At 42.5% G+C, this 52,739-nt stretch overlaps 2 protein-coding genes across 2 annotated transcripts; one reads left to right on the top strand and one right to left on the bottom strand.

The window, feature by feature from the left end:
- Window positions 1-8,700: 8,700 nt before the first annotated feature.
- On the bottom strand, window positions 8,701-9,705 carry GSX2 (GS homeobox 2). The gene is made up of 2 exons (XM_030450349.1): window positions 9,231-9,705; window positions 8,701-9,041 (listed from the first exon to the last, which is right to left on the bottom strand). The coding sequence occupies exons 1-2, from the start codon at window positions 9,703-9,705 to the stop codon at window positions 8,701-8,703; spliced, it is 816 nt and encodes a 271-aa protein (XP_030306209.1).
- A 16,635-nt stretch (window positions 9,706-26,340) lies between these two features.
- CHIC2 (cysteine rich hydrophobic domain 2) lies at window positions 26,341-52,256 on the top strand. Its single transcript, XM_030450350.1, has 6 exons — window positions 26,341-26,672; window positions 33,979-34,033; window positions 34,171-34,326; window positions 48,698-48,754; window positions 48,922-48,981; window positions 51,824-52,256. Exons 1-6 carry the CDS (start codon window positions 26,554-26,556, stop codon window positions 51,872-51,874), a joined length of 498 nt encoding a protein of 165 aa, XP_030306210.1. The 5' UTR covers window positions 26,341-26,553; the 3' UTR covers window positions 51,875-52,256.
- Window positions 52,257-52,739: the final 483 nt, after the last annotated feature.

Genomic DNA, 52,739 nt, shown 5'->3' with positions numbered 1-52,739 from the left:
ATGCAGAATACCTCCATTTTCTATAGCAGGTTACAAAGGGGCCTTTGGCAGACGTGGCGGGCTCCCCTTGCCACCGGCCCTGCCCGTCTGCGCCCCCCACTTCTCCCCACGTCACGCAGGTAGCGCCCACCTGTACCGCCCCCCCCTGCAGGGTCACCTCCAACCCACTGGTGGACGGTGCAGGGTCACCTCCAAGTCATCGCTGCTGCCCCGTGGTGCAGGGTCGCCTCCAACCCTCTGGTACTCACTCCAGGTTCTCCTCCAACCCACAACTTGCCGATGCGGGGGCAACCCCAACCCACCAGTGTTCGGTGCAAGGTCGCCTCCAACCCACCGGTCCCCCAGTGCGGGGTCACCTCCCAACATGCCTCTTTCCCGGTGCCCGGTGCCGGGTCACCCCAGCCCACCTTTCCCCGGAGCTGCCTGGTGCAGAGGCATCTCCACCCCACCGTTCCACAAACGTCCCTGGGACTCTTGGGCCTGGCTGGGCCCCTTTCCCTGGATAACACAGCAAGTCTTAGCCAGAGTTCATCTCTGAAACGATCTAATGTTTTATTATATGGGCAATTGGGGGTGATTAGGGTTAATTGGTAAACCCCGGAATCAAAAGAGATTTGCCATTATAGGCCAATCGTACATTCTCTGTATGATATAAATAGTGTAGAGTGTGGCGTATTGATATTCACTGCAAACTAAAGCTAATTATTATTTGGATACCAAGCCACTACTCTGACCGCTGATTGGCACTATTGCCTTCAGAGTATCTTTTCCCCCATCTTGTTTCTTGTTTTGACAGTTTAAACCCAGGTCTATGTGACATAGAAAGCTAATAAAATTCTCATTTCATTGTTAATCTGATTTCATCGCAGTATAGGTTTTCTAGCCTCACACCTGCATAGCAGGGTGTAATTCCATTAATAATAATTTAAAAAAAAAAATCAACATATTCATTGCATGTCTTTTCCCTGATGATATATTGTGAGCAGTGTGAGTTGAAAAAGAGCCATTTATTCTCACCGTGAATGAGTCTGCCTGGAACTGAAGACTTCACCTGCCTCCTCAGTCAATTAGGAATGTATCGAAAATTCTACCAGAAAACGAGTTAAATTAACCGTTAGCTAATTTCCTTGTGTCCCTCCTACATAATCCCCCCTTTTCAGCTTGCCCCAGAAATTACCACATGTTGCAAGGTTCAAATAGTGCCTAATGAAACAGTGACTAAATGGTTCGCTCAAACCCACAGTGCAGCCCTTTCGCTGTGTCTTCAAAGCCTGGGGGGTTGCAGCGGTCGGGAGCCCTAAACTAAACTGAACTAAACTGAACTAAACTAAACTAAACTAAACTAAACTAAACTAAACTAAACTAAACAATGATAATAATAATAATAATAATAATAATAATAATAATAATAATAATAATAATAATAATAATAATAATAATATCCTCGAGTTTGGAAGTAAAATCCCGCCAGGCAAGGCTGAGCCCCTTCCTTCCTGCCCTCTGCACACAGCCGGGGCTGCGGCATTCCGGCTGCCACCCGGGCAGAGGAACGGTGTCCTCCCACCCGGAGCAAGGAGCCCGAGGGACAGGGAGCGCCTTGGGGACATGAATGGGGGCGACAAAACTCGCCTGCGAGAGCCTTCGCTACGCGGGTGAGAACACACGTGAGCTGCCTGGGGAATGACACGCAGCTTTATTTTAACACCCCGTGTTGGTGCTTTCTCCGGGGTGTGGGGGATAGAAAGTGATTTTAAAAGGAGCTCCCTCATATTGCCGGCAGGCAGTGAGTCTCCCGGCGTTCCGAGATCTCCCCGACGCTTTTTTTAATTCAGACGTAGCCGAAGTGTTTTCTCCCTTTTCCACAGCGGTTTCACAGTGGTAAATTGTAAGCCTTGCTTTTATCGAGGTTCCTTAGTTTGAAGTCGGAAAGAAAAAACAACCCAGGGTCGTCAATCTTTACTAAACCCGCCCGAAGAGGAGTTTTTGCCCCGCAGTTACAAGTTCTTGTTCCCGTCTAAAGCGGCTTCACTGAAGTGTCATCTACTAAAATTCGGCGAATTCCGCAAAGAGTAGAGTCACTTCTTTGAAACGGTGAGGCTAATACAAAGTCATCAAAGCACTATGGTTCTTGTCTTTAAGTGACAACCCTCTTTATTGAACGGTTTGAAATACGCCTCCTGCTTTTCAATGTCTCTCTATCCATCTTTGTCTGCTCTTCAGAAAAGTAGACAATATAAAGCAAAGCCTGGCGAGCTCCCCACGCTCTGGCTTGGGCAGTGCCAACGTTAGACTTGAAATTGTCACTGCTTCATTAATCTGGAACTAGTTATTTTTCCAGGGCACACAGCACACGCTTCCGATCTGTTTGGGTTCGCTTCCAACAGCTTAAATCCCCCCGGACACGCTGGCTGGGGTCGGGGCGGGGGAGGAGGTGCAGAGGGGCCGAGGGCCGGCCCGTTGCCCGGAGCGGGGCCGGCTGGAAAGCGCGGAGAGGGGCGGAGGGGGGCGGAGAGGGGCGCGGAGCAGATCCTGCGTGAAATCGCCTCTGTCACGGCTCGGGCTCAGCGCGCTGCAGCGCGGACACACGCCTCGACGTTTCCCGAGTGGCACATTAGATTCAGGCTGCTTGTTATTCCTCGTCATGCCGGGCTCCTCAGCAGCTGCCCAGAGCTCGGCTCCGCCCCACGTAGCGGTCCAGACACCGGAGGAGGCCCCGCGGGGACTCGGGGCCTTCCTAGGGCCGGGGGTCCCGCCGGACCCCCTCGGGACCGAGCTGTAAACCCTCCCCGCAGTTTTTCCCCCAGGGCAAACCTCTGCCTCTCCGGGATTTCTTCCCCAGAACAGAACCCACTTCAGCTGTCGGAGGTGCGCCGAGGCGACAGGGTGGGGTCCTCTTTCTCGTACTCAAAACCTTCTCAGTTATCCCGGATTCTTTTCGAATAGGCGCGAAAATTTGAAAACATATACACATATCTATGTATATAGATACTTTGTGTATATATATATATATATATATTGTTTTGTTTTTGTTTTGTGGCTTGTTTTTTGGGTGGCTTTTTTTTGTTGGTTTCTTTTTGGGGGAGTGGTTTGGGTGGGTTTTTTTTGTTGTTGTTTTTCCTGTTTTGTTTTCTTTTTTGTTTTGTGTTTTTGGATTTGGGGGTTTGTTTTGTTTTGGGGTTTGTTTTCTCCCCGAAGAACTACTAGCCGTTAGTTTCACGCCCCGAATCCCAGAGGGGAGCACTCCTCACCCTGCCTGTGTCCTCAGGGCTGGGAGCAGGATGCTCGCCAGGATCTCGGCGCGGTGGAAACCGGCCTCTCCGCTTCCCGGACGCCTTATCCCTGCAGGCGCTACAGAAACTCCCGAGTGGTACTGATCCTTCCGGCCGTGGCCTCTTCCTGCGGCTGAGCAGTCGGGCAGAAATGTGCGAGGGGAAAAGAGCCCCGGGTTCCGAAAGGGCAACGCCGGGCACCGGGGAGCAGCGCCGGGGAGGGGTGGAGGTAGCGGGAAAAATGGAAGTCGGAAGCTAGAACAAGCTAGAGACAAATTCAGAGGGTTTAGACAGATCAGCCCCTCCCCTTTCCATGTCCAAAACCGGAGCTACTAGGGAAGAAGACTTTCCCGCAGTCCCTTGGCCTAGACATCAGGGTCCCTGTGCTGAGCGCCCCCTTCTCCTTCGTCCCTCACTTGTTCCCCACAACTCATACGCTCCCCAGGGCGTATCCGCTGCCGGAGGGGCCGCTGACCCCGTCGGTCCGGGGTGCTTGTCCCCGAGGCACGGGTGCAGGACATGTTCTGCCAGGGAACCCCGGTGCCAACAGTGAAGTGACACCAAAGGCTGCTCTCCTCCAAGTCCGCGACGGAGGTGCGAGGCACTAAGAACTCTAAAAAAACGTTTCGGGAGCTCCCGAGAGGACTCCAGGGCAGGACTGAAAAGAGCAGCCAGGAGACAGAGATGATGCTGCGAAGCGCTGGCAGCCCGCGGCTGGCGCTGCCCCTGAGCAAGCAGGTCCTCTCGAAACATGGTCGTGCCATGGATCTGACCTCGGTCGTGCAGGGCGAGACTCTTCAAGATGGGTGTTTTCCTCTTTAGATTTTTTTTTTTTTTTAATTGGAAAGGGTTAAATCGAATTAAAGGAAACAAATAAGCTTCGAAGGGGGGGAGCTTCCTTGACGGAGTGCTACGTTTGCTGATTCAGGCCTTGAAAGGTTACAGAAGGTCGGTAGCGGGGTCACTTGCACACATAACTCGCATCCCTCGTGCAAACGCACGGCTTAATTGCGCGTCCTTCCTCTAGGCTCCCTACCTACGGGGATTGGTGGGAGTGGGGGAGCAGTGGAAAGTGGAAGAGTGACGGGTCTTGGCAACCCAGAGGGGCGTCCAGGGCCTCTCCTTTGGTGCCGTCCTACACCTGAATGCCACCCCGCACACTCACATCCTGAAACCACCACGCCGGGTTACAGGCAGCTCCTCTGCCGTCGAGGTGAGAGGCTCCTGCAGCCGCGGCGGTAGGTTGCTCATGCTCGTTTTTTTCCTGACTGTCCAAAGCAGTGCATATTTGATGGACAACTTGCAGATAAGTGCAGTAACTGCAGTTGGCTATGTCGGGAACGCGCCTGGGTCGTATCCAGTGCTAAACACGGGAATAAGCCTGGAAAACTGCATGGAGACTCATAATGTGTGGCCAGTGCCGCAGCGGCGGTCTGAACCTCTCCAACGTTTCGTCCTCGACCTCTAAGGAGAAGAGAATTTATTGCTCCCACGGGAACAATAAAGATAAATGCAGTCATGTTTGCAGTGCTCTCAACCATCATCATGACAAGTACCAAAGAAAAATAAGACAGTAGAATTTGTTTATTATTCACTAAGCTTGCAACAAATAGCTTTTCGGATCACAGAGAAGGGTAAAAATAATTTTAAACCACCTGTTATATAGCTCCTTTTCCATATCCTCCAGACCCTTCAACCTCCTCTTCTAGGAACTTCTGTTCCCAGCCCTGCTGCTGACCATACCCTCTACCTCAAGGTTTGCCTTTATGATGCCACCTTCTTTGCCTTGTAGACATCCTCTTCCAGCAAGCTGTTGGGCAAAAGGCATTCCACCTCTCCCTAGCTATGGGATTCCTGCCAGGCAGCATGGGTGGCGTCTAAGGTCTCTGCTGGGTTCGTTCTCTGAGCTCTGCAGAACTCGTAGGAACTCGACACGTGGTGACCTTCACAAAGCTATCATGTCAGCTTGGTGGCTGGTGTTGAACACGAGGCTCGAGAATTATGAGGAAGTGAGGATAAGCAGCAGGCAGAAAACCAGTGACTGCTTATTCCTTATTTCTTTGGAAAACTGATGAGAAAAAGGAGGGAGATGACCACTGCCAGTCTTGAGCCCTGAAAGAGTGTCAGGAAAAAAAACGTGCATCACACTTTGTGGGAGAAAAAAAATTTATAGAAGGGAGTGGGAGAAGAAAAACACTAAAACATTAAAACATCTAGGAAAATTTATCTTAATTTCTAACTGTTGAATGCTGGACTTTGAAACCCTACAACACATTTGCTGCAAATTAGGGTATGTACAACTTTCAGCAGTTCCCCTATCAGACAGGCTTAGACTCCGCAAAAGTAGGTTCAGGTCAAGCTGATTGCACCAGCCTTTTCAGATACATCAGGACAAATGGTTGCATCATTCATCTTTTCCGATTTTTTTATCATGAAACATTTACTTTGAAACAAAAGAAACCTGGTGATATCACTGTTTCCTTTCAACCCTTGAAAGATACATGCAAACATTTAATTAGTACAACTAATTCCATTTTCCTTTAATTTTTCAAAAAACTGTAAAATACTGAAGTGGAGAGATCCCTTCTCATGTATGGCTGGAGGAGGCAAATCCTAGAAGAGAGAAATACTCATACATTCACTAAACTGTGATTTCACAGGGTTACACTGAAAACAAGGAATATCTTTGCAGTTTTTAAATACTTTTGAGTCCTGCAGTATTACTCAGGGCATGATACTTCTTCTGCCCAAGCGCTGCTTTGCCTTCCCAGGCTGTTGCAGACCTGTTGACTTCTCCCTGTTCCAGGACAAGGGTAACACTTCAAAAGGGTGGCCCTGTGGTACTAATTGCTCCTTCCAGAGCTTCTAGGTTGGAAAAGATCTGGTGAGGTTAAGTTATAGGGGCAAGCTAGACACAGGAAACTGAAGTAGAAGAACAATAATCTCCAGACCCCACCTCAGAAGATTTTAGGGTAAAAGAAAGCAACCCCTTTATCTTTCCATGAACTTCTCTGGGAGGAAGCCATAAATCCCACCAGCCTCTTGGTCCCCCCAGCCTGGCAAGAGAGGGAGCCACCACTTGGGTGAATAGGGAAATAGTGCTGAAATGGAAGGTTAAGATTTTGGATGGTTTTTTTTTCCAAGTCTAGGATAGAAACTTCAGTCCTACCCTTCCTTCCTCCTCCTGTTACACTGTGAGTGTGCTGGGCAGTGGATCTGCCCCAGGCCCTGCAGCTGGACTGGACTGTTGTGTAGTGCCCACACCATGCCCTCTCTGTCCTCTACAAGAGCTGACCATGCAACAGTTCTCTCCTTCATGATCATAGTCATATAATCATAGAATAGTTTGAGTTGGAAGGGACCTTAAAGATAATACAGTTCAAATCACCTGGTCATGGTCAGGAACACCTCCCACTGGACCAGGCTGCTCAAAGTCCTGTCCAGTCTGGACTTGAGTACTTCCGGGGATGAAGCATACACAAAAACCCTGCAGTGTGGCCCTCTTCCTCAGCAACTATTCCCGATGAGCATTTCCCTCGAGCATCCAGTGCACTGGGGTTACTCACGCTGCAACTGCAATGATAGTCAGGCTTATTATTTATTATCTGATTAGAAGCAGAGCAAGTCAATGAAATTGGAGATATACCTTAGAGCCAAAGCTCCAAGTTTAAGGATCAAAAATGACTAATATAGGAACTGTTCTGTGAACTATTGACTTAAAAGATTTTGCTATCATTTCAGAGGCTGAAGTCAAAAGTATAGGTGGGGTTAGTGGGAAACCCACCCCAAAAAATAGGTCTGAGTTGAAAATAGAACAGCATGCAAAAGGCACTTCTGATTTGCTCGTATGCTGCCTTCCAGGACTGCAGAAACTAGGGGAAAAAGTTAAAGAAGAGGCTCATTTGGGACTGCCCAGCTCCAGCATCCCACTCTGGATCATAGTACCCTGACTGAAGCTCGGGACGGCCCAAGGCAGAAGAGGGATGGGGCCCTTAGCCGGGCACTGCCCAGCGCAAATCGTGGGGCACGGACCCTCCGGAGTAGGTCTGCCCTCGGCGCTGCCTCAGAGCCTGGGCAAGGTGCCTGAACGAAAAATCCACTCCGAAATGCCTGGATGCTGTCTCCGCCCCTGAGGGAAAAATAAAATTAAATTAAAAATTAAAAATTTCTCTGGTTTCCGATGAACACCATCCCGGCAAGTGGAGTTCCAGCCAAGTGAAGGGCTGACGTGCTGCGCGGGGAAAGAGCAGCCGGTGCCGGGCGGGTTGGGCAGCATCGCCTCGGCTTCATTCGGGATGTCCCGGCCCGGGATGTCCCGGCCCGGGGTGTCCCGGCTTCTGGTGTCCCGGCTAGACGTGTCCTGGACTGGGGTGTCCCGGCGTGCAACCCCTCTCCCTCGCCCCGCTTGGCGGCAGCGGCGGCCCCGGGCCAGCATCAGGCGGTGGTCCCCGTCGCGGTGCCGCCGGGCCAGCAGACGGGAGAAAGCTGTCAGCCACGGCGAGGGCGTGCGCTGGCTCCGGTTGTGAAGTAACACAAAGCTGCTCGGCTCAGAAAAGAGGCTTCATTAGCATTCCACTCTGCCGGAGCGGGGTTCCCCCCACTCCTCCGCCTCCCTCCCTCCCTCCCTACGCAGCCCGAGTCACGGGGGAACAAAACTCATATTCGGGTTTACTAGCCGATGACATTTATTTCTACTTTTTAAGGAGGTCTGACACATATACACCAGTGTTTTCACCGTACAAAGGACTAAGGAGGAACGCACCCTGTCCCAGTCAGTCCACCTTCGCGGCTTGGACTAGGCTGGCATTAGGGAGCAAAAGAAAAAGAAAAAAAATCATCGTCTGATCTCATTCAGTTAAATAAATATAAATATTTTTAATATAAAACTATTCACAAACAAACCGCCGTCCCAAACCCGAACGACCGATCTTTATTTCTTTTCTTATTTTTGCTAGGAGGTCCGTCTAGGAAGTTCTCAGCCCTACAGGTATTTTTTGCTTTTCAGTTTTTTAATGCCTCATTTTTCGGTTCCAAACACGGTTTTGTTGGTTGCTTGGGTTTGAGGTTTGCTTTTTGTTTTGCTTTGTTTTTCCTTTAAATTGCCTGTGAGGAAGGCGGGGGGAGACACCTTGGGTCGTGCGAGTCCAGCCCAGTGTTACATATTAGGAAGAGCAGGTGCCCGCTCCTGGGGTTACATAAATAACGTTTTAGTTGAACTCTCAAGACTAAATCATTTACTTTCCAAAAATATATTTATGTATATATATTTATTACTGCGATGGGATGGAAATGAACCTCCCAAATGTGGAGAGCCAGCCCGCTGCGGGTCGGCGGGCTGCTGTCCCCGGGGCAGCGGTGCCAGGTAAGCCTCTGTGCCACAGCCCCATTCCGAGCTGGGCCCCGGAGGTGGGAGCGGAGCTTCGGGCAGGACTCACAACGGGGAGATTTCTTTATCCTCCGTAGCCGATGAGGGGGACAGTGACTCTTCATCCTCCGACCTGGGGTAATGCCCCTGGCTGATGCTGCACTTGCAGCTTCCGTGGGAGTTTCGCTGGGTGCCTTTGCCCTCTTTCTTGTGCTTCACCCTCCTGTTTTGGAACCAGATTTTCACTTGCTTCTCGGACAAGTTCAGGTAGGTGGCTATCTCTATCCTCCGCAGACGGGACAGGTACATATTGGAGGAGAATTCCCTCTCCAGCTCCAAGAGCTGGGTACTGGTGAAAGCCGTCCTCATCCTTTTCCCGTTTTGAATTTGGCTGGAATCGGACCCTCCTGGGCGGGAGAGAAGGGAGAACTTGAGTGGGACGAAGGGAAAGGAAAAAAAAAAAAAAAAAAGAGAGAAAAGACATTTTCCCGCAGCTCCCCGCCCTGGGGCAACTGCTCCCCCCCTCAGGCACCCTCGGGTGAACCCCTTCTCCCTCTTCTTGACCCCCCACTTCCCGCCGGCCGCGGAGCTCCTACCCATGCCGAGGCAGTGAAATCTCCGGGGGTCGCTGACGCTGTAGGTGGTGGCGGAGCAGGCAGGTGGGTGATGCGCTGGGTGCCCCAAGGCGGCGGCGGCGGGCACGGGGGCCGCGGGCGGTGGGTGCTGCGGCGGGTGGTGAGGGTGTCCGGCCCGCGGGCAGCACTGGGCCTCGCCGGCGGAGGCAGGGAACTGGCTCTTGAGCAGGGGGATGGCCCCGCCGCCTCCCCCGCCGCCACCGCCGCCACCGGTGCCGCGGGAGGAGTGCAGGTGCGAGGTGACACAGAGCGGGCAGACGCAGAACGCGCCGCTCTTGCGGGACGGGCATCCCGGGCCCGACACCGACATGACGAGGGGAGAAGGCATGCTGAGAGGGATGAAGAAGTCCTGGCCGTGGTGATGCTCAGGCAGGGACGGAGCCGGCCTCGAGGAGTCTTTGATGATTAAGGAGTCGACATAGAATGAACGGGACATTTCGGAGGGCTGCCGAAGCCGGGGGCGGCTCTCCCAAAGTCCTGTTTTTCCTGCTTGGCCAAGTTGCCACTGAAGTCCTGGCGAGGCGAGAAGGTGCTTATGTTTGAGAGCTGAACAAAAGGGTCCCTGGAGAGGGCTGGTCTTAAAGTCCCCCCGCCTGGATCCCCTGCGCCGGGGTTTTATATCAACTATTTAAACACGTGATGGCTGAAAGCCTCGCAGATCTAAATCTCCCCGGCTGCCCAGGACGGCATGAGAGGTTGCCGGAGGGGAGGGGGGAGGCAAAGCACCCCCCCCCCCCATCCAAAGTGTGCGTGCTCGATCGCTGCCTGATGACTGACTTCAGTCCTTCGCCTCCGCCTCCGATAAATTTTAGAAACGAGGAAGCCGGGGAGGGGGCGGCTGTCCCGGGCTGCGCCGCGGCCCCGTCACACGTCCCGCACACATCCTCCTGTCACTACACTCGGGTGTGTGTGGAAAATCAGCCGGAGAGAGCTTCTGCGTGGGGATTTTCCCCGAGGAGCACGCTCCTTTCCCCACAGGGAGGGAAGGAGGGAGGGGAACAGGTGATGCGCTAAAACAAGATAATCAACACCGACATCCCCTTCCCACCCCACAGGGGCCGTGACACGCACGGAGGTCTCGACGCAAGCACCTTTCCCCGGTCCGTTCTACTCCCTGCAGCAGGACTCCTCCAGGAGGCCCTTCCCGTACTAGAGGAGCCAGAGGCACGGAAAAAGACAGATAAAAAAATTAGGGATCGCGTGTGTATATGTGCCTGCGCATACATGGGCATGTAGGGTGGATTGATTTTTTTTTTTCCTTTTTTTTTTTTTCCTTGCCCTTTTCACCCCGAGTGAATCTTGCCAAATTGGCAATTACTCCTACAGACAAAGCCTTCAAATATCTGGACACTTCTCAGCCAAATGGTATCAAAACGGAAAACTTCCAAGTGAACTTCCCCGACTGCTTCAGGATTGCAGCACAGCGCTAATGAAAAGCGAACATGTCAGGGGGGAGATTCTTTGATCTCCACCAAGTTTGCTGAAGCAATCATTCAAAGTAAAATTGGATAAACAGCTAAATACGGTCGGTGGCTCCGAAGCATTTCAGATTGCATTAAAAAGCCAAGCTTTTCGCAGTATATTACACGATTTTCCAATGACCTGTTTTATGGGAGTTTAAGAAGAGACTTATCATTAATAGAAGGGCGATCGTGCTCTTGTTTGGCAGATGAGAAGCGGCGTTTAAAACCTCAGATCCCATCCCACTTGACTCGGGAAAGGGAAGTGACAACTGTGCTCTAAAGCAGAAAACACACACTACGCCTGATTACCAGAGGCTGAGCAGAGGCGAGAGAGTGAATTAATAGCTGTAACGTGTTTAGAAGCTGCTGTCGCGTACGAGGGCCGGATCGGGACATGGACATCCTCTACAAGTCTTCCCGTACACCCACTCCCCTGCTGTTTAAACCCGGCAAAATAAAATTGCTGCCCGCCTTCTCATGGAAATAGCATTTCCTCGCCCCTGGGACCAGAGAGGCCCAGCGGTACAACCCGAGCCTTGATAAGAGACCAGGTCTCACCCTGCTATCCAGTCTTCCTCCCTATCCTGCCTCAGGCACTGCCACCCCCACCCCCTCCGAGCAAGGGCTAGCTCAACCCCAGCCCTGTTAGCCTTTTTTCCCCCTCCGGCACGCCCTCGACGGCCTCGAGTGGGAAGGATGCAACAGCCTTTTTAGGGACACTCCACACTCGGTGATCTCAGGATTTATGGATGGCAATTAAAGTTTTATGAATTGCAGCTGAGGCTGGTTATGGAGCTATTTGAATGTGATTAGAATTCAATTAGAAAGTGTTTACCGGCCGGCGGGGCTCCGGAGTGTAAACAGAAAGCTATTCCAGCAATGCGCTAATCCCGCGTCTTGTGACAACAATTAGGGACTCGCAGGGTTTAGGCGGGTCGGCTCCGAACTCACCTACTTTTCCCCAAACTGCTGATGAGGGCTCAGCCGAAGCCCCGGAGCCTCCAGGCCTGCAAGTGGCGGGGTCCGGTACCCCGGCCTGGGCCGCCCCCGAGGCCTCCGGCTCTTGGAGCTCTGGGAACTACGGTCCCCGGGATGCGACGGGAGGGGCTCCCGGGAGCTCTGCCTCCTGCGCTCTGGTGAGGCCGGTGAGATGTTAATCACGGTCACAGTTGCACAGGCATGGGATTTTGCGCATCTTGCCCCATTCAAAACACGGGGGTTTGAGCAAATCACTGTGGTTGATTTATTTATTTATTTAATCATAGAATCATAGAATAGGCTGGGTTGGAAGGGACCTCAGAGATCATCGAGTCCAACCCTTGATCAGCTACCGCCACAGTCACTAGACCATAGATATTTATTTATATCTTTTACGAGAGCCTATCTTCGAGAAGAATCATTAAAAAATCTCTACGGTCCTGAGTGGAAAAAACTATCTGCAGTGATAGAATGGATCTGGTGAGTGAGCTGTCTTAAGGCAAGGCGGACAGAGCAACAGTCGGATCAAAATTGCAATTTGTAATTGTTATAACAAACCAAGTGCCGTGATAGAAGACAGGACGAGAAATAAAAATAAAAATTAATAAAAATCAAAAAGCAAACCCACAGAGAAAATTCCACCCCTCAAAGCCAGAGCAAAAACAATAAGTCATTTGAAAGTAAAGATATCCCAAACCAGGCGGAATGATGTAAGGCGTGCGCCCACATCACATCGGCCTCGTTACAATTTTATTTTTCAATAATTCTGTCTGATAAAATTTCATTGTCCATTAAGTAATCCCCGAAATGAGAGCTCTTATGAGCCTATAATGAGCTCTAATTGCTACGACTGGGAGAGCCACGTGGAAGGATTTAGAAGGTATTAAGCAGTTGGGTACAGAGCACAGGCTGTTACCTAGCCATTACTTTCATAATTCAAGGAGAAAATTAGTCCTTTTAAGGGAAAATCCTTTGATTCCCTTCATTCTGCTCGGGGTGACAGAGTATAGCTTTGTCTGCCTTTAGTTCAAGACAGTGTAACAAATGAGAATGTAACGAAATTGCCCCCTTTTGAAAGTAGAGCAGTTCAAAAAGAACATCAGAGCCGCTCCCCTGGTCCGCCGAGCGCAGGACTGGGTGCTGGTCCCTCTTTTCTTCCAGATGTCTCTAACACCTTTATGTAGAAGAGATTCACGGCTTAAATGACAAAAGCAACTCTTTCCCTTCCCTCCCCCCACCCCCGAAACTCCCGACAGAAGAAAAAGCAGTGCCCGCCCGCAGAAAGCTCCAGCTTTCAGGCGCTCATCTCCGCCGAGTTCACGGGAGGTGCTGCCCCCGTGGAAAGCGCCGCAGCCCAGGGCGTTTCTATCAGAAAAACAAACAAACAAACAAAAAATCCGAACACAAACTCCCCCCACCCCTCAAAAAAAAGATAACTAAATCAAAACAAACAACCTACCCCCCAAAACAAAAACAAAGACCAACCAACAAAAAAAAAAAAAAAAAAAAAAAAAAAAAAAAAAAAAAAAAAAACAACCCAAAACCCAAAACGCACACGCACACAAAAAGCACCACCACCACAACAAAAAAAAACCACACTAAAGCAACCTTTGCGGTGCTGCCGTGGTGGTGAACATCGCGGCGGGGGGACATGCGGTGGCGCTGGGCTGGATACGCCGCGGGCTGGATCAGTCCTTGGGTGGCAAAGCCCCGCTCAAAATCAAGCCCTGCGTGGGCAAGCGAGGGGCCGCGGGCTCCTGCGCTGTAATCGCATTTATTCGCTAATCTAACATTGATTTCCTATTAGTTTCCAAAGCGATTGGCAATCTCGAAGCAGGGTTTTGTGAAGTGAAGGCAAGCAAAAGACAGGACTTGCCCCCAGCTCCCATTAAGGAGGTCATTATAAAAGCGTGAACAAGTCTATTAATGTTTTATTGAAAGCGCATCGTTAACTTGTATCCATCCTTTTCTGAAAGTGGCATTGTGATATTGCTGTCTGTGGCACATCTTACCCAATATAGCCCGAGATTTCTCCATTATCTGTAACCAAGCAACACTTTCTGAATACCAAAAATTGAAAAGAACCGCTTAGTCTTCAAGAAAGTCCTCAATAATAGTGGAAAAGAACAAAGATCCAGGAGACAACAAAATGCCACAGGGGTGACTTTTCATGAGCAATTATCTCTCATTAATCAGAAGAACAGCTGCAATATTAATTTTCTCTCTTTCTTCCTCTCTTTTCACAGTCCCCAACATTTGAATAATCATAAATTTTGATTTCATGGAGCAGCAACATTGCCAGAGACTTCGAGACACAAGCTACCTACGCCGGACGCACGCTTTGCTCATAGCTCTTGTGTTAAGGCTGCCAAAGAATAAAGTAAAGAAAAGAGAGGAAAAATTCAGGCTGGGCTGTTTCTCTCCCTGCTTTGCCTCGGAGCGCGGATTAAGCCAGAGAACGGCCGCCCCGCAGCCCCTTCCCTCCACCCCTGACTCTTTAACTCATGGAAAAGTAAGGGGCGAATGTACCGAGTGTCTGTGCTAGCTTAAAGCGTGGGAGTTTCAACAACCTCGCTGTCCATTTAACTTCCAAACATGAAGCCAAGCGTTGTAGATCTGTCCAAAGAGACAATCTTTGGGCGTAACATGCATTGTGAGACATCAAAAGGCCCTGGCGTTATATGCACTAAGAAGTGCATTCAGCAAGAAGGGTGCAATGCCTCTCCTTTCAGGGGCTCAGCCGCTGATTGTTTAACAAGCGACTTCGCCGCCTCAAGAAAACCGCGCTCCTCCAAAGATAAGGAAGATAAGGGTGTAACATTAAAATTCCTTTTTTTTTTTTTGTTTTTTGTTTTGTGGTTTTTTTTTTGTTTTTTTGTTTTTTTTTTTTTTTTTTTTGCTTTTTGCTTTTTGCTTTTTGCTTTTTTTTTTTTTTTCCTGGGTGTTGGAGGGAGGATTTCAAAGAATCTCATTTAGGGCAGGAGCCGGTGACCGCCGCGCCGGGGATGAGAGCCGTGCCCTGGGGATGGGAGTGCGCAGTGCCTCCGGCCCAGCTGCTCGCTGCCCAGGGGAAGAAGGGCAGAGCCGAGGCCGAGACGCCACCACCCCTCCTACCCTCCTACCCTCTGCCCCTCTCCGGCCACCCGATTTTCCCCCCTCAGTCTCGGAGCGCAGAGGCTCCGAGCCCCGTCCCGGAGCTCTGCTCGCAGCCCGGCAGCTTAGCGGGCTCACCCAAGGGTTCGCGGGCTGACTGCGGGTTGAGGAGGGGGAAAAATCTGCTCCCCCCCACTCTTTGCCGCCGATGCGGCTCCCCAGTGCTCTTGTCTTCCACCGGAGATTTCCTTTGCCCCCACCCCGGTCACACCACTTGGCACAGCCGCTTCCCCGGGAAATCGGGCACTTTCCGAGTTGGCTGAGAGACCTGCGGAGTCCCCCTGAACAGAAGAAGGACAGATCATTTGTCTCCTCTTCCCTGGTAGCGTCGAGCCCTCCCACACCCCCCCGTGTCCATCACCGGCAGACCGGGGGTGCTGGTAGGACCCGGTGGCGTGGAGCTCGGGAGCGGCAGCCTCGGGTCCCGCCAGAACGTGAGCAGTCACTTCTTGCTGGGAAGAAACCTGTCCCCTTATTCGCCCCTCCACAGTCTTGGGGACATGACTCTGCTCCCACTTTACCTTGTTGGTGCTTTTCATTCAGGTTTTTTTGCACCCAATTAGATTCTATACACGTCGTCCAATGTGGCTGTAATCTCACATTTGAGTGAATGCCTCAAAAAAAGTTGCAGCAACAAGCAGCAGCTTTCAGTGCATTCTTTTCCTTCATGACCTAACTCTGTATCTTCTACCTTTACCTGAAGATCTACTGTGATAAATTTCTTAATATAAAAACCAGCCATCAGGCCTTATTCTGCTTACTTTTAAAATTTATTTTATTTTATTTTTTATTGTGACTGGTAACTTTTCATTATTCACTTTGCAAGGTTTTTCCTAAGTGACTTGGGTCTATAGTATGTGGGTACAAGCCCTAGTTCTCTCCCTCTTCAACCCTCCCTTTTCTGTCCCTGTACGCAGCACTGGTGAGGCCACACCTCGAGTCCTGTGTCCAGTTCTGGGCCCCTCAGTTTAGGAAGGATATCGAGGTCCTGGAGTGGGACCAAAGGAGGGCAACCAGGCTGGTGAAGGGACTCGAGCACAGATCCTATGAGGAGAGGCTGAGGGAGCTGGGGGTGTTCAGCCTGCAGAAGAGGCAGCTCAGGGGAGACCTCATCGCTCTCTACAGCTACCTGGAAGGAGGTTGGAGCCGAGTGGGGGTTGGTCTCTTTTCCCAGGCAACTCTCAGCAAGACAAGAGGGCATGGTCTTAAGTTGTGCCAGGGAAAGTTTAGGTTAGATATTAGAAAGAATTTCTTTACGGAGAGGGTGATCAGACATTGGAATGGGCTGCCCAGGGAAGTAGTGGATTCTCCGTCCCTGGAGATATTTAAAAAGAGACTGGATGTGGCACTCAGTGCCATGGTCTAGCAACCGCAACGGTGGTTCAAGGGTTGGACTCGATGATCTCTGAGGTCCCTTCCAACCCAGCCAATTCTTTGATTCTATGATTTCAAAAGAGTGCAAGCTCATTGATGGATTCCCTTCAGTGTCTGGTTGCAAAGATTTCTCATTTGCACCTTCTCACCACAGTGAAGACAGTGTTTCTGCACTATCCTCCTACAAGAAATTTCATGGAAGAGCTAGAGGAGGAAACGTCCAATCAGATTACTGTTGTCTGCAGTCTTGCCAGGCATTTCTCTGAGCCTGGCTTTGCCATATCCCTAAATACTCTTCAGATATTGGTCAACACTGGGCCTGACACTCCAAGCAGTCTGGGCCGTAGTGTAAGTGAAATGAGGCAATCAGGTGTTGCTAATCACGAGATGGGAGGTGTGAGCTTGTGTTAAGCCCAGCTGCGCATGAGCAGGACTGGGGGGTCAGTAAAAGGGGAGCTTCCGAACACACACTCAGCTCCCTCTCGAGCAGCCAGATGAGGGGGAGGAGGTGAGCTGAGCTGAGCTGAGCTGAGTCTGGGGCACCGGCACCGACCAAGGCTAGCTGAGTCTGAAGGCAGTAAGAGCGGAGCACTGACTGTGCACCTTGGTGAGAACATCTCTTTGACTTCGAAGCACTGTGCCCCAAGAAAGGTTCGTCTGCTACACTGTACTTTCACTAACAACCTTTGTTTAGAGTTCTGGTAGCTAAAATTTTTTGCTACTACAGGTGACGTGTATGCGGGAAAGCTATGAAGGTGTGTGTATCTTTAAAGGGGTTAAAGCTAAACCTCTTCACTAGCCTCAGTAGAAGTTTGTGGTGTGAAATGAAGCTGAAAGTCCATGCTCATGTGGATTCAGAATGCTGGTGTGGACTCTGGAACACACCATCAATTATGGTTTCTTCCTTATACCGATATATCACAACTCAGGACTAGTGACACTTTGTGGTAATAGAGGCACCAATCCAGCAAAGAATGTGAGATTCTGTGTAATATTAACCATTCTATTTAATTTCTGTCCTTGACATTTGACCCTTATGCATTTTGATCCTCAGGGTTCATGCTCATTTGAAGAGTTTTGCTTGACAGTGACCAAAAAGCAGTCTTCTGAATTTGTTGCTGCTGCACATTTTTAGCCAGATTAAAAGGAATTTACATTAAACTCAACTTTTGACAGAAATGAAGAGACCATCAGATTTATCATCATATTACAGGATATGTCTGTTTCATAGTCTGAATATTGTCCCAATTTTGATTTTGTCTCTTCCAGCCTAAAATGGGCCATAATTTTTTTCCTTTTTTTCTGGAATGAAGGTATGGTTGTGGAACAGTAGTCAGTATCTGCAGAGCTGGGAGTGCCATACTGGAAGAAGTAGATTCTCTGAGGAGTATAGATGACAAAGTCAACACAAGCTAGGAGCTCTATGGCTGAACATGACACTGTGACTGAGGCCTCTGGGCACATTAATCCATGTTTATGAAGTGTTACCATGCTGGGGTTAGGTGACAGGTGAATACAATCACAGAGCATAACAGGCACAGTCATTCCACTGAGATGGAAATACTAAAGGCACTGTGTGTGGGGAAAATTTATCTGGGATGGCAGACAGCTCTCCCTCTCAGGAAGGACTAAGAGCAGGTGCAGAGAACAGCTATAGGAGTGTAGTATTAAAAGAACATGTCCCTTTGTGAGAAGACTCAAAGAAAGGCAGTATGGCTGTTGTATATAGCAGTGAGGTAAATATCCCTGAAGATGAGATAAGAGCTATTCCATCTAAAGAAGAGTATCACCACAAGAACAGATGGGTATACTCTGGTCATGTAAAAATTTACCCTGTAAATAAATACAAAAAGCACTTCTGAGAGAAATGAAGCTCTGAAACTCATTATGGGCTTTACCAATGGAAATATGAAATGGAAGTAGTTTTAAAAGAACACTTGACACATTTCTGTATGTTATGGAGCTGTACATGAAGTTACAGGGCTTTTTTTCTGGAGTGAAGGCCGACAAAAAGGCTGCTTACTATCCATTTTGACATAGTGCTGACATAAAACAGGATTATTGATTATCTAAGGAAACTTATTTGCTAACAAAGATTCTGGATTGGTATTCCTAGAAACTGAGGTCCACAAAGCAGCTAGAGCCTGGCTTGAAGCAGCACTCTGCTGCATCTCCCTTATCTATCCTGTACCACCTGTGTCCATTGTCCAGTTTGCATTCTGGATACTGCCTCTGGTCCAAGAGGGACTGGCAGTGGTTTGGTTTTTTCCATTTTACATGTGCTCTTAAGATAATGGAAGACAAAAACCAGGTGTGCCAAAACTGTGGTTTTTTTCAGAAGTCAGAGTAAACATCAGCCTGATTTTGAAATGACCTGGAAGCCTCTGTGAGAAAGAAACCTACTATCTCATTTCTTTGTCTCTTCACAATATAATCTTAGCTTTTTTCAAGCATCTGTTCTGTGAAAACAAATCTCTAATGTCTGTCACCTGCCTGAACAGGAAACCATTTTTCAGTTTCATCCTTTTAATATGTATCAGTATTCTCAATTTAAAATAAAGGAAAAACCCCAAAGTTTCAGGAAGCAGTCTCAGTGAAGCTCAGGTTAGAGTTATCCTACTTCCTGCTTTGCTAGGAAAAGAGTAACGAAATACAGAAACACACAATATGAGCAGTCAAAATGGAACCAAAAGGAAGGCTTTATTGTAAAAATATAATTTTTTTTTGCATAGCTTGCCTCTTCATATTTATAGTGACTACAATGTCCAAGATTCTGAAGAATGAAGATCTGCTGGAACCTATACTGCCAGAAGATGTAACTAGGAGGTAATGTCACAATTTTAAAGCACAATCAAAATCTAAATGCTATAAATGCTTTTATACATTGTCTAGGTAAAAAATAAAACACCAACTGAAAAAGATTACCATGCTTGAAGAGCAGCTCAGACTCTACTATATCCACTTCAGCAGTTCCAGTTCTCTCTGTCACACTGCAGCTGAATCCAAGAACTAATATTCCTATTAAAGCACATATACATCTAGAATACAATTAACACTACAGTGAATAAGAGGTATGACTGTCTGTACCCTTTGACATACTGAGAAATTGACGTTTAACAAGTCAGAAGATAGAAAAGTTTGGGTGAAAATACTACTGAGTCCCAGAGCTGTAAGACAGACTTACTCTGCAGCTATTCTGAATGGTTCAGTTGGAGTACAATTTTTCCTGATGTTGGCAAAGGTTAGTTAAACAAAATATGACTTTTTTTAGGCTAGGGGAACAAAAGAGGTAAACTCATTCTGTAAAGCTTCAAAAGGTCTTTCAAGGGTAGCAAAGAAATAAAACTAAAAGCCATGACCACACTTCCTAGATCTACATATAGAAACAACACTTGTATGTTAAGGTATTACCCAGTGGGAAAAACTCTGTGAGCTTCCCAATCAATGAGAATCCTGCCAGTTATCCACCCACTATAGGAAAGGTGTACAGATTCAAACAAGCAATTTTGTCCAAGGTCCCAAAGCAAGATAGCTTTGGAACAGCAATTTGACCCAAAATCTCCTATTTTTCGGAATCTTGCAAAATCGCAGTCTGCTGGGTCTGACTGGCTGCATCTTAGTAATGCCTCAGGCAGCTTCCCTATTCCTTTGTGGCTAAGAGTTTATACAGGTTACTCTCTTGCTCACAAGGACATAATGGTAGAAGTTGTCCATTGTGCCCAAACACATCATTTACCCAAATATAAATGCTTTGATTCTCTGCCATGGGCTGGAACTGTTACTCCAGTCTCTTTGAGGAGAGAAAACTACTCCAAGGTCTTAACCAAGCTGCATGAAGATTTCCAAAGTTGATCACAAAGTGCCTTTGAGTCATGCATGCTATTCTTTCCTCCTCTGCTTTTTCACACATGCATCAAGAAACAGTAGCATTCAGATTGTGGTGGGATAATGTAGATTTTTCACTCTGCTATGTCAGGCTTGGGGCAAAACTGCCAGCAGCCACAAATTAACTGAAAAAGGGAACTGGATCCTGAAGAGAGGCAATTCCTTTCCAGTCACTTTCTTGCTTTGAAAGAAAAATAAGATTCTTTACAAGCTGCAAATTATTACCATCTCTCATGCTTTATCACAGGGGTTGGAGCTGTTATTTATTCTTTATCTTCCTTGAGGACTTCATACTCTAGGATTGTAATGTATTTCAGTATAAGTACTTTTGTCATGATTGAAACAACTTCTCAGAACAAGAGCATCTATTTTTTCATTGTGTTAGACCAATTATGGATCATGCCTCATATCATCAGAGAGAAAAATGTTTCCTTGGACAAAAAAAAAGGTGTTATTTAAAAATGTTCATAAGGAAATGAAATTGTCATTTCTGAAAGTGACAGGTGCTAGAAATTTCTTTTTGCTAGTACACAATAGAAATGAACATATCAGTATACCCAAATACTAATGAACACCAAAAGAAATCTCAGTTGTTTGTATTTTGACAATTTTAAATAGAAGACATCCTTTCTCTGTTCTTTTTAGATCAACATTTGTCAGTTATTAATGAGGAAGCCATTAGAATGTAATTTGTCAGAATAATCTGACAGGCAAAGAATTATCTTCTCAATCCTAAAGGAATACATAGTTCTAGTTTTCCAACAGAATGGGTACATGAGGGTGGCATAGCAGAGGGTATTTGCCTTTAAGCAGGATAAAAATTTTGGCACTTTCTATTCTGAAGCTAGAATAGACAGAGGCATTGTCTAATTCTCTAAGATATGTTACACGGAGGCATTTTTTCTTAAAAACAGATTAGTAAATCTGATTTTTAAGACATTCTTCAAATAAAGGCTCCTTGTTACTGACTTTGTGATTCAGTTCAGTAGCAGTTGTTAAGTAGTCACTGTTTCTTCAAGATGGTGAGTAAACATCTTATGAATTCAGTCATATTTACCAAAAGAAAAAGTATTGTCCCTGTAATAAATATAAACTATGAGGTGAGAGATCACAGGATGGAAAAACAAAGAAACAAGTAAAAATAAAGACATTAAATTAAAATCCCTGCTGATGTTCAGGGAGGCATGATTGCTCAGTCCACCAGCAGCAAGAATAACTCCACATTTGTCACTGTTTTTTGGTTTGTTTGTGGCTTTTCTTTTTCAGCATAGAAGTCCACTACAGCTTCGCTCAACTAACATCTGTACCTCTAGCAAACACAGCAGAGAATTCAGCCCATAATATTCCTTGGTACTTGTTCTCAGTATTTCCAGCAAAAAGGTCTTGTAGTGTACATTTGCCATTTTAAGAACATATTAAAAATTTAGAATTTGCTGTTCCATTTGTATATTTATATGGCTTTGTTATATGTTTTTATTAGACATTATAGTTCTGTGCTTGCAGCATAAAATCCCCCATCTATTTCTGGGTTACATCCATCTCACATAAGAAGCAAAACAGATATGTTTTGAGTATTTATGCTTAATTGGTGTGATTATAGCATAAAAAAGGAGCAAGGAACTTGCTACAGTGCTTTTACTGATAGGAAGGGAAGAAACCAGTGACCATATGTATTTCCTATGTCAGCAAGTCCTACTGAAGACTGGAAAAAAGCCCCAGTGTCATGCCTAAAAACACCCAAGAGTCTATGCTGGCTGTAGGTTATTCGGAACACAAGTAGATCTCTTAAATATATCACAATTTCTTTTTCGATTAGGATGTTCTGCCTTCAATAACACATTGTCATGTGGGCCTTGAAAGAGCAGGAGTATTCAGCTGCCCCTGTCCGTAGTTATTAACAGACCTGAAACTACAAGGACTCCATTCTTCATTTTGTTATGTTAAGGAAATTCTGAAGACGAAATACCTGCTTTCCTCTTGACATGAGAGCTATGTGTTCTGTATTTTATTCATGGCTTATGGAGTCTCTATCAGAACGGCTTTCTATATAGAAATAGTTTCTATATCTTTTGAACTCTTCTCATTAACTTAATATAAATGCAACATAGGAATCTGGACTAAAAGGAAAACAAAATAAATTGCTTGTCAGGAGGAAAAAAGGCTAATGAAAACCTAAAGTGAATTGGACCTATTCACCATATCTTTCTACTCTAAGAGCTCACTCAATTCTGTATTACAAAGTCAGCAGCAAAACTCTGACTTCTTGTAATGGTTTGATGTCAAGACTTCTTGCTTTTCAAACAGAAAACATTGGTTAGTGTAGTGAAATGAGGCAAACAGGTGCCACTAATTGCCAGGGAGTGAGCATGAGCTTGTGTCAAGCCCACCTGTGCCTAATTAGGGTGGGCCCCCACTGCGCATGAGCAGGAGGCCAATAAAAGGGGCAATTATTGGCACCTGGTTGCCTCATTTCACTACAGGTTAGCCTACCTGTGGCTTTACAGAGATTTTGCAAAATAATCAATTAATCAGCAAGAAACAACCCAATGACACTAACCACAGAAATGTATGCAACACTGTGTCTCTAACAGTATTATTACTGTGGTATTACTAGCTGCCTACCTGTTCCTGGTGGTTGCCTTTCCACATCTCTGCAATGCTATAACTAAAATATCAACTTTAGATCTTGTTTTATTTAATTATTTTTTTATTTTATTTTGTTTTCTTGAAACTCGAGGCATGATGGTGACTGATCCCATCAGCAGGAATGTTTGTATTATCAGTTGCTCTTTAGTCTGGCTTGTAGAGAGAAGTGGGAGGTTTAAGCAAGACGGAGGAGCCAACCCAGAGATGAGGGGCTCTGTGTCACAGGAAGGGACTGATATGAGAGGAGGTCCCAAGGCACAAAAAGCAAAGCCCAGCCTGATGTGAGTATCCTTGGAGGCTTGTTACTGTTCTGTAGCTTTTCTGAACTCCCACTGTGTTGTCAAATAATGTAAGTTCTAGCTTACCACTTCTGCCTTCCTGTTTCTTGCTCCTCTACCATCCTATCCTCCTCTGATTGCCCTGTTCCTTTGCTATCACCTTCCACTCCTGCATTCCTTCTTACTACTTCTCTTAATCAAAGAAAGAAAAGAAGTGGTTCCTGCCAGCTTTGATTTGCTGTCAAGTGGTGGTAGGAGTTCAAAGAACAAGGTTACTCCTGCACCTGCTGCTTGTTCTTTGATGCCCTGTTGTGTGAAACAGTTTTCTTCAGAAGTCCAACAATGTACTAATTAACAAAGGAAAAGACAGGGAGAAACAAGGTAAAGCGTATAGGAGGAATGAGAAGAGTGACAATGGAGAAGATATTAGGGGGAAGTAGAGGAAAGAAGCAATGACGAAGGGGAAACTGGGAACTACTTGCACAGAAAAAGGAGAGGGACAAACAGTAAAGGAGAAGAAAACAAATAAGGCAGCAAAAGAGAAAGAGAGAGAACTGGAATGAGAAGATACAGAAAAATAAATGCGACAATGATTTAGAGCCCCCTTTAGATTACAGTACACAGTCCTTACAGAGAAACTCTGAGGCCAGCAAGCACCATGGTCAGAGAGATCTGTGTGCCACCAGTTCTCCTCCACTGAAGGGTTCGGTGCAGTAAGGAAATCCACTTGGGAAGGCACTCCCACCTAGCACAACAGCACAGTGCTCTTCAAGCTGGAGTTTATGCCTCCTCTCTTTTATCTGGATATAAAGAGAGTAAGGGGCTTAAAACCACAATCAGCATGAGTCTGGCATTACTCTAATTGTTCCCAGAGAAAGGACAAAGCACTGTGAACAGGAGGGGTGTCACACCATTTCAGGTCAGAGTATACACCAAAAAAGTCACAGGCAAACACTGTGATGTGAAGGCACTGACTCTGGGAAGGCTGATGGGTGGTCTGGTACACGGCAGTGAGGTGACAGCAGGGAGAAGGAGTGACTACTTGTGTGATACTCTTTAGTTATTACCTGTAAGCATGGTTCAGTACTACTGAGACCAGTAGTGAAAGGATCATGAAATGAGACACAGAGATCTGCAGTCTCAAGATAAAGGCAGTTAATGTCTGCCTGAAAGATAACATACAGTGCCCAAGTGAGATGATGAAAATGTTATTTAAACTGAATTTTTTATAGGTGGCTGCTAGCTGAGTGTACTCCACTTTTAGAGCTTGTCTCTGAAGTCTGATACATCAAAATACCTTGCATTCACCACTGCAGTTAGGGTGCTTCAAGTGCTCCAGAGCACATGCTGAACTGCCACAGGTATCTCAACCTAGAAACATACCACTTATTTAGCACTTGCCACAGCTCTTCATCTGTTACCCACTGACCAGCTGGAAACAGCAGACCACAGAACAGTTATTGGATAGGCAAGTAACCTAATGCAGTGAACTCATCAAGGGTCCTGGGACTTTCTTTCTCTTTGTCTTAGCTCAAGCCCATCAAACAAGCTAACCAAGCTTGTCATGCCATGCAGTGCAGGGACCTCAAAGAGGACAGCAGCAGCACTGCTACAAGGCCTCAAATGCAAGGTATGAAAGTCCACCCCTCAATGTCATTTCCAAGCTTTACAGCACGGTGCTGCACAGCATTTACTTTGATCACCTTGCTACTACTGTGAAACAGTCATCTGAAAACAATCAAGTTATCCAAATTAATCTGTAGAGTGAGCTAGCACAAGAAGGCATAGCTTCACCAAAACCTGTGGGTTTCCTCTAGCTTTTTCCAGTATTAAATTTGATCCTTTATTCTCCATTTCAGGACTGTTAGACAGAAGCAAGGAGTCATCAGTCCCAGTAAATCAAATTGCTATGTTTGAGACATATGCAAGATGAGTAACAATGTAAAAAAAACATACTATCATGAAAACAAACTATTAGAGGAATCCTTGTTTATTCTGTAGAATTCTCTTATCTGGGAAATTAAATCTTTCACAAGTAGCTGATGACACAGAAATACTTAGTTTTCCAAGTGTTACAGTCAAATATGCTGTGTTTTTCCTTTACAGAAAAGATGGCATCATAGATGATCTCACAAGTACACTGCTTCTCCCCTGGTTTTATGTAGAGCAGTAAGCACCACCACACCTTTGCAGACTTTATTCCTTCAAAATACACCATGAATATCTATATCAATGATGGAGATTAAGCAGTAGTTTTTCATAATATAAGCTAATCAGTATATATACTTTAACAAGACAAGAAGAACTACAGGTTTCAGTGACCTACCAGTGAAGACTTTTAATATGAGAAAGGGACTATTTTAATTAAGGTATCTGGAAAAAAGAAAGAATTCTCTTTATACTCATGAAAAGCAGGTTCAGACTAAACAGTTTCTTGAGAAGTTTTCCATGATCCCTTAACTGTCATTATCTATACATTAAAACAAGTACATGATCCATCAATTCACTGTTAAATACAAAAGATCTGCTCTCTTTCTCAAAATGCCACCCTGCTACTGCTAGATGGGTCAACACTGCCTTTTCTTTTTGTCACAACAGCTGACAGTCTACCTGCTGCTAAGGTCAGAATGTTCACCCTGGCATTTTCCAACCTCCGCTTTAAATTCTGGATATGACAGACACCAAAACTGCAGAGATAGAACCGGAACCCCATTCATTCTCAGGGTTTTCTGGTTACCTTTCACATACAGAGTCCAGGAAAGGCCCGTTCCTCTGCAACTTCATTGTGCTTTGTGCTCCACGAAAAAGGTGGTTGCTGTATTGTGCTCTACACGGGTGGCTGAAAGGCTACCAGAAAGATGCCACACCCAGACTCCTGAGGGACATAGGCACACCTGGCACAAACCCCCACCCAAACGGGACAGCTTGGGGCAGGGGCCCCTTTCCCTCACGTTGCCCTCAACTCAGAACCAGAGGGTCCAACAGGCAACCCCTCAGCCAACAGCAAGCCCCCAGACCCCCTGGCTGATTTCACGGCTGTCCAAACCAGAGGTGACAGGAAATGCCCGGCTGGACCAAGCCCGTGTACCCAGCCAAGCTGGGCGGACTCCGGGGCAGTGCCCCTCGGGAGGGTAACGCGGAGCCCCGACCCCTCCGCCCGCAACCGCCGCCCGGGGGCCCTTCCCGCCACACCCTGAGGTGGTCGCACGCCCCGGCCCGGCCCCTCCCCGCTCGGCAGGTGGGCGGGGCGTTCCGCGGGCCGGATGTTGTTGTTGTTGTTCCTGCCCCGCCCCTCGCCCCCTCCCCCCGCGGAGGGTGACGGGCGCTTCCCAGCCCGGAGCCGCCGCTTCAGCCGCTGCCGCTTCAACCGCTGCCGCCTCGCCGCGGCTCCGCCGCCGCCCGCCCCGGCACCGCGGTGTCCCCGTCGGCCCCCTCCCGCCGGCCTCCGCGGCTGGCCCCGTCGCGTCTTCCGGGCTCCTCTCTCTCAGCGGACGTGCGGACCCGGCCATGGCGGACTTTGACGAGATCTACGAGGAGGAGGAAGACGAGGAGCGGGCGCTGGAGGAGCAGCTCCTCAAGTACTCCCCCGACCCGGTGGTAGTGCGCGGCTCCGGCCATGTCACCGTGTAAGGGCCGCGCCGGGGCCTGCGCGGCCGGGGCGGGCGGTGGAGGCCCGGGCGGCGGGCCGGGGGTGTCTGGGTGCCGGGCCGGGGTGCGGCGGGGGCTGGGGGGCAGCCCGGGAGAGCCGAGCCGGCGGTTGCAACCTGGGGCTACTCGGGGAGGCGGGTGGGGAGCACCGGGATGGTACTGATATCCCCATTCGCCCCTCCCGGCGTCCGTGGGGCTGCGAGAGGGCTGTCCTCGGCCTCGCCGCCAGCCGGGTTGGCGCCCGGGACTCGCAAGCGGGTGCGAAGCTCTGGCGAGGGGATGAGGAAATGGGGCTGAGTTGGGCTGGGACTGGTAGAGGAATGTAAAGTATTTGTCCAGAGTGGTGAGCTGTCAGGAAGTAAGGTGCCCGGTTCATCCGTATAACAGGTATGTGCTAGCACCTGACCGGCTGGACTGTTGCTTAGTGTTGTTTATGTATCTGATAGCCACTCCCATTTAACATGTTGCTAATACAGTTCTGAGGACTTTAAGGAAAGAAAAGGTGTCTGTGAGCCAGATAAGTATATGTAAAATCGTGTTGAGGTTGATGCATGTTGTTGTACTGTCTTTGATACATCAGTGATTGAGAGTTTTGTTTTCTGAATGGTGTCCCTGACTATCTAGCAGCAAGTGACCATGACTTAGTGTAGTTCTTCTCAGAGCTGTCACAAATTAGGCTTTTTTTCAGTCAGGCCCACTTACAGAGGTGTAGTGGTTGTCAGTTGTCGTGTACAATCTCAGAGGCTGAAGTACCAACCTGGAGATGGTAAAATGCAGCAGTGCAAACTTTTAGTTTTTTTTTTCCAGTATTCACTGCTCAGCAGGCTGGTCACTGGGCTTGCAGTAGAAACATAAAAATTGAAGGTATTGTGCTCTATTGCTTCAAGTCCCATGAACTATACTGATTTTTGGATACTGACCTGTCAAGAAATACAGAGTTAAATTTAGAGTAGTTTTGTGGAACCATGGCACATTACTTCTTTAATATTTGATTCACATTAACTAATACTAACAACTGGGCAGTGCAGTTTGCTGCTTGTTTAAAAGGAGGAAGTCAGATGTGATAGAGATGCTTGGAGAGTTGGAAGGATATGGATGGGCAGGATGAGAAAGGCCATGTAAAGCATCAGAAGCATGAAACCAGAGTTTTCAGAGCATGACTTGTGCTTATTGTGAACAGAAATTGTTACCACCCAGTGGCTTCTCTAAAAATAAACAGGTAGTCTTAGCCTGTTTCTGGTAAGCAGATCGAAACCACAACTAGGCAGCTGTCAGACTGGCAAGTGCTAAAGTGTAGAGAACCGAAAAGGAGGCAAATTCTTGTTTCTACTCCAGTACTGGCAGGTGAGTTGTGTGAGAGTGTCAAGGCCTGTTAGCAGAATCGTGAGGAAGTGTTTCTGTGACTAGTAAATGTGTTGTGGTTGAAGAAGGATGTTTGCCTCATTAATTGTTCATTAATGGTCATTAGCTCATTATTACTTTAAGATCTTCCTTAAAATGTTTGTTCTTTAGGTTTTGGATGAGCAATGAAATATGCATGTGTACCTTCATCTTCATTGAGCACCAAGTGATCTTCATCTGCTTTCATTATTTCGCCAGCTGAGAACAGTTCACTAAATAGCATCAGCCACTTTTACCTTTGCACAGCCCATAACTTCTTTTTGTCATCAATCAAGAGACTTATTAAAAGTTGGATCACTGTCAGAACACTCACTTGGTGGCTTTAAGGAATAGGTCAAGTACTGTGTATATAATGAATTAGTCTTGCCTGGTATAGAAGCATGTATGCATTTTGAAGGTCTGACAAAAATTGCCAGCAGTTAAGCAAATACTGGATTGATCTGTCCCTGGCTCTGCAGTTTAAAGAGCTGCTGGCTGCTTCTGCTGTGTGTGTATTATAACAGAAGCTCCCTTTTAATGATCTATTGTCATCTCTCTGATCTTGCACAGGAGTCATAATGTTGAGTTTGAAATAAGTAATTTCCATGACTACAGATTAGTTTCAGAAGGACATTTACTGTTATTTGATTTCATCCAACAGATGATGGGAAGTGCATGAGTGTCCTTTCTAAGCTGGGTAGTTAAAAGCAATTGAAGGAAAGCAGGTAAATACTGTCCAAGTAAAACATTCGAAGGCCTTACCTTTCAGGGTGGGTGGCTTTTGGTTAGCACTAAGAGTTTCCCTCTTAAACTCACTGTTTGGAGTGTGCTGCAGACATTTATAAAGCTTTTTTTAAATATTTTTTTGCATATTCACTTAAACCTTTTTCACCAGCAGAACTTAGGTCTGTAGTCAGGAGTAATATTTGACCTGGTTTCTGATAACTTGAGGTGATTGCTCCTAGTGACAAGAAACTTGAAAGCTGAGAAAATGCATAACTTAAAGCTGCATTGAAAGTCCAAGGTATTTCATACTTGTTTCTAAAATTGCATTGGGGAGGGAAGAGAGGTACATCATGAGATTGAAATCACAAAGAGAATATTTGTGATAGGTGCCAGATTGTATTTTTCAGAGACTGTTGTCCTGGGCTTTCCTGTTACTTGACCAGTTGAGGCACACATGTCTACCAGGCTGCATTAGGTAGTAATATTGGATTTATTAGTGGTCTTCTGCAGCATCAGAGCAAGGGAGAGCCATTGTGATGTGCCAGTGAATGCCTTTCTGTGCTGTTTGTCATCTTAGCACGTTGTGCTGACGCAAGATAACTGTTTGAAGGGGGAAAACCTCACAAAATATATTTGCACCCAAGTCAGTTTCTTTTGTATTAAACTTGAGTCTGCTTATAAATTTTTGAACCCTGCTCTGTATCAGGAACATAGGAGTGGAAACCAGACTGTGAAAATTATGAATGGAAAGTGTTAAGGTTTGTGGAATTTACATTTATTTTGTATGGTTTGTGAATGTGTTGGACATGGGTATGGCTGAGAGCAATGGAAAAGTGGTTTAGTGTCCCTGTAAGAGAGAATAGAGGAAGAGCATAAAGTATGTTGGGTTTATGTGTTAGAAAAATATGAGCTGCAGGCTGAGAAAAGGTTACAGGTTGACTGTCCCCTATACCGTAAATGTCTGTACTTTGAAGTTTCCATCTCTCACCAGTTCTTTCTCCACTGTACACAAGGATAGGAACTCAACTGAAGTTGACTCTTTCAAGCAGTCATGTTCAAGAAATGATTTTTCAGGCTGCAGTAAGGTTAGAGAAAGTACTTGTACATAAGGTGAGTGTTGAATCAGCTTAAGATGTGATGTATAATGGCAAAGACAGAGTAAGCAGAGAAGAGTACATTTAATTGAAGATAGAGTATTTTACAAAAAAAATCTAATGCTATATGAGGACATCTGTCTGAGGAAATCGATCTCCAAGATGCTGGTTTTCAGGGTTTAAGACACCTTCTGGTGCTTTTTTGTCAGAGCTTTTACATCTTTACAGTGAACATGTGGCAGTGTTCCATGGAGTTTCTAATATTTTAATTTCCAAATTGCATCATGCAGTTATGAGTGATAATACTGAGATCACATAATTACCAAAGCTTTTAATATATGGAGTCACCCTTTTTTACTACCTGCGTGTGGTGACAAAACTGCAATATGAAAAGCTAAGGATGCTGTTGGTAGCTGGCTGAGTTTGTTTTGTTACCCCACTATGTATTAAACATTGCTACAAGCCTCAAGCATGGAGTCTCGGTTTCATTTGCTTATAACATCAGGAGTGGCTTTTAGGATCTCCATCAATATTGGCTTGTGTTTGATGAAGCTGTCAGCATTTTAATACTTTTAGGTCATGCAATCACAAAAAAAGCCTTGTTTCTGTCCTGCAGATTTTCCAGCCAACCTTCAGCATGAGACTGAGCAGGACTTTCCCTGCAATCGCATCTGTTTGTGACTTAACTGAGAGCAGGGAGACTTCCTTCTGCCTTTGCCTTTCCTGCTCATGCTTCAGTGTAAAGAACGTGGTATTCTGGGTAGAGGAACTGCTGACATTGTCTTATCTGCTGGTTTGGAGCTCAGCTTCATTTTAGTTGTTGCAATAAGCAGTGCTTTGGACTGGATTATCCTAGTAGTTGGCCTCTCCCTTATTGCTCAAATTTATGTTTAATTCCATTATTCATAGTAAATGTCTTCTGCATGTTGAAACATCAAGATCACAGATAAATGAAGATGATTCTTTGAAGAGACATCTCTAGGCACCTGGTGTTGATTTGATGAATTAATTATTTAGTAAAGGGGTGATTAGTTTTGAGACTTCTGGTGGCAGTTGTCTTTCTTGAGCTTAGAGGCCGTCTCTGGTTTTGGCTGCTTACGAGATGTATATGGAAGCAAGGGATTTTTTCAGGCTTTGGTTTCCACTTCATCCTATGGACAGTTTTACATAGCTTAACACATAGAGCATTATACTTCTTTCTGGCATTTACATAACCTTTGCCTGAGCACTTGGTTTCACTTAGAATCTTGTGTAAAAGGTGGATGCTTCTCTTGTCATGTGGTATTCAAAAGTATTTTCAATGGTAGAGGTACTTTTCCAGAAAGCATGGGTTTTCTTTGTTCTGTGCTGGAGTGGTAAACTTGCCATGTATTTCTCAGGTTAACAATTTTCATTTGTTACTTGACCAGTTTTGAGGGATGTGTAGGAATTGCAGAGCTAATACTCTAGTTACAAATACCTGAATATACTGGGTAAGTTACGTTTAAGTAAGGTCTCTGTGGTGACCTTATTGCAGCCTTTCAATGTATAAAGGCAGCCTAAAAGGAAGATGAAGAAAGGCTTTTTACCAGGACCTATAGTGAAAGGAAAAGAGGCAGTGAATTTAGGTTGTATGTAAGGAAGACTTTTTTTTTTTTATGATGAGAGTGGAGAGACACTGGAACAGATAGCCCAGAAAAGTTGTGGGTACCCCAGTACTGGATGTGTTGAAGGCTGAGTTTGCTGGGGCTTTGAACAGCCTGAGTGATGGGTGGGTTGGATTAGGTGATAATTGATAGTCTCTTCCAACCCAAATCCTTGTGTTTCAGTCAGGGCTCAGCTATGATTTCTAGTGCCTTCAGTCAATATTAGGGTGTTGATATATTTACTTTTCCGTAAGACTGTATTTCAAAGTCTCCTGCAGCATAGTCTTCTCCTATTTAGCCCATCTTGCTGTTGCAGACTGTGGCAACAGGAATTGCTACTTATGGGCTGGGTGCAAGTACAGCTGTTCTGGTGTCCTTGTACTCGCTGGCATCTGCAGCTGTGTGAGGTGAGCTATCAGCATCGTCTTGCCTTTAGTGCCTATTTATCAGGGAACTTGTGTAATCTCTCTTCAAATCTGTTGGCACAGTCTGGTCATTAATCTCAAGTACAAACAAATCCAGAATCTTGTGACTTACAGCTTAAAGAAGCACTTTCTTTTATCTGTTCTAAAGCCATCCCCTACTAGGTTAAGTGAGTGCCCTCTGTTGTGGGATTTGGTGGTCAGTTATTAATTCACCTCATGCACTCACTGCCTTCCTGAATCTTTGCACTTTGGTCATTAACCCCACTCAGCCTTCTTTTCCATGTTGTTGTTAGTTTCCTAAGGCAGATGCTTTATTCCCATAATTATATTAGTCTTCCTCTCTCTTTCTCTTAAATCTGCCAAGTCCTTTATGAAATGTGGATGCCAGAACTGCTTGCAAAACTGAGTAGGTGGGTATATGAGCACTTCATGGAGAATCAAAACGATTCCCTCTGTGTGTGTTCTTAATCAACTTTCTCTAATCAGCTGCTTCTTCCTTTAATCATCTTCTCTGATTCTTGGTGGTGCCTAGTATTTTATTGCTAATTCTGGTGGCTGTTCCTCTCATTGAGCTTGAATTTCAGAAAAGCATGAGATCTCTCTTAGGAGCTGTAGCTGCCAGACTGTAGGTGAGTGTCACATAAGTTTTCCCAAGACTCAGCACAGAAGCTCGTTGCTGTCTTTAATCCATTGTATTTTTTGAGGTCCTTGCACTGGTTCACCATTGGAAGGGCACTTTGTTACCCATTTGGTACCTTGGAAGAAGTCCTCTATTGACATGCAGATTGCTCAGTTCAGTAAGTAAAAACAACAGACAACCCTGAGGAATGCTTAAGTGCTCAATAAACATATTACCAAAGCAAACTATGCCACTCAATTCTTGAACTGTCAAGGCTCAGGTAACTTTCTCTGCACACAACTGAGCTGTGTGTGTTAGGTCTTGCTGCCAATATTCAGGTATTGAGCACTTTATTTTATTATTTGTGTTGTTTTTGTATTATGTGATAGCTAGAATGCTTTGGTTTACTTTCAAAAGGTTATTAGTGACGAAATAAATTTTGTGCTGACTGCTGTTCAGCAAATTAGTAGCCAGATATACAGGTTTATTAATGGCTTTGTTAGATTCTTAATTGGTTTATGAACCCAACCAGCCAACTGTTAAGATAGAAAATTGTTTTTCTTATAGTCAAGGTTAAACTGTCTTTAATCTCTAGATCTACTGAAGCTGAGAATAGCCAGTAATTCCACCTCATCTCAATCTGCTTCATAGCTTTACATTTATAATTGGTTTGCTTCTTTCAAATTAGTTATAATTTAAATCATGTTATGTTAGATAGTATTTTGTGCTCTGAAACTTGTTTTTTAATGAATAAACAAGCTGGTATTGTTTGAATTTTTATGCTTAGATGAGTTATTTAGCACAACTTGAGTGAATAACACTGGATAAGTTTTTCTTCAAGAAGAAACTTCTCTTCATTGGTACTGGTAGAGGAAAGGGGTAATTCAAACTGAGACGATAACTTTCTCCCCCTTTCCCCCCCCCAAGTACTTCAGTTCTCTTTTCATGCTTGCCACTCTAGCAAGTGATTTTGCTGAGGCTGGGCAAGAGTTAACAGTATCAACAGAACTCTAAGAAGGTAGCCATCTAGGCTGTTTTATCGTTGGCAAAGGTGGTTCCATGCATGGTAGATGTGCGGTATTCCTCCCAGCCATCTCCAGGAGCATTTTGGTTTCCTGTGGAGACAGGTGATGTCCCAGGTAGGAGCCCCACACTTCTGGAGGAACACTGTGCATGATGGGGATGGGTTCATGCCTCATAGCTCTTCTAGACCTTTCTGAAAGAGACTATAGACAAGATGGATTTCAAACTGTGTGCATTTATCTGTTAGGATAATTTAATGAATTACTTTTAGTAACAGTTATTTTTTCCCAAAATCAATGCAGTTGTGATATGAACCCTGAGAACTATGAGATGCTTGCAACTTGTGGAATAGATTGAGGTTATTTAATTTTGGTATAATCTTGGTTTTGCAGGTTTGGACTAAGCAACAAATTTGAAGCAGAATTTCCTTCATCTTTAACTGGAAAGGTGAGTATATGCAAATAGGAATCTGGAATTAGACAAGATTTTATTACAAAAACAAGAGTTTCAGATGTAAACCATTATAAGAGTAGTAAATTGCACTGCTGTGGTATTAATTGTTTGGGTATTTTTTCACCTTGTAGGTAGCACCCGAAGAATTTAAAGCCAGCATCAGCAGAGTTAACAGCTGTCTTAAGAAGAACCTTCCAGTTAATGTACGATGGCTACTATGTGGATGCCTTTGCTGCTGCTGCACTTTAGGTTGTAGTATGTGGCCAGTTATCTGCCTCAGTAAAAGAGTAAGTTAAACTGTTCTTTATAATTTTTGATAGTCAAAATCATAGTGATTTCTCATTTTGCTCCTACTTCCCACTTTAAAAACTGAATTCATTTAAATCACTGTGATTTCATACATTTTGGTATTAGTTGTCTGCTATACTAGATAAAGTTAAATCAGACAGCAGTCAGAACTTTGAGTTTGTAACGAGTGATAGTACAGCTGAATGTCTCTGCTAGAACCATGTACAGTACAGCACTTATGTTGAAAGTTACTCCAGTAATAATACTTTGGTGTAGCTGCATCTTCTGGGGTGCATTTTTTGGGTTTGCCAGAATTCATCAGTGGTTGAGTGGCACTTTGTTGTGAGAATCTTCAGATTCACTGTAGCTCGAATAGCCATACATTTTTTTTTAAAAAGGCAGTTAAAAAGATAACTGAATTTTTGTTGTGAATTTCACTGCTAAGTTGTAGATTAGGAAGATTTTTTTTTTTACATTAACAACTAGAAAGTAGTGTTTTGTTACGTACACTTGAAACTTAGTATAGTGTTCACAACAGCAGCTCATTTCAAGTGCCTGTTCTTCATCTCCCCTCAGTGCAGTATCATACTTCCCTCCCATCTCTTCTGTTTTTCTATGTGTAAAAATTGTCTTTTCCTAGTCCTGTTCCAGTGCTTTGCAGGAAGTCTGTGCCTCCCCATCCTTTGCTCTGTACTGGTGCTGTTCATCTTTTTATTTCATGACTTGTGTATGTTCTCCCTATGTAATACCTCGTAATGCTACAACTGTGTGGTTTGTTATTGAAATCCTTACTTTTCAAGGCCAGTAAACCAGGGCATTCTAAAAAAAATAATAAATGTATAGAAGGAACACTGATAGTAACAAAACCTGTACATATTTTTGTAGCATCTTAACTTCCTCTGTTAAGATCTCAATGTCTAGTCCTTTTGAGAGACTACTTAAGACTAGCTTTAATTGTATACAAAATGAGGTAGAAAAGTCTCCTGGTAATGTTGGAGTCTGTGGAGAAAAACTTTGTCAAGATTACTGTGACTTGTATCCAAGCTTTGGTTTTAGATCTTTAAGCTCTCACAAATTTGTAGATCTTCTGTAGGATGACAATATATTCGTATCCCAAAAGTCTGTTACAAGAAATAAGAATTTGTTTATTGTTTCAATGGATAAGTTGGTGACTCCCTTTTCCATTTTAGGCCTCGCTCTATTTGTTACAAATGCAAGGGAAGTTTGCTTTGCTGCTGTCCATGTTTAGTTTCTGAAGAAAACTTCTGATGCTCTTTAGTCTGACCCATTTTTCTTTCATCATGTGCTGTTGTAGCAGGAAATGATAGCAGGATGTAGCCTGGTAGTGGCTGATGCCACTCATCTTGAGAATATGATGGTGCTCTTTTGATGCCACAAGCCCTCACTTTCTGAACTGATGCCTCTTCAGTTATTACCATAAGTCACAAATAATCAACTTTGTATACATTGTTCAGAAAGCCACAAAAGCTTGTCACATCTGGAACCAGAAAACAGAGCTGGAAACTGAGGGAGGAGGTTCTTTGTGGGAACCTGGTGAAGCAACAGTTAGAGTAAGTGGTTCTGTTGAAAGTTGTGTGGGATAGGAATGAAGGTAAGCTCCCTTTCAACAGGATAAATCTGTTAAAAAATTACATGGATACTCTGTTCAGAGGAGGCTGGAAAGAAGGTAGTGGTTTAAGTGTTGCTGTAATATACAGGCTGTGTAAAGATACAAGAGTCTCAGAAAGAGAATCAATGGCAGGAGCAAGGACAGAAACTTGGGACTGAATTTCTGGAAGTCAGCCTCGGGTACAGCCCAGACTGTCAGTAAATGTTGCATTTTTCCTCTTCGAGCTGGTGCCAGGAAAAGTTTAAGGACCTTCATATCTTTTCCTACACTTAAGATTGGGTGACTCAGGCTGAAGCTTGGATGTACAGCATTAGTGAAATTGAGGGTAGGCCTCAGCTGCCTCAGCACAGGGTGTGTGTGGATGGCACTGGACACTGATGGCATTAAACCCTTATGTTTAGGCAGTTTGATTATTCCTCCAGAATAGTCAATCTGAAGACTTCAGATCTCATGGCAATCTCATTTGTGCATGTCTCAACAGCTCAGCAAACTAATGATTGTCTGTCAGATAGAGAACCCAGAACTTGGTGTTGATTTGGCATTTGGGGAGCATACTCTAGAGAAGACCTGACTAATCTATGTTCTTTAAGACAAACTGAAATAGACAAGAATGTTTTTCCATACTATTAATTTAAAACCTGGACCTGTCTGGGAAAGATATTTTCCCTGGTAGAAGAGCTAAGAAGAAAAGCTGTAGAGTACTTTCAAGGGCATATTTGCAAATTCTAGTATAGGAAGGAAGCAGGAGAATTAGTAATGAGTCTGTTCAGGGCTACTCCTCACAGTAAAGCAGAAAAGCTACTGCCACTTGATTTACTTAAATAGGTATGTGTGGATTCAGCTTTATTCTTTTCTAGACTCAGATCAGGAAAGTTGAATGATTTAAATTCTTTTAATCCTTTTTACTTGGAATTACAAGTTTTATACCCTTTAAGATCGCAGTTCTGAATCACATCCACAAGCTGGTAAGATTTTCCTTTTATGCAGGACTTCCCATCAGTTTATGTCCAAATGCTATGACAAGTTCAGGAAACTAATGGTATGTGTTTTCCTACATGTGGAGAAAGTGAGCGCCAGTGGATAATGTTTATTAGTTGGAGCTGCTGTAAACAAAGCCTGTGCCATCTTAGGTTCCAGTGTGTAATTTGCTCAGTAGATGAGCAAATGTCAAAGTAGAACTATGACAAGAAGCAACTTAATATTCTTAATATTAAGCTTAATAAGAAGCTAATTAATATTCTTCCACTGAAAAATCCCAAACCATTAAATCCATAGGCTATGATGGTTTGCTGCTAGTGCCACAGTCTTGCCAAGCCATAGTGATTTAACATATTTACTGTGAAGTTATCACTTAGATTTGAACTCTTGTACTGCTCATCTCTGACTTTACCGTGTCTTGGAAAAGAGTTGTGTTGATTAGATGATCTTCCATGCTTTGATGTATTCAGATCTCCTTTTTCTGGCCAGACTCCAGGCACAGGTCTAGTCACAACAGTCAGGATGCACTTCTTGAGGAAGAAGGGATCCAGGATGAATGTGCCTTTTTTTCCCTTCAGTTCTTAGATGTGAAGAATTCTTTTCCACAGACGCTTGTAATGTAAAACAATTATAACAAATGAGCCATAAAGAAAAGGTTACTTATTTTACAGTAACTGCACTTGTCTTAGAAGTATTGCTCAGAGAGCTTTGCCAGCTCAGCCCTATCCTAAGTGATTCAAGGTGAAAGAACAGTGACTTGGAACTGGCCTTGCTACATCCTTTGCTGCAGTGATCACAAAAGACTCCCAAAAGCACAGAATTAGAGTTTGGTTTCTGAAAGCAGGATAGGGATGTTCCCATGTAGAACTGAAACTGATCTAGAACATGTTTTAATTGCACAATAAAACTGTACTGCCTTCATTTTTTTCCTTTTCTACAGAAATGGAAGACTAACAAATTTGTTTTGTTGAATTGCGTGTGCAGTGACCTAACAAGTGGGAGCATCTATCGAGTTAAGGATTTTTTTTAGATGAAGCAACAGGTTCAGCTATTCAGTTGCTTACTTTTAATACAGAGAGTATTTTTTTCTCAGAATGACCAGTTAAAGAATTCCTGTTTTAATGAGGAATCAATCTACCATGGTCTTAAATAGCTGGTATATATCACAGGTTTTTTTCTCAAAAAGTTTAAAGGTCAGCTGGCTCAACAACAGAGTTCAGAGGGTTGTGATCAGCAGCATTGTCAAGTTGGAGGCCAGTGGTGTTTCCCAGGGTTCAGTTTTGTTCAGTATTTTCATCAACAATATGGATGAGGGGATAGAGTGTACCCAAATTTGCTGATGATGAAACTGTGAGAGGTGGCTGACAAACCAGAAGGCTGTGCTGCTGTCCAACGAGATCTAGACAGGCTGGAGAACTGGGCAAAGGTGAACCTCATGAAGTTCAAAAAGGACAAGTGTAGAGTCCTCCATCTGGGTTGAAATAACACGAGACACCAGTACAGATTAGGGGATGTCCTGCTGGGATGAAGCTCCATGGGGGAAGACCTTGGAGTCCTAGTGGACAATAAATTCTCCCTGGGTCAGCAATGTGCCCTTGCGGCCAAGAGGGCCAATGGTATCCTTGGGTGCCTCAGGAAGAGTGTGTCCAGCAGATGTAGGGAGGTTCTTCTTCCCCTCTACTCTTACCTGGTGAGACCACACCTGGAATACTGTATTCAGTTTTGGGCTCCCCAGTTCAAGAGAGACAGGGATCTACTGGAGAGAGTCCAACAGAGAGGTATGAGGATGATGAAGGGACTTGAACATCTTTCCTATGGAGAAAGACTGAGAGAACTGGGGCTGTTTAGCCTTGAGAAAAGAAGGCTAAGAGGCAATCTTATTAATGTCTATAAATATCTGAGGGGTGTGTGTCAAAAGGATGAGGCCAATCTCTTTTCAGTGGTGCCCAGGACAAGGAATAATGGGTTTAAGCTAGAATGTAGTAAGTTCCACCTTAACATGAGGGGAAACTTCTTTTCTGTGAGGGTGATGAAGCACTGGAACAGGCTGCCCAGAGAGGTTGTGGAGTCTCCTCTGGAGACTTCCAAAGCCTCCCTGGGTGTATTCCTGTGTGGCCTGCCCTAGGTGATCCTGCTTTGGCAGAAGGTTGGACTAGATCATCTCCGGAGGTCCCTTCTAACACCTAACATTCTGTGATTGTGTAGACAAAATGAAAACTACAGCTTCAGAGTGATTTATTAAAATAGTTCTTTTTCTCTGTATTCTTACTGCCTTTTATTGATTTTTAAAATTCTAACATGAGATGTTACCACAACTGTAATAATTTTAGAAATTACAGTTATTGAAAGTTTGTGTATAATGGGAATATATGCATATTTTTGTGCAGTAAGAAACAAATTATGGGTTTGTTTCCTTAAATCAGCAGGTGCATCTGACTAGGAATTTATGAAGTCACAGACATTTGTAAGCTTAATTGTAAATTGTATCACTTTAATGCATTTACCTGTAATGAAAGCTTTCCCTTCACTGTATTTTTCAGAGCTTTGTTCAATGCTAGTTTTAGAAGTTTTTGTATGGTATTTTTTCCTCTTTTGCGTTGAGGTATTTGGGAAAAAGTCTTTTACTCTTCATCAGTAGAACAAATGTTTAATGTGATCAAATACCTTATTGCCTCTCCTTTTATAAAGTCATGATTTGATTTTAATGAATAAAAGCTGCAAGAAAATTACAGGAAATACAGCCCCTAGTTTGCAGCTCTAGGTTATCAGTGATCATCAGCAGTTTTACTTGTAGATTGTACCATCCTTTCTGGGACAAGCTCCAGATTGTAGAAATGAACATTAAGTCTTTAAGTTATTAAAATAAAAAGAATGACATAGTGAATTATAATTGAAAAAGCACTACAGGCTGAGGTGCCCTTTTGAAGCCACTTTTTCAAATGAGTTGACACTTATTTTCAGTATTGACCAAATGCTGTAGTTCCTGACATGTAAATAGGATAAATAATTTCAACAGAAATGGTAACAATAGGAGCTACCAGAGAATTGCAGTACCACTAGATTTCTTAAAAGCTGGTATTGTACATGCAAATTGCATGGTTCAGAAGGTTCATGGGCAATCTCTTAAAATGAATAGAATGAGATATTTAAGAGCGATCTGTACTAATACTTTCAAGAACTACTTGTTTGTTTGTGAATTCACAAAGAGCTGATGAATGCTGCCTAAGCCTCATCATTAGCTGTCACTCACGTAGGAGTTTACATCTTCAGAGTGCTGTATTAACAGAAACTAATTAGAACTTCCAAAGTATCGATTAAAGTAAGTATGTGGTGAAGGAGATGGAATGAATTTTCTTAAATGCAGTAGTCTTGCTGGTAAGTGGATGATAGTGATGTTAAAATGCATAAGCTCAGTTTATTGAAGCTGTGAATAAATTGCATTTATTTTCAAGACTAAAGGAAAGAAGTACTTTCTCCTCTGCCTATCTGGCAGGCACGTGGCAGTGGAGATGCTAATACCATAATGCTTTTCCAAGCAGTTTCTCAAGACAAATGCATAAGACTGAAGATGCCTGGGTTTTGAAGTCTCCATTTGGACAATTTACAATGTAATTCACTTTGGAAGATTCTTTAGAATTGTGATGTACTTAGGTTTATCCTAACCCAAACAAGTGAACTTTGTTTGCTCTTCTAAAGTATAGCTTTTGTATCAACTATACATTATTGATCATTCTCTTCAGATACATTCAAAGGTCTTTAAAATAATATCTTTTTTTACTATTAACTATGAAATTTAAACTTTAAAAGAATCAGAAGACCTGGCAATCAAAAGATTGACACCTGGTTTATTTGTCTTTAAAAATTATTCACTGTACTTTTGGTCAGAAAAGTCACTAAATCTTCCACATACTGAACTTCAAGTGGCAAAGCTTGTAGAACACTAAAAATGTGAATAATTATGTGTGTAGCTCTGTGATTATAATTATTTTCTGTTTCTGCACTCTGTAAGGTTTTATCAGGTTTTCATGTGAAAGGGTGGAATAGTGAGTTGGTGCCTGGCAAGGTGTTGGGAGCAGATAGTCTTTGTCTTAACTTGCAGACCTACTGGCAGGGTGTGATAGGGCAATAAGATTTGCATGAAGAATAAGTATCAGTATAAGTAAATAGCAAAATACTATTTTTTCTCTAGGTCTAATGCAAATACTTTGGTGTTTCAAAAATATGTATTTTAAAGTTAAATTTGTAATAATAGCTTTCACATTACACTTAAATTCAGCATATATCTTTGGTTTCTATAGTGAATTTCTAATTGTCATTTAAAATGTAATTGCATTTTTAATTAAAATGATATATCTGAACATTCTAATATTAATCAAAATAATACATGTAGGATTATCACTTCTAAATTATAATGCCTTTTGCATTGTGATGGCTGCGGTGTATAGAGGAAGCCATAGGTCATCCAGTGGTTTGGTTTAAATACTGATTTTGCTTCCACATCCAATTTGACATGTTTCTCAAAAAAAAAAAAAAAAGAAAAAAGAAAAAAAAAGAAAAAAAAAGCTAGTTGAAATTTCCATAGAGCTATTTTGAAAGAGTATGTTAAAAATTGTCTAGCTGGTTGGATTGGGAAAATACAGGTTAGGAAGGGTCATTTTTTAGGATTCTGTCTTCAGCAATTTATGGATTAAGCCAAATAGAGAGCATCTGCAAACACTGTTGAGGAATTAATTAGAGTGCAAAATTATCTGAAATTCATATAATTAAATTAAGTAGAAAGCACTTAGTGAACAATAGCTTTCTAGACTGTGTTACTGTAAACCAAGCATAAAACTAGACTGTGCTGCTTGCAAGTGTGAGGTAGTGACACTTCTGTGTCTCCTCTCTGCTTTTCCCCAAAGCAGTCTTGCTCTGGGATCTATTCAGTTTTTCACCGTGTTATACAAACCAGGGTAAAGTGTTATTTTCGGCACAAATGGAACACTCTCAGTAACTCAGGCATTATGTATAAATGAAGTAACTTGTTATTTAACAAAATAGAAAAATAAGTTGTTCAAGAAACATGACTGCTAACAAAGGAGTTGGAGTGATGAGAAGGGCAGTACCTGTACAAAAGGGAAGACCGGAGGAGATGGTAAGTTTTCTACCATATCAAACATACCTGTAAAGTAGAAAGTGACTTGTGACTTATGTTCCCCATAAAAATAAAACTTTTTTTTTCAGAATTCTGGAATGAACTCCTGACTTTGGCACAATAATGATGATGACAATAGCAAATGTATTTTTAAGGACCCAGATTTATTTTTTCTAAGTTGGTTAACGAGATACAGGACTTGTGATTCTGGAATTTTCTGGTTCAATCCAAGGTAGTCAAGGCACTGCAGAAGCTGTTCCTTTCAGAGGGATCATTCTCTTCAGCATGCACACAAGTGAAGCATTGAATTTTGCAGGGCCTGCTAGAATTATTTTACCTTGTGCTGCCTTTCAGTCTTTCTGGCCATGTAGCTTCTCTTCCATCCTTGTCCACTGCCCTTAGACACCTAACAGCAGGAGTCAGATGCTTCCTGCATTCTAATAAATGAAACCTGGGAGCATTCCTAGGAATTGGCACTTTATAATTTGTACTGTTGAAGAGGTCCCTGGCAGGCTCTGGGTCTGTATTGTGTAACCATTCCAAGGCATTATCAGAATGCTTCATGCACCCTGAGTGGCTTGGAGGTTATGAAAACTACTGATACAGATGTAAGCTGTTCCCTGCCAGCTGGCTTCAAGTGAATGGGAATGTTTCTGGGCACAGTTTCATTTCCTAATAGAGATGTAACCTGAGATTTTTTAGTTTCTCCACCTGCACTGGCCTTGGCAAGCTACCAGATATTATGGAAATAATGGATGGAGACCTGAATTAACATCTCTGCAACCTCAAAAGAGAAGGTTAAGGAGGTGGAATTTTATTCACATTAATTTTATAATTTCCCTCAGTGGATAACACCAGATGAGTTACGCAGTGGAGATTCAGTCCTATTTTCATCCCTGTTATGTTTGATATCATCTTATGGATTTGTTTTTTGTGGTCCTTTCTGCGAGAATGTTGTTCAGCAGGAGAATTGGGTGCCTTACATAGCAATAGTAAGATTTGAATGACTTGTTTAGAGGGAGTAGAGCTTCTTTTTTTGTTTGTTTCCTTACAGTGACAGAGAATCAGAGCTAGAATTTAATCATAGAATAAAAGAGTTGAAAATCTTTATTTACAAATTCAAGTAACAGCATTAGTTATAATCCAGGTGCTTCATGGATGCCTTCAACATCTGTCTACCCATGAAATGTGTTTTTCATCTCAGGCTTTCTTAAGAGAAGTGTGTTAATTTTGCCACTGTCAAGGCCATTTTTTTCTACAAGGCTTCTCCACCACATGAAGTTTCCACAATTATTAGCTCTAGTCTCTGTCATTTCATTAATAGCTAGATACACTTATTTGGTGACTTATCTCTTACAGGACAGCTAAAATACCAGTGACCTTGAGTCTTTTGTCTGTGGTTGAGAGGATATTTATCTTAAGACTTTTAATCAGCTTTTGGAACTTCCTGTGATAACTTCTCTCTGCAACATGTTTCTACTTTGGAAAATACTCATTTGGAATCTATCAGTTAATAAGTTGTTCTCCATTGTACTCACCAACTACAAGATGTTCTCTATTGTACTCCTGGATAATGTAAATGGGGTGTATGTTTCTGTACACCTCCATTCTTCTCAGACTTCATGGCTTTAGGGCTTTCCTAAATAGTCCAGAAGTTTGAGAATCCAAGGTAGCCTAGAGTCTGAGTAATTGTCTTTGAGTTAGATAATAAAACTGTTACATGCAGCAATGACAAGTAATGCTGCTCTCCTCTTTGTATCAGCAGACAAGTTGGTGGAAGAGACCTTTCCAGAAAGTATTTGATCTGTTTGATTCATTATGTTTTATATTTATCTCTGTAAGTGCCAACCCAGAGTTGAGACCTGTAAAAATTAGGTCACTTTGTGTCATGTGAAGAGATGAGACAATATCTTCAAGGCTGTCTTTCAGAACAGGAAGTTTCTTTAACAGGAGTGAATTTGCTGATGTCAGTTATTCTGCTGTGGAATTCTGCTGATTATATTTCTCATTGCCTGATCAGGAGCTTTGGTCTGGGCTTTCTTTCTGCCTGGAATCATCTGTAAGATAAGATGTGGCAGGCAGTTGTTTCAAGGTCATACAAAAAGCACCAGAATGCTAATTTTATTTCCAGATATTCTAAAGTCTGTGCGGTGTGGTTTTTAACTCACTTGCATGGGTGCTGCAGTGGCTTCTCTTACAATAGTCTCAACTAAGAAATACCCTACTTACTAATAGGAAAGATGATGCAAGATACACTGCTGGGATTGAACGACACCTTCTCAAACTGCTGCATGTGCTGAAGCAGATATTCCAGGATGTCAGGATCTGAAATAAACTCAGGTTTCACCTTTGTCATCTTTGCCCTTCACAAACTGAGAATTCCTGTATAAGATGGGTATCTTACCAAGTTACAGTTTCTAAAGGGTTCATTTGTAATACAGTATTCAAGGTGGGGACTTTCTCAGCACAGATGAAGATATATGTAATAAGTCATTCATGTTCCAAGAACAGCTTTGGTATTTTATGGCACCAATATGGGCCTCCAAATTGATTTGGGCAATGTTCTGGCATGTTGAAAGTGAGCATACAGTTGTGTGACTCAGTTATCTTCTGACTTTTAATGTTTGTGCTGATAACTATATTACTTGAGTATAATTTTTGTAGTCAGGTATATCTTTGTTTGAAGAATGAACATAAATTCCTGCTTCTATTTTTCTCTTTGAGTGGGGATGGTGGAGCTCAAACCCCTGATAGAATCCTTCACCTTTGTTCCATGGGTTGTGTTGCAAATTCTGGCCATATGACAATCAACTAAAATCTGCTTAAATTGGTCTCCTTGTATTTCAAAATTTGAGCATAATGTATATTTTTTCAGGGCAGCATTCAATATTATTAATATTAGATTGTATTTTTTTAATATGAAGTAATCTGGAAATCTCTATGTAGTGCTTACTGGACTAATGGACTAATGTTGAACTACATTTACATATGATTTGGAGATTTGAGGTGAGAAGTCAAAGATCAAATGCTTGCAGCAGCAGATTCTGCTGTTGTCCCTAGTCAGCTACAAATAAAACTGATAGTGGATGTTGTTACTGGCCATGTTGTTTCCCTGCTTAAAGACAAAGGGAGGTGCTCAAATTAGCACCATTTGGGGGTGATGTAAGATCCTTTTGTTTAATATTGTAGCAGTCATTCACTGACTTAGAGCAGGAGATGAGGGGCTTTGGCCCATTCCCCTGTTGCAGGTCATGCACTGTAAGTGGGGGCCCTGGAGCTGTGCAGCCTCCCAGTCCAGAGCATAACCACATCTGGAAGTGTAGGGTAACTTCACTGGATGCTGTGAAGACATGACAGATCTTATAGCTGGTAATGCAGGTAACACACTATTTGAATTCAATACTGACTTCTTTCTGCATAAGAAGCTTATATATAAGTTTTGGGTATTTTTCTTCTTCCATGTTTAAGGGCAAAATTTAATTTTACTTATTCTGGAGCAGTAACCATTGTTGAAAGTGTATTCTGAGTTGAGACCCTTTGGTAGTCTGATTTTTCAAAAGACAGTGTCAAACATTAGCATTGTTAAAGAATCTGTTATTTTACAGGACTGTTTCATTAAACGTTGCATCTAGACAGTTGATTGAAGAGTCTTGTTTCACAAAAATTCTGTGGATAACATTAAAGAGTATCTGCTTTTTTCACAAAGTATGTTACAAAGCATCCTTTCTTATCAGTGGTGTGCTAAAAAGTGTACTTGAAGTTGTAGCTTTGCTCAAATATTGGATTTGTTTTTTAGGAAAAAAAATTTAAAAGCTGGATTAAAGCTAGTATTAAATCTTCCTAATAAGCAAGTCTCTCTTCCACTTAATTTGTGCTTTTATTGTGGCTAACAAATAATTTGCTGTATGGGTTTTTCTGTACACCATTGATAGAATATATAAGCTTGTCATCCTAGTGTGCTGGAAATGCTACACTCAAATCAAGTGTTCCTTTCTGGTTTTGTATATCCTCACCTGCTCCTCACTGTAAATCATTGAGATGTCAAGAGCAGTGATTAATTAAGCTGCACGTGCAAGTGCTTTTTTTCACCTGTCAAGTAGGAAGAAAACTTGCTATAGTGAATTGTGTGATGCTGTTTAATTAATTTCTTTTTATTCCAAGCTCTGAGGTTTACAGAAATATTTTTACAGCCTGATGTTCATTAATGTTTCTGTATTGGTAATACGGTGTGATTTGGGAGCTATGATTATCCCAAATTATATTACAGGAAGGATTGTATTAAAGGCTCTGCAAACATAAATAATCATGGTCTCGAGGGTACATGTGTTTTTGATCGTATGCTAGCCAAATGAATTCAAACTGGCTTCTTATTTAAATAAACCAATTAATAGTACATAACTACCTATCAATTTCTTATTTATGTCTATGTATTATATATGTAATTTTATTGGAATTCAAAAAGCTTGGATGTTTTTCACACTCTTTGGGGCGAACAATGAAATTAAATTGTATAGTGATCTTAATCTATTATTAAAAGGTCCTGGAAAGGAAGATTACAAGGTAGATTCAGGTTTTGAATCAGTTTTGCCATTGGTTTAGCAGCGGGTGGGCAGGCAGATGCCTGCTCAGAGTAGAACCTATTGCCATTTTTCACCATTGATAGAGTAGCCTTTCAGAGTCAATGAGCTCTGTCAATGTGAGCTTGTCAAGGCTACAACTTCATAGACCTGAGAGGCGGTTTGAGAGGTCAGCCCTTTTCAGGTTTGCTGTGATGCAAATGAACTTTAATGCTTAAACAACTATTGGAATTTTTATGTCTGCTCCTTGTTCTTTTTTCTTCACAAAGTCATTGACGAGACATTCAGTGCTTTTTAAATTGGAAGTTGCATTGTGCTAAAGACCTAGTACAGATTTACGGAGGGCTGAAAGCAGTTAGATCATGTTCTTTTCATGGTGCGATTAGAATCAAATCGATTTCCCTACAGCCTTCAGCATTCAGATGGCAATTTTAACAAAGCTTGGGGGCTAGACAAGGGACAAAACGACTGAACTGAATGTTAATTACACTCTGCAGCCTTATTTTCTTTTGATTTGGAGCTGACTGGCAACTAAATTAACAAAAGTGTGACCATAACTGCTGCCCTATTTTCATTTAAAAGGAGAGCAGACTCTAAAAGGCTATCTTTACAAAGAAACAAGTGAGGTCTACTGATTATTGTTAAAGGGCACTGTCTTTAAAAACATAATAATAACAATAACCCCGAAAATATTCAATTCCCAGTTGATGTGATAAAATAGTCACTGGCACATCCACCTTCTGATAATTCCTTGACTTGTGCTTTTCAAAATAAAACGTAATAAAAATTCAGTGTAATGATTACTCATAGCAATGATCTAATTTTTAATCATGTGACCACAATACATGCTTAGCTGTGTTTCCCCACAATTGCTTTGCTATTAGGCTAGGCAGAAACTGGTATTTGAAAGCTGAGATGTTAATATTTGGTGGGAAATGAATAATTTGTTGTCTAATTTTTGTTTTACTAAAGACATTCTTGTTTGTCATCGCAGCATTTAGTTTGATTTGTTAAGGTTCATTTACAGTACTTGTATTTTGTAGTAATAACAGCAAGATGCCTTCTCATCCCTTCCCCTCACCCCTCTCTGCCTTGTAAGGAAGCTGCAGCTGCACTAAGTTGTATTTGATCCTTGTCATTGCTCCGTCTTTTTGCACCTGCAGCTCTGTTGGTCTCATCTTAACACCTGGCACCATGAATTATCCCCTTTTTATTCCTAGTCAGTAGCAAATCCCATTTACAGCTAAGCAGTATATATTCTGGCAGTCAAATGACCATAAATGTCAGAATGTATTTCTCAAAAATAAGTATAGCTGAATAAGTTTATTCAAAATGCTGTGAAACTTTACAGCACAGAACATCCTTCAATACTAGCATGCATAATCCTAAAAAGCTGTGCAGAACAACATTTAGGATTATCTGTCTTAAGTGTCAAATGTGGACAACATAGGCAGTAAAAATTTGCTTTAGAATCCTAAATGTTTGGTTTGCTCTTTATACAAGAGATAAAAACTCTTTATCACAGAATTAGTAATATTCATTTGTGCAGTTTACTGTAGCTCTCTGCATTTGGTCTTCAATCTATAAAATCTGGATGTGTATTAACAAAATTTTCTCTTTTTTAGAGCATTGCATATTTGTACTTGACCTACAGCTTTGCAAAATAGTTCACTATATTTGTCAGTTTAGATGCTGACCCTCTTGGAAGCAGTGCATTAGGACCACTGATACTGAAGGAGCAGTGTTGCTGATTTTGCACTTAGATCACTTCAAAATTTACGTAGTTTTAAAATAATGTGCTTTCTGGTTGTTACAGCAGTTACAAGTGAACAGTTTTTGTTCCAAAATAGTTGCAGATAGTTATTTGTGTGTCATAAAAGTTGCTTCTGTTCTAGTTACTATTTAATACCAGCGAAGTTTTGATAGTACTGCAGACCACCCTGTACTCAGTCACTGTCCTGTACCTCTCTCCTTTTCACACAAAAGCAGCTGCAAACCAAAGTTTTTCTAAAACCAGTCAAGAGTAAAATTCTTTCTCATTTGTCTTCCAGACACGAAGATCGATTGAGAAGTTATTAGAATGGGAAAACAATAGGTTATACCACAAGGTGAGTGCCGCAGGGAGCAGCTTCGTACTGTTGGAGTTTGAATTGCACAGTATGGAAACAGATGCTTTTGTTGAACGAAAAATATGAAAGGTGGACAAATGGGCTAGTCTGTGTGCTGCAATAAAATAACAGCTCGTTTTTCTTCTTTTTCTTTCCTCCTTGTCTAGCTGTGCTTGCATTGGAGACTAAGCAAAAGGAAATGTGAAACGAATAACATGATGGAATATGTAAGTTAAAGGGCTGTTTTGTGAGTTTCTCTATTAAATGATCATTTATTTTGCTTCTGATCTTATTCTTTTCATGATTATTAATCAGTAAAGGTGTCAGGAGCTTAATCGCCTGAGTGCAAGGATTTTCTACGGTTCACAGATGCATGGTTTCATGTGCAGGACTGATTTATAAAGTTATGAATGACTTGAAAACAAGGCTTCACTGTGTTCTGAAAAATAATAAATTAATTGCCAAGATAAAATAGCTTGAACATGTGCTGATGGAGTGTGAAATTTTAGATGCTGTATAGAGAATAACCACAACTTTGGTTACGCAGCAAGTCAGATATAGCTGTTGTATATAATGCTAATCAAGGCTAAAAGTATGGATGAAGACCTTTCAACTAAACTGTTGGAGCTTAAGAAACCTTTACCCTTTTTAGGTTTTAACTGCCCCTTGCCCCTCAACTGTCTTGAAAGTATCTTTATCTCCAGTTGGTGCCACTAAAATATTTTTACGTCAGTCCCTGGAGTTTTAACTTAATTCAGTCTTTGGCTGAGACTCTGTGAGACCTTCTTGGAAATACACAGTGGAACATCTATGCATTTTAAAATGAGTGACATTCAATGTGGAATTTTAGTTTGTTTAGCCTGCAACCTTCTTGCTCTTTTTTGGTGATGTTTGTACTTCCATTTCCATGTATCTTGGAGATAAACAGAATAGAATGGAATTAAGCTGCTAACATGAGTATTTGCATAATTTCCTTTAATGCTTGAGCAAATAGGCAGTAGGAAGGTTTAGCTTTTTAAAAACAAAGATTAACCTTTCAGAAATATGTGCTGTATTAGTTAACTTATCTGTGATTTTTGCTTACGTGGTACTTTGCTCTTTGAAACAATGAAGCTATCATTCATATAAAGTTTTAAATGTGATTACATAGTTGGAGATTACATTAAAAGAATATTTTTCTTTTAGTCTTCCACTTTTTTCTGTTTCTACATTAGAACTTATTTTTAGCCCTGAAAAATAAGATCTTTAAAATGCGTTTTTCACAGGGCAGCTCTGTTCAGTTCACTGAACAAGTAGACTTTTTGTAACATCTATTCTTTTTTTTTTCTTTTTTTTTTTTTTTTGCTGTAGATGTATGAGATATAAATTAAAATTGAATAAAGAAAACTGTGTAAAGAAGTTTTAGTTATATAAATATTTTATTCTTTCACTGTAAATTTTGGTTTTGTACAGGAAAATGTGGTCATGTCCATGTTTTTGCAGAATCAATTTAATTGTAAATAATTTGTAAATGCTATGGCCAAGCAGCATTTACAGATGAACATTCATTTTAATAAATAAAATTTAAAATAAGTTAACCTGATTACATTAATAATATGTAAGCATGAGCGTATAGTTTTATAAGATAAAGATGGAATTATTTTGTTTTCTCAATTTGTGAAAAGTCTAATATATTCTCTCTGGATATATTTAATGAGAATTTGTACAAAATGTCTCTGTACCATTTTCTCATTTTCGGTGAACTGATTTGCTGGTCTCATAAAAAAACTGCCCTTAATGCTGTGTTTATGATTTAATTTAAAATAATAAACACCCTCAATTTTTTTTTTTTTTCAAAGTAGGTGGTTTAAATTATACATTGAACCCCAGACTTGGTGCATTGCCAACTTGAGGTTCGAAATTCACTGCTCTAGATGCTAGGTTAACTAAATAATTAAATTAGAGACAAGGTAGTCTTACACCTTTGGCATAAGCACAGTGTTCAAACTTGACCTGTTGCGCCCTTTTTGAAACCCTGCAGTAGTACTGGAAAACTTGGGATCTCTGAGGCATTTAGTGGTTGTCTCCAATGGGTTTTGAGCAGTTTGCATCACTTCTGAAAATAAGGATCTTCTAAATATATTTAAAAATAAACTTACCCACCTAATTTTGATATCCATTATTTAAAAAATGTTTGCCTTAGAAATAAAGTTACTTCCTTCTTTTCTGATGTTCATTATGCTGTCAGAGATAGAAGTGTTTCCTCTGAGCCAAGTTGCCTTTTCCTTTACAATCAAAAACATTCAGAATTTTTTTAAAAACTTTTTAGAAAGACAAGCTCCCCTTACAAGCCATAGTTATGTTACCAAGTGCATTTGTTTGTTAGTGCATTCATGCTGCTGTATTATGACTTATCTTCCCAAAAACAAGAAAATACACAAGTAAACATTTAAGTTTAGCTTTCTACTTAAAATTTTATTCATGCTTGGACTGTATTCTTGTATGTATATGTACATAGCTTAGAGACACAGAGTTTAAATTTGGATCATACCCTAAGGATAACCAGGCAAAGGCATTAGTTGTTTTTTGCTGACTACTTGCAGATTTGTTAGATATGGGAACTTTGCAAAGCTTGATACACATTTCTGTACCAGTTTAGAACTATGTGATTTAGAATCATGTGTTAAGTGGAAACAATTTTTGAAGTAAAGGGAATTGCATATGTTAATTGTGAGTTAACTTTGCATTCTATTTTCTTTAAATACCTTTATCTTTTTCATAATATTTTTGTAATGAAGTAAATTAATTATGTTAAAGAACAATGATGTAGAATTTTGGTTTACTTTGTTTAAATGTGTTATGTATTGGTAGGCAAACTTTTATAATTGAATTTGATTCTTTAAGAGTGTTGGTTTTCTAAGCCAAAACATTTATATCAAGCCTAACTTTTTTAACAGTTTCCTAACTTAGAAAAGCCCTGTGATTGTTGATTGCTGTCACTTACATGGTGTACATGTGAATTATCATTGTGATAGATAATAGGATTGCTGCCATCTTTCATTTAATATATATTGTTTTCTTTTTATGCAGGTCATCCTTATAGAATTTTTACCAAAGACACCGATTTTTCGACCAGATTAGCATTTGATTTATTTATAGAGACTTATTCAAGTATGTTGTCTTTCCAATGGTGCCTTGCTTGGTGCTCTTCTGGTGGTGACATAGCATTGGTTCTACGGAATCTTGTGGTGTTTTCATTCTTTTTTGTTTTGTTGGGGTTCTTTTGTTTTGTTTAAATGTTTATTTTGTTGGGGTTTTTTTTTTGTTAAAAAAGAGCATGTTCCAAGTGCATTTGGTCGAACTCTGCGAAGTCATTTCACACAAATGTTAATTACTACTTAAGTTATTGTTACTTTTACTACTTCTGTTTATTAATGTATCTTAATTTTCAAAGAGTCTTTTGTATGTGTGCGCGTGTGTGTGTACATATATAATATTACTAAATACACAGCTGAAAATGGTATACAAGTGAGCAGGTTATTTTTTTATCTCAAAATGACAACCAATTGACTGTATGTTGTGTAAGTCCTTTTAATCATTCAGTTACATGCTGGATTACCTTCTAAGATCTTCCTAAACTTCTGTCATTGTAAATATTTTTATTTCTTTTTGGAATATTGGCTAGCCTCTTCCAACAAAAGAAGAAGATAAAGTTCATTTTGAAACCATGCTTTCTGGAAACCAAATGTCATTGCATTAGTAGAAATCTCTGTGCTTTTCAAGAAGAAAACCTGTCAGCTGGTCCTGAAAAAGTTCTAATTTAAAGGGTAAAGAAAAAAAAAAGCACCAAAATAGGATTATTTTATTCAGACTAGAAAAATGACTGAAAGAATTGCATGCGTCTGGTTAGTAGAACTCAAGATCACAAATATATATTAGTATTGCAGTTTATAATGTAGCTGTTTTAATTCAGGCTAATGCCATATATCAGCTTAATTCCTTACTG

Source organism: Calypte anna, chromosome 4A (assembly GCF_003957555.1).
Source record: "Calypte anna isolate BGI_N300 chromosome 4A, bCalAnn1_v1.p, whole genome shotgun sequence".
NCBI lineage: Eukaryota > Metazoa > Chordata > Aves > Apodiformes > Trochilidae > Calypte > Calypte anna.
Note: the sequence above shows the minus strand (reverse complement) of the source record. Positions and strands in the feature narration are given on the sequence as shown.

What these genes read in the sequence shown, in the direction of transcription:
- CHIC2 (XM_030450350.1), top strand. Translation starts at nt 26,554, where the DNA reads ATGGCGGACTTTGACGAGATCTACGAGGAGGAGGAAGACGAGGAGCGG. An exon ending in GGCTCCGGCCATGTCACCGT is followed by an intron (nt 26,673 to 33,978) that starts GTAAGGGCCGCG and finishes TTGGTTTTGCAG; the next exon opens with GTTTGGACTAAGCAACAAAT. An exon ending in ACAATAGGTTATACCACAAG is followed by an intron (nt 48,755 to 48,921) that starts GTGAGTGCCGCA and finishes CTCCTTGTCTAG; the next exon opens with CTGTGCTTGCATTGGAGACT.
- GSX2 (XM_030450349.1), bottom strand. Translation starts at nt 9,705, where the DNA reads ATGTCCCGTTCATTCTATGTCGACTCCTTAATCATCAAAGACTCCTCG. An exon ending in ATTTCACTGCCTCGGCATGG is followed by an intron (nt 9,042 to 9,230) that starts GTAGGAGCTCCG and finishes TCTCCCGCCCAG; the next exon opens with GAGGGTCCGATTCCAGCCAA.